The following is a 71,717-nucleotide window of genomic DNA, read 5'->3' as shown; positions in this document are numbered from 1 at the left end:
CATTGGGCTGGTTTCCTGGACACAGATTAAGTCTAGCCCTGGATTAAAAAGCAATATCCATTGCATTTAAAACAAATATTTAAAAAAAATACTGCAGAAAGCAAATCATCTACAAAACTAATGTATAATCATTTCACAATTGTCTGTTGAGTAACCTGGCTGGCAGTATGAGCCCACCTCTTTAAACCTCAAACCTGTTGATTAACCTGGATGGAAGTATGAGCCCACCTCTTTAAACCACAAACCTGTTGATTAACCTGGATGGCAGTATGAGCCCACCTCTTTAAACCTCAAACCTGTTGATTAACCTGGATGGCAGTATGAGCCCACCTCTTTAAACCTCAAACCTGTTGATTAACCTGGATGGAAGTATGAGCCCACCTCTTTAAACCTCAAACCTGTTGATTAACCTGGATGGCAGTATGAGCCCACCTCTTTAAACCTCAAACTTGTTGATTAACCTGGATGGAAGTATGAGCCCAAATCTTTAAACCTCAAACCTGTTGATTAACCTGGATGGAAGTATGAGCCCACCTCTTTAAGCCTCAAACTTACAAGAACCAATGGATCACAAAGAATAATGGATACCTGTTACTCTTCTGTTTTGTCATGCAAAAATACTAACAAAATGTACAGCTCATATCATAAAAAGAGAGGGGGAAGAATTAGCATATTGTAACTACAGTGAGATGGTTTGGAGCTATGGTAAGCTGACTTTGCATGGTCCCTGATCTGTTGGTGCTATTTTGCAAACTACTATGGTCATTGTCACAGCATGTGTTGGCAAGACAGCCCAAACAGATCTGGAAACAGGCTAAAGATATGGTGTGTCTGGGGAGTGACACCTGTAGTTCCCCAGTAGTAGTGGTCTCCCTGCACCTCCTGGGAGTGACACCTGTAGTTCCCCAGGAGTAGTGGTCTCCCTGCACCTCCTGGGAGTGACACCTGTAGTTCACCAGGAGTAGTGGTCTCCCTGCACCTCCTGGGAGTAACACCTGTAGTTCTCCAGGAGTAGTGGTCTCCCTGCACCTCCTGGGAGTGACACCTGTAGTTCCCCAGGAGTAGTGGTCTCCCTGCACCTCCTGGGAGTAACACCTGTAGTTCCCCAGGAGTAGTGGTCTCCCTGCACCTCCTGGGAGTGACACCTGTAGTTCCCCAGGAGTAGTGGTCTCCCTGCACCTCCTGGGAGTAACACCTGTAGTTCCCCAGGAGTAGTGGTCTCCCTGCACCTCCTGGGAGTAACACCTGTAGTTCCCCAGGAGTAGTGGTCTCCCTGCACCTCTTGGGAGTAACACCTGTAGTTCTCCAGGAGTAGTGGTCTACCTGCACCTCCTGGGAGTAACACCTGTAGTTCCCCAGGAGTAGTGGTCTCCCTGCACCTCTTGGGAGTAACACCTGTAGTTCTCCAGGAGTAGTCTGGCTCACCACTGCTCTAACTAATACACATCATTAGGGAGCAGTATTAGCATTAGGGCAATTTTCATTGAATTAATAACAAGCTACATTTTAGTCACCCACTGGGTCTGTAATACACTGGGCCATTTAAAGGGAGTTTGGATTAGTCCCATTTGACTGATGTAAATTAAACCCAGAGGAGGAGATTCAGCAGGCTAAAGGCACGTAGTCACAAAGCAACTCAGTAGGTTTTGCCTTTCAGATCATAATTAATAGGATTAATGGGCAGCAGGGACCTGATCCTAGATCAGCACTCCTCCTCTGAGACACTTCATGAATACAGGCCCAGGTAAACAGTGTCCAGTCTGGTACCAGTAATACAGAGCAGCATGTGACTGCCTGGTATGTTTGATCAAAGGGTAACAGTATGGAGCACTGTGGAGGTGAGAGGTTAAGCATGGTGATGTCATCACCCATCCGTCCATCTGAGTTACAGCACTACAGACACAAAGGCACCAGGCACAATAACAAATAAAGCATCTCTAGGTAGGAGCGCTGATACACCCCCCCCCCCTCCCCCCGCCCACATAATCTTAGATTCATTGTTATCTAAAAGCTCATACTGACTTTAGATCAGCACTCTGAGACTCTTTGTGAATACGAGCCCTGAACTCAGCTGAACTTTGGTCTCACCTGCAGCAGCGACACTCACCTGTCTGTCTGTCATCTCAACAACAAGCTGAGTCTGGGGAGGGAGAGCTCACCTGAGGACCTGTTAGTCTAGTTACCCTCCTCATCATAAACTCTGTTCAAACTAACAAGATTCTAAAGCTCCCCATTGTGACATCATCACTTCTTCCTCAACTGTTTCTCTCTCTTACTACCTGCCCTGTATTGTCCACCTGTAGTGTGTTATTCACACACACACCTGTACACTCCATTCTTCCTTCTCCCTACGCTCCTCAGATACTCTGGGAATAGAGGCTAATTAGAGGTGCTCATTAGTCACTCAAACCTTACCTTAATAAGGTAGTAAGGCTTTCATCTCATGATTTCAAAAAGTCAGTCAATAGAAAGCAACACCAAACGCAAGGCAAGACACTGGCCAAGACTCTTTAAGAATAACAGTTACATGTAGTGGAGTTACTTTTAGTCATTTCCATGTTAATTCAACATTTATCAATCTTTTTTTTTTGCAACATCCATATATATGTCATTTTCATTCATGTTGTAATATATTAAATAAAAATCAAATCAAACCAAATTTATTTGTCACACACACATGGTTAGCAGATGTTAATGCGAGTGTAGCGAAATGCTTGTGCTTCTAGTTCCGACAATGCAGTAATAACCAACGAGTAATCTAACTAACAATTCCAAAACTACTACCTTATACACACAAGTGTAAAGGGATAAAGAATATGTACATAAAGATATGGCTAGTGATACATGTATTACATAAAGATGCAGTAGATGATATAGAGTACAGTATATACGTATACATATGAGATGAATAATGTAGGGTATGTAAACATTATGTTAAGTAGCATTGTTTAAAGTGGCTAGTGATATATTTTACATCAATTCCCATCAACTCCCATTATTAAAGTGGCTGGAGTTGAGTCAGTGTGTTGGCAGCAGCCACTCAATGTTCGTGGTGGCTGTTTAACAGTCTGATGGCCTTGAGATAGAAGCTGTTTTTCAGTCTCTCGGTCCCTGCTTTGATGCACCTGTACTGACCTCGTCTTCTGGATGATAGCGGGGTGAACAGGCAGTGGCTCGGGTGGTTGTTGTCCTTGATGAGCTTTATGGCCTTCCTGTGACATCGGGTGGTGTAGGTGTCCTGGAGGGCAGGTAGTTTGCACCCGGTGATGCGTTGTGCAGACCTCACTACCCTCTGGAGAGCCTTACAGTTGTGGGCGGAGCAGTTGCCGTACCAGGCGGTGATACAGCCCGACAGGATGCTCTCGACAGGATGCTCTCGATTGTGCATCTGTAGAAGTTTGTGAGTGCTTTTGGTGACAAGCCGAATTTCTTCAGCCTCCTGAGGTTGAAGAGGCGCTGCTGCGCCTTCTTCACGATGCTGTCTGTGTGGGTGGACCAATTCAGTTTGTCTGTGATGTTTAACATTAAGATTCATATATAAACAGAGCTTTTCAAAAAATGGATCTACATGCACAAAGAAGAAAAGAGAGAGAGAGAGCCCTCCGTGTCATGCAAGCACATCACAAAACTTCGGGGCCTTTTAGGATCTGATAAGAATCATCTTCGTGCGGCACGCCGTCGAAGAAAACAGCGGCGCGATTGATTGACAGGTAAAAAGTTGTGAAAATATTTTTTTACTGTCTGCCAGTTCACTTAGAAGTAAACGTGGCAGTTTCAACTGACTCTAGGCCACCATGACGGTTCTATATTGGAATATAACAACATTAGGAAAGATTTCTCCCAAGGAAAGATTTCTTGCACTTTTGAGTAACACTCACACTCTCACTCACCAACCCCATATTTGAGGGTATTAGTTAATTTAATGTCACACCTGAGACCTGAGCCCCACTCCCCCTCCTCTCATTCACTCTCTTCTGGCAGAGCTCCTTTAGCAGTGACATTGTTTGATTGACAGGGGATTAAAGTTAGAGAAAGAGCGAACAGGGGACAGATTCTTTCAAATACACTTTTCTATCATTCAAATAAGAAAAACCTAGAGGTAAAACCCAGTAATGGTTCCAAACTTTTTTTTCCCATTCATTTTTGCATCTGGGATTTTAAACTACTACATATGAGGTAAGTGTTTCGTGTAGTTTACCCTGGCGTGAAGTTTTGATAACAGTGTCATTCTCTCTAGGACAAGGTGATTTTCTCAATGTATTCGCCTCACTTTACTCCACTTTTTTTTGTAATGCTAATTAGCAAACAAGAATCAATCCATCAAATGTATTTATAAAGCCATTTTACATCAGCAGATGTCACAAAGTGCTATACAGAAACCCAACCTAATTCCCCAAACAGCAAGCAATGCAGGTGTACAATAGAAGCACGGAGACCTCCACTACAAGAGACTACAAATTCCTGCAGGAAGCCCATGCATGTCATCTCTAGCCGACACCGTGAGCTACTGTTCACTAGTGCGATCAGAGACCTTTGTGCCCAGAGCCCTTCTGTGCCCAATCCATGAAGTCCCCCTTTCTCTGTCTTAGCTAGCCACTGACTACACTTTAGCTAGCTAGTTACTAGAGCAGTAGATAAAATAAAAAAAAATAGATAGTTTGAACAATATGTCGACTTTGGTGTCTTTTTCAGACCTTATGACATTTTTCAAGGATGAGCATTAGACCATTAAAAGGGGAGAAGACCACTGGAAGTCTGGTCATTTGAGGAAGTGCAGCTATAGTGAGGGTAAACTTACCGGTTTAGAAAGCGCCAGCATGAGGGTTAAAGTTTATCTTGTGTTGGTGAGTGTAGCAATTAAGTTAACTTTGAGTATCTTAGCAATACAATGTGTTCTATACAGCTGTCAACGTTCTGCAAGGAAAGAGACAATTATATAATCATTAACCAGATTACCCCGGATACCATATCATCAATCATATTATACTTTATTTATATAGCACATTTCTTACATTGAATACATTTCAAGGTGTTCAAAGTCATGCATTGAAAGTCATGTGGCACTTAACATCCTTCCTGTTAGCAGGTCTGTATAGGTGACCAGGAGATTCTCTCTACCACATTTAGCTCTTAAAACTTCTTGGTGACAGGGGGCAGTATGTTCACGTCCGGATGAAAAGCATGCCCAAATTCAACTGCCTGCTACTCATCCCCAGAAGATAAGATGTGCATATTATTAGTAGATTTGGATAGAAAACCCTCTGAAGTTTCTAAAACTGTTTGAATCATGTCTGTGAGTATAACAGAACTTATTTAGCAGGCAAAACCCCAAGGACAAACGATTCAGATTTTTTTGTTGGTGAGGTCACTGTCTTTTCACTAATTTTCATTGGGACTCCAGATTTCTAAGGGAACTTCTTGCAGTTCCTATCGCTTCTACTGGGTGTCAACAGTCTTTAGAAATTGGTTGAGGTTTTTTCTTTGTGTAATGAAGAAGTATGGCCATCTTGAAAGAGGGTAACTTGAAGTGTAGTGTTAGATGTGTGTGACCAGAAAGCATGCTACAGTTTGTTTTCCTCCTGTATTGAACACAGATGATCCTGTCTTAAATTTTATTGATTATTTACGTAAAAAAATACCTAAAGTTGTATTACAAAAGTAGTTTGAAATCCATCACGAGCACTCCATGCAGCGATGATGTAACCCAGGGAGGGGATGGTGGAGCGATGGAAATCTCACTTTTCCGCTTTCACAAAAAGCCGGTTCTCCAGGAAGCGTTGGAGAGCCTGTCGGACATGGAGCACGTGTTCTTAGGCTGAGTGGGAGAAGACAAGGAGAAGACAAGTTGTCAAGGTAGACAAAGAGGAACTGGTTCAACATGTCGCGGAGAACATCATCAACCAGAGCCTCGAACACAGTGTTGGTAAGGCAAAATGGCATGACCAGATACTCGTAGTGACCGCTGGATGTGTTGAAGGCAGTCTTCCAATCATCGCCTTCCTGTATCTGCACCAGGTGGTAGGCGTTCCGTAGGTCCAGCTTGGAGAACACGGTGGCCCACTTGAGCGGCTCAAAGGCTGAGGAGATGAGTGGTAGCGGGTCTCGGTTCTTCACTGTGATTTTGTTGAGGCCCCAGTAGTCGATGCACAGGCACAGGGTTTTGTCCTTCTTCTCCACAAAGAAGAACCCTATGCCGGCAGGGGAGGCAGAAGGACGGATGAACCCTGCAGCTAGGGAGTCCTCAATGTAGGTCTCCATAGCCTTGGTCTCCAGACCCGACAGAGAGTACTGTCATCCCTGGGGCGGAGTGGTGCCTGGAAGAAGGTCAATCGCGCAGTCATAGGGTTGATGCAGCGGAAGCGAAGTGGCCCGGGGCTTACTGAACATCTCCCGGAGGTCCTGGTAAGACATTGCAGTAACTCCTCGTGTCATCCTATGGTATCTTCTTGCAGGGAGACAGCATTGTATAGCTGGTCTGAGTCAACTGGGTCGGTCAGGGCCAGTTCATACTATCACTTTTTAGGGAAGACCCAGATGCAGACAGTGTCGAAGAAATAAAAGTGTATTACTAGAACTGGGGGCAGGCAAAACGACAGAGGCAGAGGTCAGTAATCCAGATCAGAGTCCAAAAGGTACAGAACGGCAGGCAGTATCAGGGTCAGGGCAGGCAGAGGTCAATAACCCATTGTGGTGGGGCTCAGGGCAGGCAGAATGGTCAAAACTGGGAAAACTAGAAAAAAGGAACTATTGAAAAGACAGGAGCAAAGGGGAAAACGTTGGTAGGCTTGACAAACAAAACAAACTCGCAACAGACAAACAGAAAACACAAGTATAAATACACAGAGGATAATGAGGGGAGATGGGAGAAACATGGTGGGGGGTGGAGACAAGCACGAAGACAAGTGAAACAGATCAGGGTGTGACACATTATTTTTTTAAACAAGGGCACCTGGGGCATGCAGGCATCCCAACTGGCATGGCGCTGTTGCTGGAGAAGCAGGAGGCTATACGACAGGCAACCGTTGGACAGCGCACCAACCCCAACTGGCACATCATGAGGAGAGGGAAGTTGACAGCCAGCAATTATGGAACAGTTAGGGCCAAGCATTTTACGCCGTCGCTGTGGTGTTGTCTGTTAAGTGGGGGACAGATAACGAAGAGGACATCAAGGCATTTAAAATGGCTACAGGGATGGATGTGCAGGAGTCAGGACTTTGGGTCATGGGGTCTGGGGATCCTGTGTGTCTCACCGGATGGTCTGGTTGGCACCACAGCAGTGGTGGAGTCGAAGGATTTCTATATCAATGAGGGAGGGTCTTTCAGCCTTGCTGTAATTAGCATTGTTACTTCAACACAGTCTGCATTTGGATCTTACCTGAAACGTAATAGTACGAACTGATCAAGACTGACCCAGCAGACTTGGACCAGCTCTGCAACACCATCTCCACCCAAGGAGCCCTCATTGGTAGACACGAGGAGTTGCTTCGCGGTCTGATGGAAGGGTTCAGGACGTGGCCAAACGCCAAGACCTAGTGTTGGACGCTTTGAGGGGAGCAATTCCATGGGTTGCCTACTAGGCAGCCACGATGGTAAACTCCCAGCCCCTCAATGACCCGGCTGCTTGCAGCGCCGTCACCCCGGTTTCCCGGGAACCCCGCTTACCTCCCCTGGAGCGCTACGATGTAGATTCCACAACCTGCAGGTCCTTTCTCTCCAGTGCTCCCTCATTTTCGAGCTGCAGCATTCTTTGTTCCCCTCGGACCACTTGAAGATAGCGTACATTATTACGCTGTAGTCCGGGAGGGCACTCGCCTGGGCCACGGCGGTGTGGGAGCAACAATCTCAGTCTGGAGGTATTTGTGGCGGAGGTGAGAAAGGTTTTCGAGGCTCCGGTGTCCGGGAGAGAAGCTGCCCAGAAGTTACTTGAGCTTCGGCAGGACTCCCTCAGTGTGGCAGACTATGCGGTGGATTTTCGCATTCTCGCAGCAGAGCGTGCCTGGAACCCGGAAGCACTGTTCGACACGTTCCTGCACGGATTATCGGAGGAAGTAAAGGACGAGCTGGCAGCCTGGGAACTACCAATGGATCTCGACTCAGTAATCGCTTCAACCATCTGGATCGATGGTCCGCTACGGGTACGTAAGGAGGGAGAAGAGTTCTGATTGTGGTCCAAATCGCTCACACAACGATTCTACTGTGCATCTGATGAACACCCTGGAAGTCCCCAGCATCTTTGTCCCCGAGATGATCCAAGCTTACCCGAGTTCCTCCAATAGCCTCCGAAGACTGCCGATTTGCCTCTTCCCGGGCCGATGCAGCTCGTCAGAGCGAGGCAATACACCCAGAGTTGTCTGTATTGCGATACTGCCGGTCGTTAAGGGACCTAGGTCATTGGTAGGCATGAGTACTCTGGTGGGTCTTAAGTATCATTTTGCTCCTCCCCCTACTTGCACCCCTCTCCATGACACCCTGCTGTGGGACGACCAGGCCAAGTCTCTCCAGATACTCATCGACTCGGGGGCCGAAATGAGTCTTATGGACGTTACCCTGGCGTCCGAGCTGGGCATCCCCACTCAGCTCCTCTCCATTCCCATGGATGTTAGCGCGCTGGTTGGGTGCCATATAGGCCCGGTCACCCACCATACCACCCCCATCAACCTCCGAGTGTCGGGGAACCACAGCAAGACGATCCAATTCCTGCTCATTGAGCCTCCGCAGGTTCCTGTGGTATTTGGATTCTCTTGGCTCCAGCGACACAATCCCTTGATTAACTGGTCTACTGGTGCCATTGTGGAAGGGAGTCCATTCTGCCACGCTCATTGCCTGAAATCAACTCTGCCTGCCCCGGAACATCTTCCTGGGGACTTGGAAATTGCCCCGAACCTCTCTGCCATTCTCTGCCATTCCAGCACCAGTGCCCTCTTCCATCATTTTGAGTAATAAAGTGAAAAAATGTTGAAAAGTCAAATGACAGTATGCTCAGTTTCTGGTTGATGACAACAGTCATGTTCTTAGAAAGTTGATTTGACATAGATATTATTGTTATGAAAACAAGGTCGTTCACAGCCGCTATAGTAATTTAACTAAACAATCACAGAAGTGCACACACAAACAAACAAAGTAAATACGGTTACAAGAAATTATAGGGGAATGTGCCCTAGTGGGCTAAACCGACATGGTGGCTTGTTAGACAAAAGGGGAGTGGGGTCAGCTGAGAAGTCACTACAGAGTTGATAATTATAACATTTTAAATGGTAATCTTTTACACATGAACGCTCACTCATTCGGGAACAATTGCAATCAATATATATATATATATATACGCTCAGTGTGTCGTCGGGATCTCTGTTGAAAAGTTTGTTTCTGTTGGAGAGTGTCCGTCCTCTCTCTCTCTCACGCCCAATTTTTCAGTTTTTGATTTGTTAAAAAAGTTTGAAATATCCAATAAATGTCGTTCCACTTCATGATTGTGTCCCACTTGTTGTTAATTCTTCACAAAACAATACAGTTTTATATCTTTATGTTTGAAGCCTGAAATGTGGCAAAAGTTTGCAAAGTTCAAGGGGGCCAAATACTTTCGCAAGGCACTGTATATACATCCTGTCTTATATATATGTATGTATATACAGTGCTTTCTGAAAGTATTCCGATCCCTTCCCCTTTTCCACATTTTGTTACGTTACACCCTTATTCTAAAATTGATTATTTTTAAATCCTCAGCAACATTAACCCATCATGTCAAAGCGAACAAGTTTTTAGACATTTTAGAAAATGTATTACAAATGAAAAACACAAATATCTTATTTTCATAATTATTTAGACTCTTTGCTATGAGACTTGAAATTGAGATGAGGTGCATCCTGTTTCCATTGATCCTCCTTGAGATGTTTCTTCAGCTTCATTGGAGTCCATCTGTGGTAAATTCAATTGATTGGACATGATTTGGAAAGGCACACACCTGTCTCCCTCAGGTCCCACAGTTGACAGTGCATGTCAGAGCAAAAACCAAGCCAAGAGGTCAAAGGAATTGTCTGTAGAGTTCTGAGACAGGATTGTGTCAAGGCACAGATCTGGGGAATGGTACCAAAACATTTATGCATTAATGGTCCCCAAGAACACAGTTGTCTCCATCATTCTTAAATGGAAGAAGTTTGGAACCACCAAGACTTTTCCTAGAGCTGGCCACCTGGCCAAACTGAGCAATAGGGGGTAGAAGGCTCTTGGTCAGAGAGATGACCAAGAACCTGATGGTCACTCTGACAGAGCTCCAGAATTACTCTGTAGAGATGGGAGAACCTTCCAGAACGACAAAAATCTCTGCAGCACTCCATCAATCAGGCCTTTATGGTAGAGTGGCCAGACGGAAGCCACTCCTCAGTAAAAGGTACATGACAACCAGTTTGGAGTTTCCCAAATGCACCTAAAGTACTCTCAGACCATGATAAACAACATTCTCTGGTCTGCTGAAACCAAGATTCAACTCTTTGGCCTGAATGTCAAGCATCACGTCTGGAGGAAACCTGGCAGCATCCCTACGGTGAACCATGGCGGTGGTGGCATCATGCTGTGGGGATGGTTTTCAGCGGCAGGGACTGGGGGAGTAGTCAGGATCGAGGGAAAGATGAACAGAGAAAAGTACAGGGAGATCCTTGATAAAAACCTGCTCCACAGCGCTCCGGACCACAAACTGGAGGTGAAGGTTCACCTTCCAACAGGACAAATATCCTATGTTCTTGAGTGGCCCAGCCAGAGCCTGGACTTGAACCCACTGAATCTTGAATCTCTGGAAAATAGCTCTGCAGCGACACTCCCCATCCAATCTGACAGAGTTTGAGAGGATCTGCAGAGAAGAATGGGAGAAACTCCCCAAATACAGGTGTGCCAAGCTTGTAGCATCATACCCAATAAGACTTGAGGCTGTAATCACTGCCATAGGTGCTTCAACAAATTACTGAGTAAAGGGTCTGAATACTTGTGTAAATACATTATTTTGTTTTTTTTTATTTTTAGTAAATTTCCCAAAATGTTGGCTGAAATGGGGTATTGTGTGTATGATGATATATTTGGCTGTAACGTAAGAAAATATGGAAAAAGTCAAGGGGTCTTAATACTTTCCGAATGCACTGTAAGTATATACTGTACCAGTCAAAAGTTTGGACACACCTACTCATTCAAGTTTTTTTTGTATTTTTACTATTTAATACATTGTATAATAATAGAGAAGACATCAATACTATGACATAACACATATGGAATCATGTAGTAACCAAAAAAGTGCTAAACAAATTAAAATATATTTGAGATTTGACATTCTTCAAAGTAGCCACCATTTGCCTTGATGACAGCTTAGCACGCACTTGGCGTTCTCTCAACCAGCTTCACCTGGAATGCTTTTCCAATAATCTTGAAGGAGTTTCCACATATGCTGAGCACTTGTTGACTGCTTTTTCCTTCACTCTGCAGTCCAACTCATCCTAAACCAGCTCAATTGGGTTGTGGTCGGATCATTATGGAGGCCAGGTCATCTGATGCAGCACTCCATCACTCTCCCTCTTTGTCAAATAGCCATTACATCACCTGGAGGTGTGTTGGGTCAGAGTCCGGTTGAAAAACAATTGATAGTCCCACTAATCGCAAACCAGATGGTATGGCGTATCACTGCAGAATGCTGTGGTAGACATCCTGGTTAAGTATGCCTTGAATTCTAAATAAATCACTGACAGTATCACCAGCAAAGCACCCCCACACCATCACACCTCCTCCTCCATGCTTCACGGTGGAAGCAGCACATGCGGAGATCTTCCGTTCACCTACTCTGTGTCTCACAAAGACACGGCAGTTGGAACCAAAAATCTCAGATTTCCATTGGTCTAATGTCCATTCCTTGTGTTTCTTGGCCCAATCAAGTCTCTTCTTCTTAATTATGTCCTTTAGTAGTGGTTTCTTTGCAGCAATTCGACCATGTTGAGATGAACAATTTGAAGCATTTATTTGGCCTGCAATTTCTGAGGCCGGTAACTCTCGTGAACTTATCCTCTGCAGCAGAGGTAACACTGGGTCTTCCTTTCCTGTAGTGGTCCTCGTGAGAGCCAGTTTCATGATAGCACTTCATAACATGGTATTTGCTCAAACACATTCATTTTAAGAAGGAAGGACATTTCACAAATTAATTTTTAACAAGGCACACCTGTTAATTGAAATGCATTCCAGGTGACTACCTCATGAAACTGGTTGAGTGTGCAAAGCTATCATCAAGGCAAAAGGTGGGTACTTTGAAGAATCTTAAATATAAATACTGACTGGTACTGTCAAAAATATAACCGCAACATGCAACAATTTCAAAGATGTTACTGAGTTACAGTTCATATAAGGAAATCAGTCAATTTAGGACCAAATCTATGGATTTCACATGACTAGGAATACAGACATGCATCTGTTGATCACAGATACCTTAAAAACAATTGGCGTCACAATGAGCCAGAATCTAGTCTAGGTATCTCTATGCATTCAAATTGTCATCGATAAAATGCAATTGTGTTCGTTGTCCGTAGCTTATGCCTGCCCATATCATAACCCCACCGCCACCATGGGGCACTCTGTTCACAACGTTGACATCAGCCAACCGCTCACCCAGACAACACTGTACATGTGATCTGCAGTTGTGATGCCGATTGGACGTATTGTATAATTCTCTAAAGCGACATTTGAGGTGGCTTATGGTAGAGAAATTAACATTAGATTGTCTGGCAAGAGCTCTGGTGGGCATTCCTGCTCCCTCAAAATTTGTGCCCAACATTTGAGAGAAATAAGCTTTTTGTGCGTATTGAAAATTTCCGTGATATTTTATTTCCGCTCATGAAACATGGGACCAACACTTTACATGTTGCGTTTATATTTTTGTTCAGTATATTTTGGCAACCCCACTGCAATTTGGGTGGCGACCTCGACTTTGAATATGACTGTTTTACAGGGACTATTCATTCTAGCATTATATTATATTACATGTAAATAATCTACATGGTCAAGGAATCAGATATTTACCAAACACACACACACATACACGCACACACACACATAAACAAACCAACACACATGCATTTCTTGTAATGGGAGAGGAGGCATGGACTGTAACTTCATAGAAGGCACCTACTGTACCAGTCACAGAATCATCCCCATTCTGTACAGCAAGAGTATCACATGCACATACACACACACACACACACACACACACACACACACACACACATACACACACACACACTCCCTCTTTAGGATGGAGCCCCTGTCGATAGTATTTAAATCAGAACGTGTGTGAAGGCAACTCCATTCTCTGGCCACCATCAGAAAGAGAGGTACATCTATATGTTATCATTATAATGTTTGTTATGTTATGACCATGTTCTTTTAGATTCTACATGTTGTTATACTGTAATGTTATATTATACATGTTATTATACTGTAATGTTATATTATACATGTTATTACACTGTAAGGTCTTTTTTAACTGTTTAATCAAGCGAACATCATTCAGTAACTGTTATCCCCTTATTCAGGTACAAGTTAAACTTGTGTCTGGTGTATTCTCTATTATAATGATGTTGTATTGTCTATCATAACAATGGTGTATTGTCTATCATAATTACATTTACATTTTAGCAGGCACTCTTATCCAGAGCGACTTACCGGAACAATTAGTGTTAAGTGCCTTGCTCAAGGGCACATCGACAGACGTTTCACCTAGTCAGCTAGAGGGTTCAACCGGGTAAACCTTTACGATTACTGGCACAACCTCTTAACCACTAGGCTACCTGTCGCTCCATGGCATGTTCTTTATCATAATGGTGTTGTATTGTCAATCATTCTCTCCTCTGTACATTGGTGGCAGCAGTGGGATCAGAGGCATCATAGGGGCCACAGGGCCACAGTGCACCCTCAAGATTTGTCCTGTAATAATAATTATTATAATAATTTGTGTTTTCATTCATTGTCGTTGTTGTTTCTTTTTAATACCACCTAGCCACCTACCAATGTTACGAAGTTGGCTTTAGCTGGCTCAGATTTTCCAACCTCATAACTAGCTACCAAGAAGCCATTTCAGGCTTGTGTAACTAATCATCTTCGCTGGCATGCCTGCTGCCAAGGGTGATAGACTTTAGAAAAGCAAGTAATAACTAAATGTGCTGAATAAGAATCCCATTCCTTTCAATCTTTTACATAGATTTTAGCAGAGATGGAAAGAAGCATATGTTGTTTCTTTATAAATATAATAAATATAAATACCAGTCAGGAAACAGACAGCTCAAGAGGTATGCTTAGATATGCAGAGAAATGATTATGCCTCTAGATTGTAGGAAAAAGATGTTTCAGGTGTTTGAAAAATAAAGACATCTAGCACCCCTCCAGACCACCCTCAAGAACTTTGTGCCCTCTCAGATTTTTGGAGTGCATGACGCCCCTGGGATCGCTCCATACTATTCTCTCCTCAGTACATTGGTGGCAGATGTGGGATCGCTCCATACTATTCTCTCCTCAGTACATTGGTGGCAGATGTGGGATCGCTCCATACTATTCTCTCCCCATACAGTATGCTCCCAAGCAACTACACGCGTGTGTCAGTGTTTGTGATCGTGGGCTTCCCGGGGCTCGATCCATCCTTCTACCAGCTGGTGGCCTGGTTCTTCTTCTTCTTCTATGTGATCACGGTGGTGGGGAACATCCTGCTGGTGGTGCTGTTTGCCCTGGAGCGCAGCCTGCAGAAACCCATGTACATCATCATGCTCAGCCTGGCTCTGTCAGATATAGGTAAGATATTCAGCCTGGCTCTGTCAGATATAGGTAAGATAATCAGCCTGGTTCTGTCAGATATAGATAAGATACTCAGCCTGGTTCTGTCAGATATAGATAAGATACCCAGCCTGGTTCTGTCAGACATAGATAAGATACTCAGCCTGGCTCTGTCAGATATAGGTAAGATACTCAGCCTGGCTCTGTCAGATATAGATAAGATACTCAGCTGGGTTCTGTCAGATATAGATAAGATACTCAGCCTGGCTCTGTCAGATATAGGTAAGATACTCAGCTGGGTTCTGTCAGATATAGATAAGATACTCAGCCTGGCTCTGTCAGATATAGGTAAGATAACCAGCCTGGCTCTGTCAGATATAGATAAGATACTCAGCTGGGTTCTGTCAGATATAGATAAGAAACTCAGCCTGGTTCTGTCAGACATAGGTAAGATACTCAGCTGGGTTCTGTCAGATATAGATAAGATACTCAGCCTGGCTCTGTCAGATATAGATAAGATACTCAGCCTGGCTCTGTCAGATATAGGTAAGATACTCAGCCTGGCTCTGTCAGATATAGGTAAGATACTCAGCTGGGTTCTGTCAGATATAGGTAAGATACTCAGCTGGGTTCTGTCAGATATAGATAAGATACTCAGCCTGGTTCTGTCAGACATAGGTAAGATACTCAGCCTGGCTCTGTCAGATATAGATAAGATACTCAGCTGGGTTCTGTCAGATATAGATAAGATACTCAGCTGGGTTCTGTCAGATATAGGTAAGATACCCAGCCTGGCTCTGTCAGATATAGATAAGATACTCAGCCTGGCTCTGTCAGATATAGATAAGATACTCAGCCTGGCTCTGTCAGATATAGGTAAGATACTCAGCCTGGCTCTGTCAGATATAGGTAAGATACTCAGCCTGGCTCTGTCAGATATAGGTAAGATACTCAGCCTGGTTCTGTCAGATATAGGTAAGATAATCAGCCTGGCTCTGTCAGATATAGATAATATACTCAGCCTGGCTCTGTCAGATATAGGTAAGATAATTCAGCCTGGCTCTGTCAGATATAGGTAAGATAATTCAGCCTGGCTCTGTCAGATATAGATAAGATACTCAGCCTGGCTCTGTCAGATATAGGTAAGATGCTCAGCCTGGTTCTGTCAGATATAGGTAAGATGCTCAGCCTGGCTCTGTCAGATATAGGTAAGATACTCAGCCTGGTTCTGTCAGATATAGATAAGATAATCAGCCTGGTTCTGTCAGATATAGGTAAGATACTCAGCCTGGCTCTGTCAGATATAGGTAAGATACTCAGCCTGGCTCTGTCAGATATAGATAAGATAATCAGCCTGGCTCTGTCAGATATAGGTAAGATACTCAGCCTGGCTCTGTCAGATATAGGTAAGATGCTCAGCCTGGCTCTGTCAGATATAGGTAAGATACTCAGCCTGGCTCTGTCAGATATAGATAAGATACTCAGCCTGGTTCTGTCAGATATAGATAAGATACTCAGCTGGGTTCTGTCAGATATAGGTAAGATACTCAGCCTGGTTCTGTCAGATATAGATAAGATACTCAGCCTGGCTCTGTCAGATATAGATAAGATAATCAGCCTGGTTCTGTCAGATATAGATAAGATACTCAGCCTGGCTCTGTCAGATATAGATAAGATAATCAGCCTGGTTCTGTCAGATATAGATAAGATACTCAGCCTGGCTCTGTCAGATATAGATAAGATACTCAGCCTGGCTCTGTCAGATATAGATAAGATACTCAGCCTGGCTCTGTCAGATATAGATAAGATAATCAGCCTGGTTCTGTCAGATATAGATAAGATACTCAGCCTGGCTCTGTCAGATATAGATAAGATACTCAGCCTGGCTCTGTCAGATATAGGTAAGATACTCAGCCTGGCTCTGTCAGATATAGATAAGATAATCAGCCTGGTTCTGTCAGATATAGATAAGATACTCAGCCTGGCTCTGTCAGATATAGATAAGATACTCAGCCTGGCTCTGTCAGATATAGGTAAGATACTCAGCCTGGCTCTGTCAGATATAGGTAAGATAATTCAGCCTGGCTCTGTCAGATATAGGTAAGATACTCAGCCTGGTTCTGTCAGATATAGATAATATACTCAGCCTGGCTCTGTCAGATATAGATAAGATAATCAGCCTGGTTCTGTCAGATATAGATAAGATACTCAGCCTGGCTCTGTCAGATATAGGTAAGATACTCAGCCTGGCTCTGTCAGATATAGGTAAGATACTCAGCCTGGCTCTGTCAGATATAGGTAAGATAATTCAGCCTGGCTCTGTCAGAGATAGGTAAGATACTCAGCCTGGTTCTGTCAGATATAGGTAAGATACTCAGCCTGGTTCTGTCAGATATAGATAAGATACTCAGCCTGGTTCTGTCAGATATAGATAAGATACTCAGCATGGTTCTGTCAGATATAGATAAGATACTCAGCCTGGTTCTGTCAGATATAGATAATATACTCAGCCTGGCTCTGTCAGATATAGGTAAGATAATTCAGCCTGGCTCTGTCAGATATAGATAAGATACTCAGCCTGGCTCTGTCAGATATAGGTAAGATGCTCAGCCTGGTTCTGTCAGATATAGATAAGATAATCAGCCTGGTTCTGTCAGATATAGGTAAGATACTCAGCCTGGTTCTGTCAGATATAGGTAAGATAATTCAGCCTGGCTCTGTCAGATATAGATAAGATAATCAGCCTGGTTCTGTCAGATATAGATAATATACTCAGCCTGGCTCTGTCAGATATAGGTAAGATAATTCAGCCTGGCTCTGTCAGATATAGATAAGATACTCAGCCTGGCTCTGTCAGATATAGGTAAGATGCTCAGCCTGGTTCTGTCAGATATAGATAAGATAATCAGCCTGGTTCTGTCAGATATAGGTAAGATACTCAGCCTGGTTCTGTCAGATATAGATAAGATAATCAGCCTGGTTCTGTCAGATATAGATAAGATACTCAGCCTGGCTCTGTCAGATATAGGTAAGATACTCAGCCTGGTTCTGTCAGATATAGATAAGATAATCAGCCTCATTCTGTCAGATATAGATAAGATACTCAGCTGGGTTCTGTCAGATATAGATAAGATACTCAGCCTGGCTCTGTCAGATATAGGTAAGATACTCAGCCTGGTTCTGTCAGATATAGATAAGATAATCAGCCTGGTTCTGTCAGATATAGATAAGATACTCAGCCTGGCTCTGTCAGATATAGGTAAGATAATCAGCCTGGTTCTGTCAGATATAGATAAGATAATCAGCCTGGTTCTGTCAGATATAGATAATATACTCAGCCTGGCTCTGTCAGATATAGGTAAGATAATTCAGCCTGGCTCTGTCAGATATAGATAAGATACTCAGCCTGGCTCTGTCAGATATAGGTAAGATGCTCAGCCTGGTTCTGTCAGATATAGATAAGATAATCAGCCTGGTTCTGTCAGATATAGGTAAGATACTCAGCCTGGTTCTGTCAGATATAGGTAAGATAATTCAGCCTGGCTCTGTCAGATATAGATAAGATAATCAGCCTGGTTCTGTCAGATATAGATAATATACTCAGCCTGGCTCTGTCAGATATAGGTAAGATAATTCAGCCTGGCTCTGTCAGATATAGATAAGATGCTCAGCCTGGTTCTGTCAGATATAGATAAGATAATCAGCCTGGTTCTGTCAGATATAGGTAAGATACTCAGCCTGGTTCTGTCAGATATAGATAAGATAATCAGCCTGGTTCTGTCAGATATAGATAAGATACTCAGCCTGGCTCTGTCAGATATAGGTAAGATACTCAGCCTGGTTCTGTCAGATATAGATAAGATAATCAGCCTCGTTCTGTCAGATATAGATAAGATACTCAGCCTGGTTCTGTCAGATATAGATAAGATAATCAGCCTGGTTCTGTCAGATATAGATAATATACTCAGCCTGGCTCTGTCAGAGATAGGTAAGATACTCAGCCTGGTTCTGTCAGATATAGATAAGATAATCAGCCTGGTTCTGTCAGATATAGATAATATACTCAGCCTGGTTCTGTCAGATATAGATAAGATACTCAGCCTGGCTCTGTCAGATATAGATAAGATACTCAGCCTGGTTCTGTCAGATATAGATAAGATAATCAGCCTGGTTCTGTCAGATATAGATAATATACTCAGCCTGGTTCTGTCAGATATAGATAAGATACTCAGCCTGGCTCTGTCAGATATAGATAAGATACTCAGCCTGGCTCTGTCAGATATAGATAAGATACTCAGCCTGGCTCTGTCAGATATAGATAAGATACTCAGCCTGGCTCTGTCAGATATAGATAAGATACTCAGCCTGGTTCTGTCAGATATAGATAAGATACTCAGCCTGGCTCTGTCAGATATAGGTAAGATACTCAGCCTGGCTCTGTCAGATATAGATAAGATACTCAGCCTGGCTCTGTCAGATATAGATAAGATACTCAGCCTGGCTCTGTCAGATATAGATAATATACTCAGCCTGGCTCTGTCAGATATAGATAAGATACTCAGCCTGGTTCTGTCAGATATAGATAAGATACTCAGCCTGGCTCTGTCAGATATAGATAAGATACTCAGCCTGGCTCTGTCAGATATAGATAAGATACTGAGCCTGGTTCTGTCAGATATAGATAAGATACTCAGCCTGGCTCTGTCAGATATAGATAAGATACTCAGCCTGGCTCTGTCAGATATAGATAATATACTCAGCCTGGCTCTGTCAGATATAGATAAGATACTCAGCCTGGTTCTGTCAGATATAGATAAGATACTCAGCCTGGCTCTGTCAGATATAGATAAGATACTGAGCCTGGTTCTGTCAGATATAGGTAAGATACTGAGCCTGGGGTTATCCTGTTATCCTGCTAAAATGTGTGTATATAAGGACATGTGACCATAAAACTTCCTGTTCAAATGTGTGGCCTCTTCTTCAATCTGCGTAGCACCACAAAATGTACTAATCAATTGATTGATATTTATTTACATTTTGAAATGTTGTGCTGCTTGTCCATATCCCAGGCTTCTGCACGGTGGCCCTTCCCAAAGTGATAGCTCGGTACTGGTGGGACGATGCTGGCATCTCTTTCTATCTGTGTCTGATACAGAAACAATTCATCCACTACTTTGGAGCACTCACCTCTCTCATCATGATGACCATGGCTATGGACAAATACCTGGCTATCTGCTACCCTCTCAGGTAACATAGATCTACCTAACCCTAACCCTAACCCTAACCCTAACCCTAACCCTAACCCTTACCCTAACCCTTACCCTAACCCTAACTCTCTCATCATGATGACCATGGCTCTGGACCGATACCTGGCTATCTGCTACCCTCTCAGTTAACATAGATCTACCTAACCCTAACCCTAACCCTAACCCTAACCCTAACCCTAACTCTCTCATCCTGATGTCCATAGCTATGGACAAATACCTGGCTATCTGCTACCCTCTCAGTTAACATAGATCTACCTAACCCTAACCTTAACCTTAGCTTAGACAGTGTAAACCCTGTCTAAGCTATCTTGAACTGTTTTAAGGTCATACCAAGGATCAATTTACTGTTTGATTTAGAATTGTAAGAATTTTAAGACCCCTTGAAACATTGTAAAAGTATTTTTTTTATGTGATGAAAAACCTAGTTTTGTCCTTACTGTTATTAGCCCATACAAATGCATTGAATAACAGATTCACTGCATGGAACAACAGATAGTCCTTATTGTTATTATAATCTACAAACGCATTGAATAACATATTCACTACATGGAACAGCAGCGAGTCCCCCCCCACCAAAGAAAAAAGTGTCTTAGAGATTAAAGCAAGATCAGGCAACATTTTTATATATATATATTTTTTACATGCATTTAACCCCTTTATTTTTGTCACTAAAAAGTTTCCATATATAATTCCATAAATTTTTTGACTGGTACCAGGTGTAACGGATTTCCTCTTCCTCTTCTGAGGAGGAGTAGGAGAGATCGGACCAATGCGCAGCATGGTACGTATCCATAATGTATTTTAATGAGAATGAATACAAAATACAAAAAGAACAAGAGAATCAAAATGAAAACCGAAACAGTCCCGAATGGTGCAAAGACTGAAATGGAAAATAATCACCCACAAAACACAGGTGGGAAAAGGCTACCTAAGTATGATTCTCAACGAACGACACCTGCCTCTGATTGAGAACCATACCAGGCCAAACACATAAACACAACCTAGAAAAACGAACATAGACTGCCCACCCAACTCACGCCCTGACCATACTAAAACAAAGACAAAACAAAATTACTAAGGTCAGAATGACAGTATCCCCCCCCCCCGAAAGGTGCGGACTCTGGCCGCAAAACCTGAACCTATAGGGGTGGTCTGGGTGGGCGTCTGTCTGTGGTGGCGGCTCCGGCACGGGACGTGGATCCCACTCCACCATAGTCGTTGCCCGCTTCTTTCCCCGCCTCAGTGGCGCCTTTAGAGGGCCGACCCTCGCCGCCGACCTCGGACTGGGGACCCCAGCAGTGGGACCCTAGCATTCCAGGACCCTAGCATTCCGGCAGCACCTGACGGACGGGAGATTCCGGCAGCGCCGGATAGGTGGGAGAATCCGGCAGCGCCGGAGTGACGGGCGACTCTGGCAGCTCCTTATTGGCGGGTGGTTCTGGCAGCTCAGGACAGATGGGAGACTCTGGCAGCTCAGGACAGATGGGCGACTCTGGCAGCTCAGGACAGATGGGCGACTCTGGCAGCTCAGGACAGACGGGAGACTCTGGCAGCTCAGGACAGACGGGAGACTCTGGCAGCTCAGGACAGACGGGCGACTGGCAGCTCAGGACAGACGGGCAACTCTGGCAGCTCAGGACAGACGAGCGACTCTGGCAGCTCAGGACAGACGGGCAACTGTGGCAGCTCAGGACAGATGGTCGACTCTGGCAGCTCAGGACAGAGGGGAGACTCTGGCAGTGCTGGACAGGAGGGAGACTCTGGCAGCGCTGGGCAGGAGGGAGACTCTGGAGGAAGGAGACGGAGAGAGCCTGGCTGCCACCAGAGGCCTGGTGCGTGGAGGAGGCACTGGATAGACCGGACCGTGGAGGCGCACTGGAGGTCTCGAGCACCGAGCCTGCACAACCCTGCCTGGCTGGATACTCCCCGTAGCCAGGCCAGTGCGGCGAGGTGGAACAGACCGCACTGGGCTGTGCTGGCTAACCGGGGACACCGTGCATAGGGCTGGTGCCATTTACCCCGGGCCGAGGAGATGCACTGGAGACCAGATGCGCTGAACCGGCTTCATGTCACCTGGCTTGATGCCCACTCTAGTCCGGCCGATACGAGGCGCTGCGATGTAATGCACCGGGCTATGCTTGTGCACCGGGGACACCGTGCGCCTCACGGCATAACACGGTGCCTGCCTGGTCCACCTCTCTCCACGGTAAGCACGGGGAGTTGGCTCAGGTCTCCTACCTGACTTAGCTACACATTTTTGGGGCTGCCTCTCGGGCTTCCTTGGCTGCCGTGCCAACTCCATTCTCCGGTATCCCTCCTCGCACTGTTCCAGAGAATCCCAGGCGGGCACCGGCACTCTCTCTTGGTCGACCGACCACCTTTCTATCTCGTCCCATGTTGTCACCTCCTCCAGATAGCGTTGCTCCTTACCACGCTGCTTGGTACTTTGGTGGTGGGTGATTCTGTAACACTCGTTGTGGGTGGAAGAAGAGGAGGACCAATTCGCAGCGTGGTAAGTGTCCATATTGTTTTAATAAGAATACTGAACACTGAACAAAAACAATAAAACGATAAACGAACAATCCTGTACGGTGAAGCAAAACATAGAACAGAAAATAATCACCCACAAAACACAGGTGGGAAAAGGCTACCTAAGTATGATTCTCAGTCCGAGACAACTAACAACACCTGCCTCTGATTGAGAACCATACCAGGCCAAACACATAAACACAACCTAGAAAAACGAACATAGACTCCCCACCCAACTCACGCCCTAACCAACCTAAAACAAAGACATAACAAAAGAAATAAGGTCAGAACGTGACACCAGGGGACCTTCAGAAAGTCTTGTGAGACCTGTGCGTGTCCTAGAGAAAACAACTGACATGTTTGTGTTCCTGAGAGTCTCACCTTTACACAGATTAGTGTGTAGCCCAAACTGTTCACCCCCTAAAGACAGAAGTTGGCAGATCGTCTGTCCCGACTTCAGACTAGTCCCAAGACGGAGAACACCATCTTGTTCATGAGAGTCTCATCATTCAAATCAAATCAAATTTTATTTATCCGAATACAATTATTACTTACAAGCCCTTAATCAACAATGCAGTTTAAAAAATAAATAATAATTTAACCTAAAAAAAATAAATAAAGAGCAGCAGTAAAATAACAATAGCAAGGCTATATACAGGGGGTACCGGTACAGAGTCAGTGAGCGGGGGCACCGGTTAGTCAAGGTAATTGAGGTAATATGTGCATTTAAGGAGAGTTATTAAAGTGACTATGCATAGATAATGACAGAGAGTAGCAGCAGTGTAAAAGAGAGGGGGGCAGAGCAAATAGTCTAAGTTGTCATTTCATTAGATGTTCAGGAGTCTTATGGCTTGGGGGTAGAAGCTGTTTTGAAGCCTCTTGGACCTAGACTTGGCGTTACGATATCTTTTGTCATGCGGTAGCAGAGAGAACAGTATATTTCTAAGGTGGCTGGAGTTTTTGACAATATTAGGGGTTCCTCTGACACCGCCTGGTATAGAGGTCTTGGATGGCAGGAAGCTTGGCCCCAGTGATGTACTGGGCCGTACACACTACCCTCTCAAGCACCTTACAGGTAGATGCCGAGCAGTTGCCATACCAGGAGGTGATGCAACCAGTCAGGATGCTCTCGATGGTGCAGCTGTAGAACTTTTTGACGATCTGGGGACCCAAGCCAAATCTTTTCAGTCTCCTGAAGGGGAAAAGTTGTTGGCGTGCCCTCTTCAAGACTGTCTTGGTGTGTTTGGACCTTGTTAGTTTGTTGGTGATGTGGACACCACGGATCTTGTAACTCTCAACCCGCTCCACTACAGCCCTGTCGATGTTAATGGGGGCCTGTTCAGCCCTCCTTTTTCTGTAGTCCATGATCCACTCCTTTGTCTTGCTCATATTGAGGGATAGGTTGTTGTCTTGGCAAGACACGACCAGGTCTCTGACCTCCTCCCTATAGGCTGTCTCATCGTTGTCGGTCATCAGACCTACCATTGTTGTGTCGTCAGCAAACTTAATGATGGTTTTCGAGTCGTGCTTGGCCATGCAGTCGTGGGTAAACAGGAGGGGACTAAGCACGCACCCCTGAGGGGATCAGCATAGCAGATGTGTTGTTGCCTACCCTTACCATCTGCGGGGCGACAGTCCAGGACCCAGTTGCAGAGCGAGGTATTTAGTCCCAGGGCCATTAGCTTAGGGATGTGCTTTGTGAGCACTATGGTGTTGAACGCTTGTAGTCAAAGAACAACCTTCTCACATAGATGTTCCTTTGTCCAGGTATGAAAGGGCAGTGTGGAATGTGATTGAGATTGCGTAATCTGTGGATCTGTTGGGGCTGTACGTGAATTGGAGTGGGTCTAGGGTTTCTTAGATGATGATGTTGATGTGAGTCATGACCAGCCTTTCAAAACACTTCATGGCTATTGACATGTGTGCTACGGGGTGGTAGTCGTTTAGGCTTGCTACCTTCGCAATCTTGGGCACAGGGATTATGGTGGTCTGCTTGAAACATGTAGGTAATACAGCCTCGGTCAGGGAGAGGTTGGAAATTTCAGTGAAGACACTTGCTAGTTGGTCCATGCATGCTCTGAGTACACGTCCTGGTAATCCGTCTGGCCCCGCAGCCTTATGAATGTTGAGCTGTTTAAAGGTCTTGCTCACATCTGCTATGGAGAGCGCGCACAAAAAGCTTATCTCTCTCAGATTTTGTGCACAAATGTGTTTACATTCCATTTGGTGACCATTTCTAATTTGCAGATATAGTCCATCCACCTGACAGGTGTGGCGTATCAGAAAGCTGATTAAACAGCATGATCATTACACAGGTGCACATTGTGCTGGGGACAATATAAGGTCACTCTATGATGTGCAGCTTTGTCACACAGCACAATGCCACAGATGTCTCAAGTTTTGAGGGAGTGTGCAATTGATGTGCTTACTGCAGGAATTTCCACCAAAGCTGATGCCAGAGAAATGATTGTTCATTTCTCTACCATAAACCACCTCCAAATATGTTTTAGAGAATTTGGCAAACGTCCAACCGTCCTCACAACCGCAGACCAGGTGTAACCACGCCAACTCAGAACCCTTACATCCGGCTTCTTCACCTGTGAGATCGTCTGAGACCAGCCACCTGGACAATGGATGAAACTGAGGAGTATTTCTGTCTGTAATAAAGCCCTTTGGGGGGAAAAAGGGCTGGGCGGACCTAGCTCCCAAATGGGTGGGCCCATGCCCTCCCAAGGCTGCGCTCCTACCCAGACATGTGAAAAGCAGAGATTAGGGCCTAATTTATTTATTTCCTGGCATGAACTGAAACTCAGTAACATTTTTGAAATTGTTGTTTTTAGCATTTATGTTCTTGTTCAGTATACTGTCGATATATCTACCTGTAACAACCTGTATTTCCCTCTCATGTGTTAATACGATAACGACCAACCTTTTACAGCAGGCAACTCACCGATAACTCTGTCTCTTTCTCTCTTTCTTACCACCTATCCCACCCATCTCTCCGCCTTCTACCCCCTCTTCCACCCCTCTCACCTTCCCCATCCCTCCCTCCCTCCCTCTCTACCAGGTACAATGAGCTGATGACCAACAGGACCATGTCTCTCCTAACAGCCCTGTCCTGGGTGTTAGCCATGATATCTCCAGCCATCACCACCATCCAGTCATCCCAGATGCCTTTCTGTGGGTCCAACCGCATCAACCACTGCTACTGCGACACCACGTCTCTCAACCAGTCAGTGTCCGAATCCCAATTTGCTCCCTATTCACTTTAAAGTGCATTACCTTTGACTCCAAAGTGACTTTACTGTATTATACTTGATGTGCATACAGGATATGTATTTTTTTTAAATATCAAATAAATTCAGTCAACCAATCAACCAACCACTCACTCACTCAACAGGCTGTCGTGTGCTGACATCTCGTCCCAGAGCAGACTATCCTTCTCACTAGCCATGGTCGTTCTCTTTCTCCCCTTTGGCTTCATCGTCTTCTCCTACGTCAACATCATCTTCACAGTGATGCGCATGGCTAACCCACAGGTCAGAATGCTGGATGTGTGGGGGTGGGGTGTGCAGGGGGGCTGAGTGGGAGGAGGGGTGTGGGGTGCAGGGGGGCTGAGTGGGAGGAGGGGTGTGGGGTGCAGGGGGGCTGGTTAGGAGGAGGTGTAAGGAGGGGTGTGTGAGGAGGGGTGTGTGAGGAGGAGGGGTAAGGTGGGGTGCAGGGGGCTGGTTTGGAGGAGGGGTGTGTGAGGAGGAGGGGTGTGTGAGGAGGAGGGGTGTGTGGTGCAGGGGGCTGGTTAGGAGGAGGGGTAAGGAGGGGTGTGTGAGGAGGAGGGGTAAGGAAGGGTGTGTGAGGAGGGGTAAGGTGGGGTGCAGGGGAGCTGGTTAGGAGGAGGGGTAAGGAGGGGTGTGTGAGGAGGGGTGTGTGAGGAGGGGTGTGGGGTGCAGGGGGCTGGTTAGGAGGAGGGGTAAGGAGGGGTGTGTGAGGAGGGGTGTGTGAGGAGGGGTGTGTGAGGAGGGGTGTGGGGTGCAGGGGGCTGGTTAGGAGGAGGGGTAAGGAGGGGTGTGTGAGGAGGGGTGTGTGACCCCACCACTAAATGTTTATGAGCATGGTCTTATTTCTATTATGAGCTCAACGTAACATCAATAGGTTTAGGCTACTTCACATGATACTCTAATTCTCCCTATACCCAACAGGAGGTTGCTACCACATAGCCTATGAATGAAAGTTTACACAGGTCGAGAGAAATTGGAGTAATCAAGCTGACAGTGACATTGAATACCACCTTGCACACTCTTGCCTGCGTCTAGTTGATCTAGGGTGTAATCATTAGTCCAACTGTTGTAAACGAGAGTTTCTATTGGACAAATTCAGGTATGTTTATCCCCATTTCATTCTGTTTGCTTCCTTTTAATAAATGTTTTTCAACAGAATCGACGTGATGAAGTCATCCCTGATCACACGCAAACACAGATCACTTTGACAGCAGCCAAATGCAAACAGCATGATCACTTTGCTTTCAAGCCACCCTTCATTTCATAACCGCTAACTGCTACACACCGCCTGCATCCTTGTCACCATATTAGCTAATGTCATAGTCAACATAGCTACTAGATTTCGCGTGTTAGTAAACCCGCTACAATAATGCACAACAGTCTACAGTCAGCAAGCAGTTTAGCAGTTACATCGGAGGGACCCGGTGGCAATAAATTAATACGATCAAAAGGTTACATTGACTTGGAAGAGTGCCAGTGTTGGATAGCCATAGCGAGCTAGCTAACATAGCATCTCTCTTTGTTTGAGCTGGGTTTTTGAGTAGGCTAAAGTAGCTAGCTTCATTTGCTAGCTAAGTAAATGAAAGTAAAAAAAATACATGAAATATAGCTAGCTCTCTCTCTCTCTCTCTTGCTTCTCCTTCATTTGTTCAAAATTGCTCAAGATTTTTCTCTTTTTCTCTTTGAGTCAACAACTCGCCACATTTAATGCACTGCAGTGCTCGCTAGCTGTAGCTTATGCTTTCAGTACTAGATTCATTCTCTGATCCTTTGATTTGGTGGACAATGTCAGTTTATGCTGCAAGAGGACGTCCTCCAGGAGTTGTCATAATTACTGTGTAACTCTATGGAAGGAGGTGAGAACCATGAGACTCCTAGATTTTGTATTGAAGTCAATGTACCCGAAGGAGGACGGAAACTAGCCGTGCTACCATACCACCTCCGTGCTACCATACAAAGTGTTGTTGAGGCTACTGTAGACCTTCATTACAAAACAGTGTGCTGTAATCAAATATTTGCTGAAGTGAATATATTTACTACAGTTTTATCTAAAAATTATACCTTTTTTATGTTTCACTATATTCTTTTTAGAAATTAACTGAGGAGTATGTTCCTCCCCATCCTCATCTGAGGAGCCTCCTCTGCACTAAACCTGGACTGCCAGGTTCACCATTTCAACTTTAAATAACACATTGCTTGTCCTGTCCTGTCTCTGTCCTTAATTTTAACTATTCTCTACTAACCCTAACCCACTGAGAACACTTTCCTCTCTCTAACCCAGGGCAGGCTGAAGACCTTCTCTACCTGCTCCTCAGGGCTGTATCATTCTTATCTAAACTAAACCTTTCCTCTAACCCACTACTCTCCCCTCTCTAACCCAGGGCCGGGCGAAGACCTTCTCTACCTGTGCTACTCAGGGCTGTATCATCCTTATTTACTACATCCCCCGTTTCATAGTGAACGCTACACCCTTCATCCCCAACCTGACCACGACCCCTGACCTCCGCATCAGCCTCGCCATTTTCTCCAGGTAGGTAGACCACAGATTAGAGAGGTGGGCTGGTAACCCAAAGGTTGGTAGTTCAAGTCCCGGGCTGGTTGATGCAAAAGTGTGGAATGAGCTGGCTATTTTGTCAGATCATTACTACCACTGCCGTTTTGCCCTTGAGAAAGGCACATATCCAAAAAACAGCTATCCATCCAGGGGCTCCCCCATCTGAACTAGACCCCTCCTGTCCCTGTCTTCCTTCTTCTCCTCTTCTGTCCCCCTCTCCCCCTTCCTGTCTGTTTCTCCCCCTCCCCTTCATTCCTATCCCTCCCCTCCTGTCCCCCTCTCCCCTCCCGTCCTGTCCCTCTCTCCCTTTCTTCCCTCCCCTCCTGTGGTCTCCCATCCTGTCCCTCTCCCCTCCTTCCTGTCTCCCCCTTCCGTTTATTCCTGTCCCTCTCTCCCTTTCTTCCCTCCCCTCCTATCCCTGTCCCTTTCTTACCCTCTCCCTTCTCCCCCCTGCCATCCAGAGTCGGTGGAAGTGTGTGTGTGTGTGTGTGTGTGTGTGTGTGTGTGTGTGTGTGTGTGTGTGTGTGTGTGTGTGTGTGTGCTAATAAAGTATTCTTCTTATTCTACAGTCTGCTGCCACCCCTACTCAACCCCTTCATCTACTGCATCCGTACCAAGGAGATCAGGGCTTTCCTGGCCAAGTGGACCAACCGAGGGCAGTCCAACGCACATCACAAACCCTGCATCCACCCCATAGCCTGCTGACAGGCACTCAGGCAGCCTGCCGCTTATAAAATCAAACATCATCTGACCATGCAGATGTTGAGCCCCAGATCTGATATGTTTTTTACATTTCATTATTCAATATGGTAAACAATAAACTTTCACACTTGTTTTTGCTGTCTGGTAGTTTGTTTTTGTTCCCATATACTGAATGTGCTGTGAAAGAAGAGACGACACCACATTCAGACAGAAACAATCATATCTTCATTTGAAATGTCACATCACTCAAAATAAGACTGATGTCATCAAATCACATTTGATACGTTTTCATACCTGCAGTTCAACCCTTAAAGGGGCAATCCAGAATTGGTACATCATTTTTTTACTTTAAAATGAATCATATATTAGCCATTGATTCTTAAAGAATATAATTTATAAATGCCCCATGAGCTTAGTTCAAAGGCCGTGCCCAATCAGAACCAAATTAAAAGCTTGTTTTACTGATAATTTAGTCTTCTAATTAATGAATTATTCTTTTTGTTTGTTATCTGCACGAACCCAGTCTTCACTATGAGTCATCCATACATCAATTGTCTCAATCATTTGTTTATTAACTAACTAAATAATCACAGAAATGCACACACAAAGAAACAAATAGATATGGTTACAAGGAAATGATAGGGGAATGTACCCTAGTGGGCTAAACCGGCATGGCGGGGACTGAGAAGGCCGTGAAAGACAAAAGAGACACTACAAAGTTGATAATTATAACAATTGAAATGCTCACTCATTCAGGAATAATTGCAATCAATAAATATATATATATATATTTACGCTCAGTGTGATCTCTGTTGGAAGTTTGTTTCTGTTGGAGAGTTTGTCCGCCCTCTCTCTCTCTGTCGTGGTTAGAATGGATAGTTCAGAGTAACATTCATGTAACGGCGTTCTTCTTTTGTTGAAGGAGAGTCGGACCGAAATGCAGCGTGTAAGTTACTCATGTTTATTAGGAAGACAAACGAACAAACTATACACGAATAACTAATAAATACAAAAACAACAAACAGAACGTGAAACCTAATACAGCCTGACTGGTGCACACTACACAGAGACAGGAACAATCACCCACAAAATACAAAGCGAAAACCAGGCTACCTAAATACGGTTCCCAATCAGCGACAACGAGAATCACCTGACTCTGATTGAGAACCGCCTCAGGCAGCCAACCTATTAAACACACACACCCCTAAATCAGCTACATTCCCAACTACTACAAACCCCAATATGAAACTACAATACATAAATAAACCCATGTCACACCCTGGTCTGACTAACTAATAAACTAAAACACAAAATACTAAGACCAAGGCGTGACAGAACCCCCCTAAGGTGCGGTCTCCCGAACGCACCTCAAAACCATAGGGAGGGTCCGGGTGGGCGTCTGTCCATGGTGGCGGTTCCGGCTCCGGACGTGGACCCCACTTCATAAATGTCATTATTCCTCCCCTTCGCGTCCTGGGATAATCCACCCTCACCGCCGACCAAGGCCGAATAGTCCTCACCCAGAACCCTACATAACAGAGGAGCAGCTCGTGACTGAGGGGCAGCTCGGGACTGAGGCAGCTCGGGACTGAGGGGCAACTCGGGACTGAGGGGCAGCTCGGGACTGAGGGGCAGCTCGGGACTGAGGGGCAGCTCGGGACTGAGAAGAAGCCCAGTACTGAGAAGAAGCCCAGTACTAAGATGAAGCCCAGCCAGGCAGCTGAATCCGACAGATCCTGGCTGACTGGCGGATCCTGGCTGACTGGCGGATCCTGGCTGACTGGCGGATCCTGGCTGACTAGCAGATCTGGCAGATCCTGGTTTACTGGCGGATCCTGGCTGACTGGCAGATCCTGGCCGACTGGCGGATCCTGGCTGACTGGCGGATCTTGGCTGACTGGCGGATCCTGGCTGACTAGCAGATCTGGAAGAGTCTGGTTGACTGGCAGATCTGGAAGAGTCTGGTTGACTGGCAGATCTGGAAGAGTCTGGCTGACTGGCAGATCTGGAAGAGTCTGGTTGACTGGCAGATCTGGAAGAGTCTGGTTGACTGGCAGATCTGGAAGAGTCTGGTTGACTGGCAGAGTCTGGCTGACTGGCAGATCTGGAAGAGTCTGGTTGACTGGCAGATCTGGAAGAGTCTGGCTGACTGGCGGCTCTGGCTGCTCCATGTTGACTGGCGGCTCTGGCTGCTCCATACAGATTGACAGCTCTGGCGGCTTCATGGAGACTGGCAGCTCTTTGCAGACTGGCAGCTCTGGCTGCTCCATGCAGACTAGCAGCTCAGGCTGCTCTATGCAAACTGACAGCTCTGGCTGCTCCATGCAAACTGGCAGCTCTAGCTGCTCCATACAGGCAGGAGGCTCCGGCAGCGCTGTAGAGGAGGAAGGCTCTAGAACCGCTGAACAGACGGGAGAAAGCGCTGGCTGAGCTGAACAGGCGAGGCGCACTGAAGGCCTGATGCGTGGTGCTGGCACTGGTGGTATTTGGCCGAGGACACGCACAGGAAGCCTAGTGCGGGGAGCTGCTACTGGAGGGCTGGGGTGTGGAGGTGGTACTGGATAGACCGGACCGTGCAGGCGCACTGGAGCTCTTGAGCACCGAGCCTGCCCAACCTTACCTGGTTGAATACTCTCGGTTGCCCTGCCAGTGCTGTGAGGAGAAATAGCCCGCACTGGGCTATGTAGGCAAACCGGAGACACCGAGCGCAAGGCTGGTGCCATGTAAACCGGCCCAAGGAGACGCACTGGAGACCGGATGCGTAGAGCCGGCTTCATGGCATTTGGCTCGACGCTCAATCTAGCCCGGCCGATACGCGGAGCTGAAATATACCGCACCGGGCTATGCACCCGCACTGGAGACACCGTGCGCACCACTGCATAACACAGTGCCTGCCCGGTCTCTCTAGCCCTCCGGTAAGCACAGGGAGATTGCGCAGGTCTCCTACCTGACGCAGCCATACTCCCTGATAGCCCCCCCCCCAAGAAATTTTTGGGGCTGCTTTTCGGGCTTCCATCCACGTCGCCGTGCTGCCTCCTCATACTTGCGCCTCTCCGCTTTAGCCGCTTCTAATTCCTCCTTGGGGCGGCGATATTCACCAGGCTGAGCCCAGGGTCCTTTTCCGTCCAGTTCCTCCTCCCATGTCCAATTCTCCAAATGGTGTAGCCTCTCCCACTGAAGCTGCTTCTGTTGCCTTTCGTGTAGCTCCTGTTTCCTCTTCGCCTGCTGCACTTTTGGGCGGCTACACTCCTCTGGTTTAGCCCAGGGTCCTCTTCCGTCAAGGATTTCCTCCCATGTCCAGAAATCCTTAATACGCGGCTCCACTTCGGGCTGCACCTGCCTGTTGACACGCTGCTCGGTCCGAGTGTGGTGGGTGATTCTGTAACGGCGTTCTTCTTTTGTTGAAGGAGAGTCGGACCGAAATGCAGCGTGTAAGTTACTCATGTTTATTAGGAAGACAAATGAACAAACTATACACGAATAACTAATAAATACAAAAACAACAAACAGAACGTGAAACCTAATACAGCCTGACTGGTGCACACTACACAGAGACAGGAACAATCACCCACAAAATACAAAGCGAAAACCAGGCTACCTAAATACGGTTCCCAATCAGCGACAACGAGAATCACCTGACTGATTGAGAACCGCCTCAGGCAGCCAACCTATTAAACACACACACCCCTAAATCAGCTACAATCCCAACTACTACAAACCCCAATATGAAACTACAATACACAAATAAACCCATGTCACACCCTGGTCTGACTAACTAATAAACTAAAACACAAAATACTAAGACCAAGGCGTGACAATTCAGCAATGTTGTTATAGAATCGATGTTTCGGCGGTTGTCGGCCTTCGCGTTCACGGGTACATAATTCCTAGATGCAGACTAGTAATTATTTTCAAAGAGTAGCTCTTTTCTGTCAGATCGATAGTCTCAGAGTTTAACCACGTGGTATGGTTCAGAAATCTACTCAAACCTTAGCCCTCTCGGTTATCGAGGTAAGCTGTTCTGGGCTCAAACCTCAGCCCTCTCATAATTGAGGTAAGCTTGGTCTGAAGATAAATTCCCAAGGTGGGGGTTATATTCAGAAGAGCAGAAATGGGCTGTCCCATGATCCCAGATCAATGTCTGTGCTCATGGGGTGGATCAATGATTTAGTTAAACTCCAAAGGGTATTTTATACAACAATTAGAACCATTTATACAACAATTAGATGAAAGCCTCACAACTGAGACTCTTGTATAAACAGAGTTATGGTAATGTGGCTGTATTGTCTCTCATGAGTTTCACAAAATTGTACCAAACGGACCAGTTCGTAGCTGGCTACTTCACCGACCGTTTAAACATTCTCCAGAACATGAATATAGTTCCGTTTTCAAGTTCTGTGATGTGGAAGAAATTCCTTTGTTCTCTCTATGAAAACTCACTCTCTCTCTCTATACTGTCTGGCCATGAGGAAGAATCTCCTCCAGGAATTTATGACCTGAGATAACAGCAGCCTGGGTGTAGGAGAGAGAGAGAGGGGGAAGGCACGCTATACCCAAAGAGGGCCATGTCATGACGCTATGCATATATGATAAACAGAGAGTAGCAGCAGCGTGGAAAGGGGGGATGGGGTGGCACACAATGCAAATAGAGTACTTCCGTTGTGAGGTTAGCTCCTCCGTGGATAACATAGTTATGAAAAAGACTTCTTCAAAATTATCGCCACAAACCTATCGCCACCAAAATAGTGGAAGATGTAGTGACTTGTAGTAAAACCACAACAGACCCCCTCGACACCAATTCTGAATGACCTCAAGGCATTGACCTGAAACTGACCTGATTACATCAGACTCATTCTGAACAAGTTGTAGTCTACCAGGATACTTGGTTTTCTTCCCTTGACATGCGCTCTTGTGTAAAGCAGAAACGCAAATGTACAACGGAACTTCCAATTAGGATTTATACTAGGATCACTTAAGGCTCAGAGCAAAATACCAGCCTTAGTAAAGTTGAACATTTACTTTGAGGCCTTTGACGCTACAGCTTCAGTACTCACCAGTTTTCTTCCCAGAAGTCCATAGGTCATCCCTGTAGACGACCCAAAACTAGCGCCTTATGGCTGTAGACTTATCATATAGTTATCAACTTAGTGCCTAAGCAAGACACCAAGATGGAAAACCTGAGACATGACATTAAAGACAATGCCATGATAGTCATTTTGCCAGGACCTTGGTTGTATGTAGAATTCAGTCCAATTAGATGATTTTGGTTGTTTATGCTTTCATTCCTATTCAGTTCAGTTCCTTTGACACGTAGGAAGTGATAGAGCCATAAACAAAGTCCACATACAACCATCACTTAGTGCCACAAAGCCACTTCATTGGGGAATGAATGTAATTATATACATTTTGTGAGTGTGCGTACGTTGTTAACATCTGATTAAGTTACTGCCCAGATCTTCCAGTCTGGACGACCAGGCGACGGGTCCGGAACAGCGATCCCAAATCCGGACACCCCCTGCCCATCCTTGTGATGGCCTGTCCCGCTGTCAGAGAACCTACCAAGGTAAACACCAGAGAGGGGGGACCACAACGGCGATCACCAACCGGACACCCCCTGCCCATCCTTGTGATGGCCTGTCCCGCTGTCAGAGAACCTACCAAGGTAAACACCAGAGAGGGGGGACCACAACGGCGATCACCAACCGGACACCCCCTGCCCATCCTTGTGATGGCCTGTCCCGCTGTCAGAGAACCTACCAAGGTAAACACCAGAGAGGGGGGACCACAACGGCGATCACCAACCGGACACCCCCTGGCTATTCCTGTGGTACTTTGCAGCTTCCAGGAAACCTACCAAAGTAAACCACTAGAGGGGGATCGCAACGGCGATCACCAAATGGACATCCACTGCCCATCCTTGTGGTGGATTGCTCCACATTCAGAGAGCCTACCAAGTTCAACCAGCAGTGGAGGACTTCAACGATGATCTACAAACAGGACATCACGTGGTCATAATTTGTATGTTGATTTGTAACTTGCAGGATAATCACAAGATCCAAACCACCAGGGGAGACTGTCATGACGTGGCCCTTCCTGTGTATAGGTCATGGCGTCCCTCTCTCTCACTCGCTCCTCCACCCAGGTTCTGTTATCTCAGGACGTAAATACCTGAAGGAGACTCTCTCCTCCTGGCAATGCAGTATAGAGAGAGTTTCACAGGAGAACAAAGGAACTTCTTCTACATCACAGAATTTGAGAACTGAACAATGTCAATGTTTTGGAGAATGTGTAAATGGTCGGTGGAGAAGCCAGCTATGACCCGGCCCGTTTTGTTTCATTTGGTGACCTTAGCGAAGGATAGGAAACACACATAACTATGTCTCTGAATGAGTACATATCTCAATTATGGTGTTTGCATCTAATTCTTGTATAAAATGAATGAGTAAAGATGAAACTATTTGTGAACTGATGTAATGTGATGTTAACCTTTCATTTTGAGAGAATTGTCAAGTTTAACTAGTCACCGGCCACAACCCTGTGAGCACAGACATGATCTGGCGTCATAGACCTGGCCTTTTCTATTGTTACGAATAAAAGCTCTTACTGAGGAAATCCTCTTCAGACTACGCATACCTCGATGTCCGCCAAGGTGGCACAGGTTGAGTACAGAGACTAAGCAAACCCACAGCTGGAGCTGTGATTGCGAAAAATGAAGTACCAACACTCGAAAACCATACCACGTGGAGCATTGGCTACACGACTGGCAATGGTTACACTCTGAGACCATCAATCCCTACAGAATAAGAGCAATCTTAGATACTAATTACTAGTCTGCAGCTCGAAATGATTTAAAGCTGGGATTGAGAATACCGACAACCGCCGAAACACTTATTCTATGAGTACATTGCTGAATGGTACTCTGAAGTATCCATCCTAACCACGACAGACTTCAGGGAAACAGAAAGAAAGAGAGAGAGACTCGGATGAACTCTCCCGCAGACCGGATTCCAACAGTGAAGACAACCATGACATACACCGTAAAGATATATATTGATTGCAGTTATTCCCGAATGAGTGAGCGTTCAATTTCCTTGTTACCATATCTACTGTTGTTTGTTATGCATTTCTGTGATTATTTAGTTAGTAAATAAATTATTAAGTCAAATGGTGTATGGATGATTCATAGTAAAGGCTGGGTTTGTGCAGATAGCCAACAATTCACGACGTTTGGAATGAGACTAATGTGAGCATACCACTGCTGGCTTGCTTCTGAAGCTAAGCAGGGTTGGTCCTGGTCAGTCCCTGGATGGGAGACCAGATGCTGCTGGAAGTGGTGTTGGAGGGCCAGTAGGAGGCACTCTTTCCTCTGGATTTTTCCACTTCACAATAACAGCACTTACAGGTCACGGGGGCAGCTCGAGCAGGGCAGAAAGTTGACGAACTGACTTGTTGGAAAGATAGCATCCTATGACGGTGTCACATTGAAAGTCACTGAGCTCTTCACTAAGCCAATTCTACTGTTTGTCTCTGGAGATCGCATGGCTGTGCTCGATTTTATACTCCTGTCAGCAACGGGTGTGGCTGAAATAGCCAAATCCACTAACTTGAAAGGCTGTCCACATACTTTTGTACACAAAAAAAGATTTTGCATAGCACTAGAGAAGGGTTGGCCAGGGATGAAAATGTTCTGTAATCGACATCATGAGTAATGTGACAATGATGACATCGCCAGGGTGGAGGTCTCTGATTGGCTGTTGGCTGTCTTGTCAGAAGGCATGTTGGCTATAAAGTTGGGAGTTAAAAAGCGACTAACATCACACACCTCTGGGGCCACTGGTTGGGAAGGAGGTAAGGATGGACAGAGAACGAGAGCGAAATTTTCCAGGTTCTTCAACATCTCTCTCTTTTATGTAGCTCTCTCTAACTATCTCTCTATTACTCTCTCCATCTTAGGTGGAGGTAATGATGGAGAGATGGAGGGTCACCAGATTCTCTCTCTTTTATGTATATTTCTCTCTCTCTCACTCTCTCCATCTTAGGTGGGAGTAAGAATGGAGGATGTAGGGTCTCTTTATACAGCATGATGGAGAGATGGATCTCTCTCTTTGTATATACGCTGTATATATATATATATGTCACTTTATATGTCACTCTCTCTCTCTCACTCACTCACTCATTATCTCTCTCTCTCTCTCTTGTGTAGCTCTCTCTCTCTCACTCTCTCTCTCTCTCTCATTCATTATCTCTCTCTCTCTCTTGTGTAGCTCTCTCTCTCTCACTCTCTCTCTCACTCACTCATTATCTCTCTCTCTCTCTCTTGTGTAGCTCTCTCTCTCTCACTCTCTCTCTCTCTCACTCACTCATTATCTCTCTCTCTAACTTGGAAGGTAATGATTGTAAGAGGCTCTATCTCTCCTCCACCATCCCCCCCACCTTCCCCAGTACAGTATGTTTGAGGTGAATGAGAACTACACGCGTGTGTCAGAGTTTGTGATCGTGGGCTTCCCGGGGCTCGATCCATCCTTCTACCAGCTGGTGGCCTGGTTCTTCTTCTTCGTCTATGTGATCACGGTGGTGGGGAACATCCTGCTGGTGGTGCTGTTTGCCCTGGAGCGCAGCCTGCAGAAACCCATGTACATCATCATGCTCAGCCTGGCTCTGTCAGATATAGGTAAGATAATTCAGCCTGGCTCTGTCAGATATAGGTAAGATGCTCAGCCTGGTTCTGTCAGATATAGATAAGATAACCAGCCTGGCTCTGTCAGATATAGGTAAGATGCTCAGCCTGGTTCTGTCAGATATAGATAAGATAACCAGCCTGGCTCTGTCAGATATAGGTAAGATACTCAGCCTGGCTCTGTCAGATATAGATAAGATAATCAGCCTGGTTCTGTCAGATATAGATAAGATAACCAGCCTGGCTCTGTCAGACATAGGTAAGATACTCAGCCTGGCTCTGTCAGATATAGGCAGACAGAAGAGAGAAGAGACAGAAGTCATCAAGACAGAAAGGTTATCCTGTTAAAATGTGTGTCTGTAATGACATGTTACCATGAACTTCCTGTTCAAATGTGTGGCCTGTTCTCCAATCTGCATAGCACCAAAACATTCACTAATCAATTGGTTCATGTTTCTTTAACAATGTTGATATGTTGTGGTACTTGTCGATGTCCCAGGCGTATGCACGGTGTCCCTTCCCAAAGTGATAGCTCGGTACTGGTGGGACGACGCTGGCATCTCTTTCTATACGTGCCTGATACAGAAACAATTCATCCACTACTTTGGAACACTCACCTCTCTCATCATGATGACCATGGCTATGGACCGATACCTGGCTATCTGCTTCCCTCTCAGGTAAAATAGATGTCCCTAACCCTCACCCTAACCCTCACCCTAACCCTCACCCTAACCCTCACCCTCACCCTAACCCTAATCCTCACCCTAACCCTAACCCTAACCCTCACCCTCACCCTAACCCTCACCCTCACCCTAACCCTAACCCTAACCCTCACCCTCACCCTCACCCTCACCCTCACCCTAACCCTAACTCTCTCATCATGATGACCATGGCTATGGACCGATACCTGGCTATCTGCTTCCCTCTCAGGTAAAATAGATGTCCCTAACCCTAACCCTCACCCTAACCCTCACCCTAACCCTCACCCTAACCCTAACCCTCACCCTCACCCTAACCCTCACCCTAACCCTAACCCTAATCCTCACCCTAACCCTAACCCTCACCCTCACCCTCACCCTCACCCTAACCCTCACCCTCACCCTCACCCTCACCCTAACCCTAACCCTTACCCTAACTCTCTCATCATGATGTCCATGGCTCGGGACCGATACCTGTCTATCTGCTACCCTCTCAGGTAACATAGATCTATTCTACAGTGAGGGGGGGGGGGAATTTGATCCCCTGCTGATTTTGTACATTTGCCCACTGACAAAGAAATGATCCGTCTATAATTTTAATTGTAGGTTTATTTGAACAGTGAGAGACAGAATAACAACAACAAAATCCAGAAAAATGCATGTCAAAAATTTTATAAATTGATTTTCATTTTAATGAGGGAAAGAAGTATTTGACCCCCTCTCAATCAGAAATATTTCTGTCTCCCTTCTCTCTTCTGTCTCTGTGTTATCCTCTAGTGACTCCCCATCGACACATCATTCTAGCTGGTTTACATGCTGAAGCTATGTTGCGCTTGGTGATCTCTGACTGTTTCATCCTAACATCATTGGTGCTGACGTGGATAACAGTATCTCTATACTCTCTACACTCGCCAGTTTTAGCTTTAGCCAGCACCATCTTCAGATTAGCCTTAAACCTCTAGTAACTCCCCATCCTGCATGAGGGAGCGTAATCATAAATGCGTAAAACTACGTCACAATGCTGTAGACACCTTGGGGAATACGGAGAAAAAGTAATCTGGTTGATAGCCCATTCACTGCTCAATAGGGATGCATTGGAACGCAGCGCTTTCAAAACATGAGGCACTTCCGGATTGGATTTTTCTCAGGCTTTTGCCTGCAATATCAGTTCTGTTATACTCACAGACAATATTTTTACAGTTTTGGAAACTTTAGAATGTTTTCTATCCTACGCTGTCAATTATATGCATATTCTAGCATCTTGTCCTGACAAAATATCCCGTTTATTACGGGAACATTATTTTTCAAAAAATGAAAATACTGCCCCCTAGTCACAAAAGGATATATACAGGTAACGACCTGAGATGAGGAGCACACTTTTAAAGGGAGTGCTTGTTACCTGTATAAAAGACACCTGTCCACAGAAGCAATCAATCAATCAGATTCCAAACTCTCCACCATGGCCAAGACCAAAGAGCTCTCCAAGGATGTCAGGGACAAGATTGTAGACCTACACAAGGCTGGAATGGGCTACAAGATCATTGCCAAGCAGCTTGGTGAGAAGGTGATTATTCGCAAATCTCCCTCGGCCTGGGGCTCCATGCAAGATCTCACCTCGTGGAGTTGCAATGATCATGAGAACAGTGAGGAATCAGCCCAGAACTACACGGGAGGATCTTGTCAATGATCTCAAGGCAACTGGGACCATAGTCACCAAGAAAACAATTGGTAACACACTACGCCGTGAAGGACTGAAATCCTGCAGCGCCCGCAAGGTCCCACTGCTCAAGAAAGCACATATACATGCCCGTCTGAAGTTTGCCAATGAACATCTGAATGATTCAGAGGACAACTGGGTGAAAGTGTTTTGGTCAGATGAGACCAAAATGGAGCTCTTTGGCATCAACTCAACTCGCCGTGTTTGGAGGAGGAGGAATGATGCCTATGACCCCAAGAACACCACCCCCACCGTCAAACATGGAGGTGGAAACATTATGCTTTGGGGGTGTTTTTCTGCTAAGGGGACAGTTCAACTTCACCGCATCAAAGGAACGATGGATGGGGCCATGTACCGTCAAATCTTGGTTGAGAACCTCCTTCCCTCAGCCAGGGCATTGAAAATGGGTCGTGGATGGGTATTCCAGCATGACAATGACCCAAAACACACGGCCAAGGCAACAAAGGAGTGGCTCAAGAAGAAGCACATTAAGGTCCTGGAGTGGCCTAGCCAGTCTCTAGACTAGACCTTAATCCAATAGAAAATCTGTGGAGGGAGCTGACGGTTCTAGTTGCCAAACGTCAGCCTCGAAACGTTAATGACTGGGAGAAGATCTGCAAAGAGGAGTGGGACAAAATCCCTCCTGAGATGTGTGCAAACCTGGTGGCCAACTACAAGAAACTGAGTCTGAAACATCTGACCTTTGTGATTGCTAACAAGGGTTTTGCCACCAAGTACTAAGTCATGTTTTGCAGAGAGGTCAAATACTTATTTCCCTCATTAAAATGCAAATCAATTTATAAAATTTTTGACATGCGTTTTTCTGGATTTTCTGTTGTTGTTATTCTGTCTCTCACTGTTCAAATAAACCTACCAGTAAAATTATAGACTGATAATTTCTTTGTCAGTGGGCAGATGTACAAAATCAGCAGGGGATCAAATACTTTTGTCCCTCACTGTACCTAACCCTAACCTTGACTCATAAGAGTATAAACCCTGTCTGAGCTATATCGTATTGTTTTCAGAAAGTCATACCAAGGATCAATTTACTGTTTGATTTTGAATTTTAAGACCCCCTTTTTTTATGTGATGAAAAAATAGTTTTGACCTTACTGTTATTAGCCCATACAAACACAATGAATAACAGATTCACTGCATGGGACAACAGCTGGTCCTTACTGTTAATTGTCAATACTTTGACCATTTTCAGGGCCTTCCTCTGACACCACCTGGTATAGAGGTCCTGAATGGCAGGAAGCTTGGCCCCAGTGATGTACTGGGTCGTACACACGACCTTCTCTAGCGCCTTATTGTCGGATGCCGAGCAGTTAACATGTCAGGCAGTGATGCAACCGGTCAGGATGCTCTCGCTGCTGCAGCTGTAGTACTTCTTGAGGATCTGGAGAGCCATGCCAAGTCTTTTCAGTCTCCTGAGGGGGAAAAGGTGTTGTCGTGCTCCTCTTCAAGACTGTCTTGGTGTGTTTGGACTATGATCGTTTGTTGGTGATGTTAATGGGGGCCTGTTCAGCCCTCCTTTTACTACAGTCTATGATTAGCTCATTTGTCTTGCTCACATTTAGGGAAAGATTGTTGTCTTGGCACGACACTGCCAGGTCTCTGACCTCCTCCCTGTAGGCTGTCTCATTGTTGTCGGGGTTCAGACCACTGTTGTGTTGTCAGCAAACTTAATGATGGTGTTGCCAAGATAATCCATCCACCTGACAGGTGTGGCGTATCAGAAAGCTGATGAAACAGCATGATCATTACACAGGTGCACATTGTGCTGGGGACAATATAAGGTCACTCCATGATGTGCAGCTTTGTCACACAGCACAATGCCACAGATGTCTCAAGTTTTGAGGGAGTGTGCAATTGGCATGCTTACTGCAGGAATTTACACCAGAGCTGTTGCATTAGAATTGATTGTTATTTTCTCTACGATAAGGCATCAAAGTTGTTTTAGAGAATCTAACCGTCCTCACAAACACAGACCAGGTGTAACCACGCCAACTCAGAACCCTTACATCCGGCTTCTTCACCTGTGAGATCGTCTGAGACCAGCCACCTGGACAATGGATGAAACTGAGTATTTCTGTCTGTAATAAAGCCCTTTCGTGAGGAAAAACATATTCTGATTGGCTGGGCCTGCCTCCCCAGTGGGTGGACCTGGCTCCCAAGTGGGTGGGCCATTGCCCTCCTATGCCCACCCGTGGCTGTGCCCCTGCCCAGTCATGTAAAAAGCAGAGATTAGGGCCAAATTAATTTATTTCAATTGATTAATTTCCTTATATGAACTGTAACATTTTTTAAATTGTTGCATTTTGCATTTATATTCTTGTTCAGTCTCTTGTAGATATATCTACCTGTAACTACCTGTATTTCCCTCTCATGTGTTCGTATGATAACGACCAACCTTTAACAGAAGGCAACTCACAGATAACTCTGTCTATTTCTCTCTTTCTCATCCCCTCTCCTACCCATCTCTCCCCCCTCGCCCCCCTCTCCCATCCATCTCTCCCCCTCCCTCCCTCTCTACCAGGTACACAGAGCTGATGACCAACAGGACCATGTCTATCCTAACAGCCCTATCCTGGGTGTCAGCCATGATAGTACCAGGCATCACCACCATCCAGACATCCCAGATGCCTTTCTGTGGGCCCAACCGCATCATCCACTTCTACTGCAACACCGTGTCAATGAATCAGTCAGTGCATCCCAAATTGCTCCCTATTCTCTTTAAAGTGCACTACTTTTGACTCCTAGTGACTTTACTGTTATACTTGATGTATATACACTATATGTATTTTTTTAAATGATCAAATAAATTCAGTCAACCAACCACTCACTCACTCACTCACTCAACAGGCTGTCGTGTGCTGACATCTCGTCCCAGAGCACAGTATCCGTCTCACTATCCATGTTCGTCCTCTTCCTCCCCTTCAGCTTCATCGTCTTCTCATATGTCAACATCATCGTCAGCGTGATGCGCATGGCTAACGCACAGGTCAGAATTCCAGAGGTGTGGAGTTTGAGGGTGGGGTGTGCATGGGGAGGAGGGGTGGGTGATGCAGGGTGGCTGGGTGGGAGAAGGGGTGGGGAGTGCAGGGGGGCTGGTTGGGAGGAGGGGTGGGGAGTGCAGGGGGGCTGGGTGTGAGGAGGGGTGTGTGAGGAGGGGTGTGGAGTGCAGGGGGCCTGGTTGGGAGGAGGGTAAAGGAGGGGTGTGTGAGGAGGGGTGTGGGGTGCAGGGGGGCTGGTTTGGAGGAGGGGTAAGGAGGGGTGTGTGAGGAGGGGTGTGTGACCCCACCACTAAATGTTTATGAGCATGGTCTTATTTCTATTATGAGCTCAAAGTAAAATCAATAGGTTTAGGCTACTTCACATGATACTCTAATTCTCCCTATACCCAACAGGAGGTTGCTACCACATAGCCTATGAATGAAAGTTTACACAGGTCGAGAGAAATTGGAGTAATCAAGCTGACAGTGACATTCAATACCACCTTGCACACTCTTGCCTGCGTCTAGTTGATCTAGTGTGTAATCATTAGTCCAACAATTGTAAACAATAGTTTATATTGGACAGGTTCAGCCATGTTTATCCCCATTTTGTTCCGTTTACTTCCTTTTAATAAATGTTTTTCAACAGAATCTACGTAATGAATACATCCCTGATCACACGCAAACACAGATCACTTTCATAGCAGCCACATACAAACAGCATGATCACTTTGCTTGTTGTATAATTCCTTCTCGCATCTACATGCTCTCTTCCTTTCACCTTTTTCCAAAAATTCCAAGCCACCCTTCATTTCATAACCGCTAACTGCTACACACCGCCTGCATAATTGTCACCATATTAGCTAATGTCATAGTCAACATAGCTACTAGATTTCACACGCTAGTGAACCCGGTACAATCATACACTACAGTCTACAGTCAGCAAGTAGTTTAGCAGTTACATCGGAGGGACCCGGTGGCAATAAATTAATTAGATCAAAAGGTTACATTGACTTGGAAGAGTGCCAGTGTTGGATAGCCATAGCCAGCTAGCTAACATAGCATCTCTCTTTGTTTGAGCTGGGTGTTTGAGTAGGCTAAACTAGCTAGCCGCATTTGTTAGCTAAGTAAGTGAAAGTGAAAAAAATATAATGAAATATAGTTTGCTCTCTCTCTTGCTTCTCCTTCATTTGTTCAAAACTGCTCAAGTATTGTCTATCTTTCTCTTTGAGTCAACTACTCGCCACATTTAATGCACTGCAGCGCTCGCTAGCTGTAGCTTATGCTTTCAGTAAAAGATTCATTCTCTGATCCTTTGATTTGGTGGACAATGTCAGTTTATGCTGCAAGAGGACTTCCTCCAGGAGTTGTCATAATTACTGTGTAACTCTATGGAAGGAGGTGAGAACCATGAGCCTCCTAGATTTTAAATTGAAGTCAATGTACCCGAAGGAGGACAGAAACTAGCCGTCCTCCGGCTACACCCTGGTGCTACCCTACAAAGTGCTGTTGAGGCTACTGTAGACCTTCATTACAAAACAGTGTGCTGTAATCAAATATTTGCTGACGTGAATATATTTACTACAGTTTTATCTAAAAATTATACCTTTTTTATATTTCACTATATTATTTTTTAGAAATTAACTAAGGAGTATGTTCCTCCCCATCCTCATCTGAGGAGCCTCCTCTGCACTAAACCTGGACTGCCAGGTTCACCATTTCAACTTTAAATAACACATTGCTTGTCTTGTCCTGTCTCTTTTAACTATTCTCTACTAACCCTAACCCACTGAGAACACTTTCCTCTCTCTAACCCAGGGCAGGCTGAAGACCTTCTCTACCTGCTCCTCAGGGCTGTATCATTCTTATCTAAACTAAACCTTTCCTCTAACCCACTACTCTCCCCTCTCTAACCCAGGGCAGGGCGAAGACCTTCTCTACCTGTGCTACTCAGGGCTGTATCATCCTTATTTACTACATCCCCCGCTTCGTAGTGAACGCTACACCCATCAACCCCAACCTGACCATGTCCCCTGACCTCCGCATCGGCCTCACCCTTTTACACAGGTAGGTAGACCACAGATTAGAGAGTTGGGCTGGGAACCCAAAGGTTGCTAGTTCAAGTCCCGGGCCGGGCGATGCAAAAGTGTGGAATGATCTGGCTATTTTATTAGATCATTACCACCTCTGCCGTTGTGCACTTATCCCAAAAACAGCTATCCATCCAGGCACTCCCCATCTGAACTAAACCCCTTCTGTCCCTCTCTCCCCCTCCTGTCCCTCTCTCCCCCTCCTGTCTGTTTCTCCCCCTCCCCTTCATTCCTATCCCTCTCCCTTTCTTCCCTCCCCTCCTGTCCCTCTCTCCCCCTCCTGTCTGTTTCTATCCCTCTCCCTTTCTTCCCTCCCCTCCTGTCCCTCTCTCCCCCTCCTGTCTGTTTCTATCCCTCCCCTTCATTCCTATCCCTCTCCCTTTCTTCCCTCCCCTCCTGTCCCTCTCTCCCCCTCCTGTCTGTTTCTCCCCCTCCCCTTCATTCCTATCCCTCTCCCTTTCTTCCCTCCCCTCCTGTCCCTCTCCCCCCTCCTGTCTGTTTCTCCCCTCCCCTTCATTCCTATCCCTCTCCCTTTCTTCCCTCCCCCTCCTGTCCCTCTCTCCCCCTCCTGTCTGTTTCTATCCCTCTCCCTTTCTTCCCTCCCCTCCTGTCCCTCTCTCCCCCTCCTGTCTGTTTCTATCCCTCCCCTTCATTCCTGTCTCCCCTCCTGTCCCTCTCTCCCCCTCCTGTCTGTTTCTCCCCCTCCCCTTCATTCCTATCCCTCTCCCTTTCTTCCCTCCCCTCCTGTCCCTCTCTCCCCCTCCTGTCTGTTTCTATCCCTCTCCCTTTCTTCCCTCCCCTCCTGTCCCTCTCTCCCCCTCCTGTCTGTTTCTATCCCTCCACTTCATTCCTGTCTCCCCTCCTGTCCCTCTCTCCCCCTCCTGTCTGTTTCTATCCCTCCCCTTCATTCCTGTCTCCCCTCCTGTCCCTCTCTCCCCCTCCTGTCTGTTTCTATCCCTCTCCCTTTCTTCCCTCCCCTCCTGTCCCTCTCTCCCCCTCCTGTCTGTTTCTATCCCTCTCCCTTTCTTCCCTCCCCTCCTGTCCCTCTCTCCCCCTCCTGTCTGTTTCTCCCCCTCCCCTTCATTCCTGTCTCCCCTCCTATCCCTCTCCCTTTCTTCCCTCCCCTCCTGTCCCTCTCTCCCCCTCCTGTCTGTTTCTCCCCCTCCCCTTCATTCCTGTCTCCCCTCCTATCCCTCTCCCTTTCTTCCCTCCCCTCCTGTCCCTCTCTCCCCCTCCTGTCTGTTTCTCCCCCTCCCCTTCATTCCTGTCCCCCCTCCTATCCCTGTCCCTTTCTTGCCCTCTCCCTTCTCCCCCCTGGCATCCAGAGTCGGTGGAAGACCTTCTCCATCTGTAGTTCCCAGCTGTGTATCATCTCTCTGTACTACGTCCCCCGGTGCTGTGTCTATACCAGCAGCGTCATCAACTTCTCCATCAGCCAGGACTTTGTTATCGGCCTAACCCTGCTCTACAGGCAGGTAGCTTAGAGGTTAGAGAAGCGGGCCAGCAACCAGAAGGTTGTCAGTTTCAATCCCATGTTTGCCAGGGGAAAATGTGGTTGGGAGTGGTGGGTTGCTGGCGTCTGTGTCTAAGATGCTATCACCTGCTGTTGTGCCTTTGAGCAAGGAAATTAACCCCTAAATGCCTCACTGGGCACTACACTAGTAGCTGTCCATTGCTCCAGCCCGTGTGTGTGTGTGTGTGTGTGTGTGTGTGTGTGTGTGTGTGTGTGTGTGTGTGTGTGTGTGTGTGTGTGTGTGTGTGTGTGTGTGTTAATAAAGTATTCTTCTTATTCTACAGTCTGCTGCCACCCCTAGTCAACCCCTTCATCTACTGCATCCGTACCAAGGAGATCAGGGCTTTCCTGGCCAAGTGGGCCAACCGAGGGCAGTCCAACGCACATCACAAACCCTGCATACACCCCATAGCCTGCTGACAGGCACTCAGGCAGCCTGCCGCTTATAAAATCACACAGGAGGCATTATGACTGCAGACATGTTCTCCTGTTCTCTCACCTATGAAGGAAGCCATTGGCCGAAACGTCATCTGGTCATGCAGGTGATGAGCCCCAGATCTGATATGTTTTCATTATTATTATTCTATATGGTAAACAATAAACTTTCACACTTGTTTTTGCTGTCTGGTAGTTTTTTTTTGTTCCCATATACTGAATGTGCTGTGAAAGAAGAGACTACACCACATTCAGACAGCAACAATCATATCTTCATTTGAAATGTCACATCACTCAAAATAAGACTGATGTCATCAAATCACATTTGATACGTTTTCATACCTGCAGTTCAACCCTTAAAGGGGCAATCCAGAATTGGTATATCATTTTTTTACTTTGAAATGAATCATATATTAGCCGTGGATTCTTGAAGATTGTAATTTATAAATGCCCCATGAGCTTAGTTCAACGGCCGTGCCCCATCATAAGTACCGTACCCCATCAGAACCCAAAATATAAACTTGTTTACTCCACATGTGTAAACAAGGTCAATGTAAATATACACTGTATAGTTTCAAAACATGGTTAAAACTAGACTTTTGATCTCATCGATGCACTGTAAAGGCGTTGCTGTGAATTTGACAGTAACTTACAAGCAGCTTATTGGTAAGTAAGTTACTGTTTCTCATATTGCAGTAAACCTACTGTCATCTAAATGCGGTAACAAAGCAAGTACTGTGTAATGACCAGTGTTGGGGGTAACCTTTAATGTGTTAGTGTAATGAACACGATGGGAGACAGATAGCTGGTTTCAAGCGCAGGGCGAAGCAGGTGTTTATTGGTAAAGGACCACAGGAGGAGGCAGGGAGCTGGGTCCAGGGGCAGGCGGAAGGTCATACACAGGAGGAGGCAGGTAGCTGGGTCCAGGGGCAGGCAGCAGGTCATACATAGGAGGAGGCAGGTAGCTGGGTCCAGGGGCAGGCGGAAGGTCATACACAGGAGGAGGCAGGGAGCTGGGTCCAGGGGCAGGCGGAAGGTCATACACAGGAGGAGGCAGGTAGCTGGGTCCAGGGGCAGGCGGAAGGTCATACACAGGAGGAGGCAGGGAGCTGGGTCCAGGGGCAGGCGGAAGGTCATACACAGGAGGAGGCAGGTAGCTGGGTCCAGGGGCAGGCGGAAGGTCATACACAGGAGGAGGCAGGGAGCTGGGTCCAGGGGCAGGCGGAAGGTCATACACAGGAGGAGGCAGGTAGCTGGGTCCAGGGGCAGGCGGAAGGTCATACACAGGAGGAGGCAGGTAGCTGGGTCCAGGGGCAGGCGGAAGGTCATACACAGGAGGAGGCAGGGAGCTGGGTCCAGGGGCAGGCAGAAGGTCATACACAGGAGGAGGCAGGGAGCTGGGTCCAGGGGCAGGCAGAAGGTCATACACAGGAGGAGGCAGGTAGCTGGGTCCAGGGGCAGGCAGAAGTTCATACACAGGAGGAGGCAGGTAGCTGGGTCCAGGGGCAGGTAGCTGGGTCCAGGGGCAGGCGGAAGGTCATACACAGGAGGAGGCAGGTAGCTGGGTCCAGGGGCAGGCGGAAGGTCATACACAGGAGGAGGCAGGGAGCTGGGTCCAGGGGCAGGCAGAAGGTCATACACAGGAGGAGGCAGGGAGCTGGGTCCAGGGGCAGGCAGAAGGTCATACACAGGAGGAGGCAGGTAGCTGGGTCCAGGGGCAGGCAGAAGTTCATACACAGGAGGAGGCAGGTAGCTGGGTCCAGGGGCAGGTAGCTGGGTCCAGGGGCAGGTAGCTGGGTCCAGGGGCAGGCAGAAGGTCATACACAGGAGGAGGCAGGTAGCTGGGTCCAGGGGCAGGCAGAAGTTCATAAACAGGGGGTCCAACAAGGCAACAGTACAGGCAGGGAAAAGGCTAGTAACGTCATCTGGGAGATCAGACAATAGGTCCATAACAGGAAATCCGATGCTGAGGTACAGGCAGGGAATAGGCAAAAGGCGTCGTTAGTGAGGCAGGCAAAAACTTCATACACGGGAGGAATAGACTACAGGAAAAACAGAGCTCTGAATAGAAGTGTGTCACAAAACAAACACTACTTCACAATGATGGGGTGCAAAGGAACCGAACTAAATAGTGTGTGATGAATGACATGCAGGTGTGTGAACAGGAAAGTGGTCTGGAAAGGTAGCTGCGTTCAGGGGCTCTACGTGTTTGAGAGTGTGAGTTGGAAGCAGACGTTACAATTACAGTAATACGCTACTTTTATGCTTCATTCTACAGCTAGAGGACTCCTGATATCTCCACGAGTGATAAGTATAACTTTTGTCTTTATCTAATCTCACTGCAACCCCCTTCCAGGTCTCTGATCACTAATTTGTTTCCTTTTCTGTCTCCCTTTCATCCATCCCTAGCCACTCAGCTCCTACCCAGAAGGCCATGATCCTTTGCAATCTTTGCTCTCTCTCTCTCACACGACTCTCTCCTCTTCTATCCTATCATCGCTCCCTGCTGCTAAATCCTTGGCCCTCCTGTTCCTGATTCTGTCTCTTTGACCCTACTCTCCTCCCTTTCCTCATCCTATGACTCACATCGTCCCCTTTCATCCCGGCTGGCCGGCTCGGCCCTCCCCTCCTGCTCCATGGCCGAGTGACTCATTGCGAGCTTACAGAACAGGGCTGAGGGCAGCTGAGCAAAAATGTAGAAAAACGAAACTTCCGGAGGACCTGTCATCCTTTCACTCCTTCCTCTCTACCTTCTCTTCCTCTGTATTCACTGCTAAAGCCACTTTCTATCACTCTAAATTTCAAGCTTCTGCCTCTAAACCGAGTAAACTCTTTTCCACTTTCTCAGCTTTCCTTAATCCTCCATCCCATCACCCTCCCTCCTTCCTCTCTGCGGATGACTTTGTCAACCACTTTGAAAAATAAGTTTGAAGACATCCGCTCCTTATTCACTCAGCCTATTGAGTTCACTGGTCTCAGTCACACAGAACTTCCCTACGCCTTGACCTCTTTCTCTTTTCTCTCTCCAGATAAAATCCTGCAATTAGTAAGATCTGGCCGTCTGGCAAGCTGCCCACTAGACCCCATCCCAAATAAAATCAAATGGTGTTGGTCACATACACATGGTTAGCAGATGTTATTGCAAGTGTAGCAAAATGCTTGTGCTTCTAGCTCAGACAGTGCAGCAAAATCTAACAATTCCACGACAAATACCTAATACACACAAATCTAAGTAAGGAATGGAATAAGAATATATACACATATAAATATACGGATGAGCAATGACAGAGCGGCATAGGCAAGATGCAATAGATGGTATAAAATACAATATCTTTTCACCCTTCTCCAGACCATCTCTGGAGACCATCTGAGATTCCTCACTTCCCTCATCAACTCATCCCTGACCACTGGCTGCATCCCCTCTGACTTCAAAAGGGCCAGAGTCACTCTCCTCCTCAAGAAACCAACACTTGACTCATCTGAAGTCAAACTACAGACCTTTATACCTTCTTTCTTTTCTTTCCAAAACACTTGAGCGTGCCGTCTCTGATCAACTCTCTCGTTATCTCTCTCAGAACAATCTTCTTGGCCCGAACCAGTCAGGCTTCAAGACGGGTCACTTAACCTAGACTGCTCTTCTCTGTGTCATAGAGGCTCTCCGAACTGCAAAAGCAGAATCTCTCTCCTCTGTTCTCATCCAAGATCTATCCACTGATGCAGTGAACAATCAGATCCTCCTCTACACCCTCACAGGGCTGGGAGTCTCAGGCTCTTCACTTTCTTGGATTGCATCCTACCTGGCAGTCTGCTCCTACCAGGTGACGTGGTAGCTCCATCATATCCTTACATGGTCTCTCATATCATTGCTATGCGGATGACACTCAACTACTTTTCTCCTTCCCTCCTTCAGACACCTAGGTGGCGACACGCCCGCCTGGCAGATACCTCAACTTGGATGTTGGCCCACCACCTCAAGCTCAACCTCGACAAGACGGAGCTGCTCTTCCTCCCGGGGAAAGCCTGCCCACTCAAAGACCTCTCCACAGTGTCTCCTTTTCAGAGTGCAAAGAACCTTGGCGTGACCCTGGACAACATCCTGACGTTCTCTGCAAACATCAAATCAGTGACTCGTCCTGCAGCTTCATGCTCTACAACATCTGTAGAGTACAACATCTACCTCACACAGAAGGGCGGCGGAGGTCCTAAACCAGGCAGTTGTCATATCCCGTCTGTACTACTTCAACTCGCTGTTGGCTAGGCTCCCCGCTTGTCCCATCAAACTCCTACAACGTATGCAGAATGCTGCAGCCCAACTAGGTTTCAACCTGTCCAGGTTTTGCCATGTCAACCCGCTCCTCCGCACACTCTACTGGCTTCCAGTTGAGGCTCACATCCACTACAAGTGGATGTAGTGGATGTCTCTGGTCTCTTGGCCCTTCCAACCTTACAGGAGGGCAGCTCCCACTCAGACCACTCCAAACTCTTCTCTGTCCTGGAACCCCAATGGTGGAACAAGGTTCCCCTTGAAGTTAGGACAGCAGAGTCCCTGCCCATCTTTTGAAAGCATCTGAAACCCTACCTCTTCACAAAGTATCTTAAATAATCCCCCTCCTCACCTCAACCCCCCCCCCTCCCTTTCCTGACCCAACACTTGACCTCCTCGCCCTTTCTATCTCTGACTAGCTACTTTATTGAGGAAAGGTGTACTTACTATGCCAGTGATATGTGGTTGTCCCACCGAGCTATGTATCTTAAGATAAATACATTAAGTTGCTGTGGATAAGAGGGTCTGCTAAATGACAAAAATGTAATTTAGTAGTGTAATATAACATGCAGTGTCTGTCAGGGTTTACCAGAATTGGACCCAGAAGCAGACCAGGACAAGGTGAGTATAAAGATGGTGAGTATTTATTAATCAATGAGAACGTGGAGGTAGATAGTTCCGGGTGGAGGAGCGGGCAGCGGAGATGGGTTGATGGGAGTGGATAGGCAGATCCAATGGATAACAACACACTGGCGACGAGCAGACAGGGATGGGGTATGGGTTCCAGGTGAATGGCTGTAGACAAAACAAACGGCGGTAAGTTAAAGGCAAGCAAAACGTACAAAACAATAAAACAAAACAAACTCTATAAACTGGAGGCTGGTTCGTGGGCACAACATACTGTTCATGGCTAACGATCCGGCAGGGAATGGTTGTCAGGTCAGAGCTTTTGAAGGGGAGAGGTGATGATCAGGACAGGTGTGCAGATTACTGATGGGATACAGGTGCGGGTGAACATCGATCTCCCAACAAGCTAATTTGCCCGGCAACCAGACAGGGTGCGTTCCAGGACACCGGAAACACACTCCAGGACAGAAACACAGGCAAACACAGACTCAGGAAGCGGGATTCGTGACAGTACCCCCCCTCCGACGAACGCCACCGGGCGGACTACCTGGAGCGCCAGGGTGGAGGCGGTAGAAGTCACAAAGCAGGTCGTCATCAAGGATCTGATGCAGAGGAATCCAACTCCTCTCCTCTGGACCATATCCTTCCCAATCCACGAGATATTGGAAACCTCAACCCCGCTGTCTGGAATCCATTATGCGGCGCACCGTGTAGGCAGGACCACCTCCGATCATCCGAGGAGGAGGAGGACGAGGAGGAGGGGGAAACAGAGGACTGAGGAGAACCGGCTTGAGGCAGGAGACATGAAAAGTGGGGTGTACTCGAAGCGTTGCCGGCAATTTGAGTCGGACCACAACAGGGTTAATGATTCTCTCCACCACAAACGGACCAATGAACCTTGGTGACAGTTTCCTCAGTTTCCTCAGTCCGTAGAGGAAGATCCCGTGTTGACAACCAAACCTTATCTCCGATGGTATAAGCGGGAGCAGGAATACAGCGACGATTCGCCTGGATCTGATACCGGTCAGAAACTCTAAGGAGGACCTTCCTGGCCCGATACCAGGTCCGGTGGCAACGACGAATGTGGGCCTGGACAGAAGGAACCGAAAGATCCCTCTCCTGAGAAGGAAACAAGGGAGGTTTTTATCCGTACAGGCATTGGAAGGGGGACATCCCAGTGGCAGATGAAGGAAGGGTATTATGGGCATACTCGAGCCAGGGTCATTGAGATGACCAAGAGGTGGGATCAGAGGAGACAAGACAACGCAGCGTGGACTCCATCTTCTGGTTGGCTCTCTCCGCCTGACCATTAGATTGTGGGTGAAATCCAGAAGTGAGACTGACTGTAGCCCCAATGGCCAAACAGAAGGATCTCCAGACAGCAGAGGTAAACTGAGGACCACGGTCAGAAACAATGTCACTGGACAATCCTTGGACCCTGAAAACCTCCCTAACCAGGATCTCGGACGTCTCCGTGGCAGATGGAAGCTTGGAGAGAGGGACAAAATGAGCAAACTTGCTGAATCTGTCCACAATGGTCAGAATGACCGTGTTCCCAACAGAAGGGGGCAATCCCGTGACAAAATCCAGGGCCAGATGCGACCAAGGTTGCCGAGGAATAGGTAGAGGGTGAAGAAGCCCAGTGCTGGGCCGATTGGTACTTTTGTTCTGAGCACAAACAGGACATGCGGCAACAAACCTTCGGGTATCTTCTCCCATGGCAGGCCACCAAAATCGTCTGCGCAGTAGCGCCATAGTCCGAGCAATGCCAGGGTGACAAGCTATCTTGCTGGCGTGGGATCACTGAAGAACAGCAGAACGGACCGACTCAGGCACGAACAACCGACCGGGTGGACCGTTACCGGGGCCGGGCTGCGTCCGAAGGGCCGCCATCACCTCCTCCTCAATCCTCCATGTAACAGTTCCCACGACAAGGTTCTGGGGAAGAATCGTCTCAGTCTTGGCCCCACTCTCATCCTTCTTGGAGAACATCCGGGACAAGGTGTCAGCTTTGCCATTCTTCGACCCAGGTCGGAACGTCAGGGAAAAATTGAAGCGTCCAAAAAACAAAGCCCACCTGGCCTGACATGAGTTGAGACGTTTAGCCGATTGCACGTAAGCCAGATTCTTGTGGTCAGTCCAGACCACAAACGGTTGCTCCGCTCCCTCCAACCAGTGACGCCACTCCTCCAAGGCAAGCTTCACAGCGAGAAGCTTCCGGTTACCCATATCGTAGTTTCTCTCAGCTGGTGAAAGACGACAAGAGTAGAAGGCGCAGGGATGGAGTTTACCGTCAGTGGAGCTACGCTGGGACAGGATGGCGCCCACCCCCACATCAGACGCGTCCACCTCAACAACAAACTGACGGGAAGTGTCAGGTTGAGAGAGAATCGGCGCGTTGGTGAATCGGCTCTTCAAGTTCAGAAATGCTCGGTCTGCCTCAGGAGTCCAACAGAAAATTCTGGTGCAAGACGTTAGAGCAGTTAAAGGGGCGGCCACCCGGCTGTAATCACGGATAAACCTCCGATAAAAGTTTGCAAATCCCAGGAATCTCTGGAGCTGCAATCTCGTACCGGGCCGGGCACAATCCCGAACCGCCCGAACCTTCTCTTGGTCCATCTTGATCTCACCCTTGGAGATGATGTACCCGAGGAAGGATGTAGTGTGGGCGTGAAAATCACACTTCTCTGCCTTCACAAACAGACGGTTCTCCAATACCCGCTGCGGGACCTGCTTAACATGCTGGATGTGGCTGGACAGCTCCTTGGAGAAAATCAGGATGTCATCCAGGTAAACGAACACAAACAGACCGATCAAATCCCACAGCACGTCATTCACCAAACTTTGGAACACAGCTGGAGCGTTGGAAAGTCCAAACAGCATCACCTGGTACTCGAAACGTCCCATAGGTGTATTGAATCCAGTCAACCACTCGTCCCCCTCTTTGATCCGAACCAGATGATACGCATTGCGTAGATCAAGCTTCGTAAACACAGTAGCACCCTGTAAAGAATCAAATGCGGAGCTCATCAAGGGCAAGGTGTATTTGTTCTTGACCGTAACATCATTCAACCCCCGACAATCAATACACGGTTGAAGAGAGCCATCCTTATTACTCACAAAAAAAAATCCAGCTCCCAGGGGTGATGACGAGGGACGAATGAGACCTGCAGCAAGAGACTCCTTTATGTAGGTCTCCAGGGCTTCCCGCTCAGGTCGAGAAATACTGTATAACCGTCCCTTGGGAAAGGCAGGTCCAGGGAACAGCTTAATTGTACAATCATAAGGTCGGTGGGGAGGAAGTGACTGAGCTTTCTGCTTACTGAACACCTCATCCAACTCGTGATATGTTTCAGGAACCAGGGAAAAAACATGATGAGCAGACTCACTGACCCGACTGGGGACAGCATGAGAACAGGCAGTCCTGAGGCAGTTAGCATGGCACTCAATGCTCCAACTAGTTACCTTACCAGTCACCCAATCGAACGAAGGATTGTGTTCTCTTAGCCAGGGGTATCCAAGAACCAGAGGAACATGGGGGGAAGGCAAAATGAAAAAAGAAATAACCTCTGAATGATTCCCCGACAACAACATCTTAACCGGTTCAGTCCTCATAGTGATCTGTGCCAGACTACTGCCGTTCAGAGTGGTTGCTTCAATGGCTTCCGGTAATTGCTCCTTGGAAAGCCCCAGCTGTTCCACTAAGTCGGCATCAATAAAGCTGTCATCGGCACCTGAATCGATGAAAGCTTTAATCGCTAAACTCTGATTCTTATTTATGAGGGTAGCAGGAAAACGAGGTCTGACAGGGCTCTTGAGTGGTTGAAACTGGCTCGCTAACAAACCTCCCAAACTTAACGAGCCGAGCAGTTTAACGGGCGCTGAGGACAAACGGAGATGTAATGTCCCGAGCTACCACAGTAGAGGCAGCTGTTGGTCTCACGTCTACGTTGGCGCTCGTCCTTAGTTAACCCGTGCTGCCCCACTTGCATAGGTTCAGGATCTGGCGGCAGGACTCCTCCACTAATCCCGTGTGAGGGAAAATGATCAACCCATTCTGGTCCACTTCCTGACCCGAATGGTAACCGAGTCTCAGATTGATTAGATGGACCCCACTGCTTCTCCCTCGTTCTCTCTCGGACTCTATTATCTACCCGAATAGCTAAGGTGACCAAACTATCTAGGTCACTAGGCTCTGGATAGGAGATCAGCTCGTCCTTGAGTTGCTCCGACAACCCCTGGTAAAAAAACGCTTGTGGTGATTCCTCATTCCAACCACTCTCCACAGCCAATGTCCTGAATTCTATCACAAAGTCTGCCACACTGCGAGCTCCTTGGCGAAGAGAGAACAAACGTTTAGCTGCGTCCTTACCTCGGACTGGATGGTCAAAAAGCTTTCTCATCTCTGCCGTGAAACCCTGGTATGACGTCATGCATGTGTCCCGTCGTTCCCAAACAGCTGAAGCCCATTCCAGAGCTCTACCACGCAGCAGCTCAATAACAAAAGCTATCCTAGCATTATCTGTGGCGTAAGAGTAGGGCTGCAGATCAAAAACTAACCCACACTGTAAAAGAAATGAACGGCATCCTCCCAGATCTCCCTCGTACTTCTCCGGTGTCGGAACCTTGGGCTCACGGAAGGAACCCGCTCCCGAATCGGCAGGTGATATGGGTGAAACAGGTGGATGATCCGCCGGCAACCTGAGCTGATCCTGGATACTCGTTAATCTATCCGCTAAGTTCCGGAATGGAACCGGCTATCTCGTGTAGCGCCGTGTTGTGTTGTCCCAACATCTTCTCCTGCTGGGTAATTGTATGGCAAATGGAGTCCAGGTCCGCTGGGTTCATCACTGGCCGGATCGTTCTGTCAGGGTTTACCAGAATTGGACCCAGAAGCAGACCAGGACAAGGTGAGTATAAAGATGGTGAGTATTTATTAATCAATGAGAAAGTGGAGGTAGATAGTTCCGGGTGGAGGAGCGGGCAGCGGAGATGGGATGATGGGAGTGGATAGGCAGATCCAATGGATAACAACACACTGGCGACGAGCAGACAGGGATGGGGTATGGGTTCCGGGTGAATGGCTGTAGACAAAACAAACGGCGGTAAGTTAAAGGCAAGCAAAACGTACAAAACAATAAAACAAAACAAACTCTATAAACTGGAGGCTGGTTCGTGGGCACAACATACTGTTCATGGCTAACGATCCGGCAGGGAATGGATGTCAGGTCAGAGCTTTTGAAGGGGAGAGGTGATGATCAGGACAGGTGTGCAGATTACTGATGGGATACAGGTGCGGGTGAACATCGATCTCCCAACAAGCTAATTCGCCCGGCAACCAGACAGGGTGCGTTCCAGGACACCGGAAACACACTCCAGGACAGAAACACAGGCAAACACAGACTCAGGAAGCGGGATTCGTGACAGTGTCTTTGGAAAGTATTCAGAACCCTTGACTTTTTCCAAATTTTGTTAGGTTATACAGCCTTATTCTAAAATGTATTAAATAGGTGTTTATTTCTCATCAATCTACACAAAATACCCAATAATGACAAAGCACAAACAGGTTTCAGACATTTTTGCTAACTTATTAAAAAATGAAAAACTGACATTTTACATTTACATAAGTATTCAGACCCTTTACTCGGTACTTTGTTGAAGCACCTTTGGCAGCGATTACAGCCTCGAGTCTTCTTGGGTAATGACGCTACAAGCTGGGCACACCTGTATTTGGGGAGTTTCTCCCATTATTCTCTGCAGATCCTCTCAGGCTCTGTCAGGTTGGATGGCTCACAACACTGTACATCTATTTTCAGGTCTCTCCAGAGATGTTCGATCGGGTTCAAGCATGCTCTGGCTTGGCCACTCAAGGAAATGCAGAGACTTGACACGAAGCCCCTTCTGCGTTGTCTTGGCTGTGTGCTTTGGGACATTGTCCTGTTGAAAGGTGAACCTTCGCCCCAGTCTTCATCATGGATCTCTCTGTACTTTGCTCTGTTCATTTTTGCCTCGATCCTGACTAGTCTCTCAGTCCCTGCCGAAGAAAAACCCCACAGCATGATTCTGCCACCAGCGTGTTTCACCGGAGGGATAGTGCCAGGTTTCCTACAAACGTTACGCTTGAAATTCAGGCCAAAGAGTTCAATCTTGGTTTCATCTGACCAGAGTTTCTTGTGGTCTGAGAGTCTTTAAGTGCCTTTTGGCAAACTCCAAGTGGACTGTCATGTGTCTTTTACTGAGGAGTGGCTCCCATCTGGCCACTCTAACATAAAGGCTTGATTGATGGAGTGCTGCAGTGATGGTTGTCCTTCTGGAAGGTTCTCCAATCTCCACAGAGGAACTCTGGATCTCTGTCAGTGTGACCATCGAGTTCTTGGTCACTTCCCAAACCAAGGCCCTTCTCCCTCAATTACGCAGTTTGTCCGGGTGGCCAGCTCTAGGAAGAATGATGGAGGCCACTGTGTTCTTGGGGTCCTTCAATGCTGTCTCGGAGACCTTATATAGACCGGTGTGTCTTTACAAATCATGTTATCACAGGTGGACTCCAATCAAGTTGTAGAAACATCTTGAGGATGATCAATGGAAACAAGATGCACCTGAGCTCAATTTCTGGACTCATAGCAAAGGATCTGAATACTTATGTAAAGAAGGTAATACTGTTTTTTGCAAAAATGTTGTTTTTTTGACTGTTTTCACTTTGTCATTATGTGTGTAGATTGCTGTGGATTTGTATTCATTAAATCAATTTTAAAATAAGTCTGTAGTGGAACAAAATGTGGAAAGAGTCAAGGGGTCTGAATACTTTCCGAATGCAGTGTACGTAGTCATATAAAGAGTGTTCAAATATTGTGGTACAGTTACTTTTTCAAGTAAGGCATCCGTTACATTCAGATTTATATCTCTACCCACCCCAACTCATGCCCTAACCAACCTAAAACAGACATAAGAAAAGACATAAGAAAAGAACTAAGGTCAGAACGTGACACTTAGCTTGTGTCCCATGCCCAATTAAGATTTTCCACGGGACTATGCAAGGCAAGGGCGTCCTCTTCCCCGAGCCAGCTCTACAGCTGACCGCATACCTCATATGCCCTCCTCAAGTTGGAGGGATCTAAATTGGGTTCTCAGATGGGAGTGGGGGGTCATGAAGTTATAGCCCAGCAAGGGTCCTTCCGTTTGATCCAGATCCACTGGCTGCCTCTTTCAGCTGCTTGAGAAACTGCTCTGATGGTCTGCCACCGAGCCTGTCCATGGATTCCAAGTTCTTTCAGCAACCTGATGGTGGAAGAAGCCACAAATCCTCTGCATCCCAATTCAACTGGCCAGACTTTTGCATTCCAGCCACGCTGAATTGCGTCTGCTGCCAACTCTGTGTAACGCAGTTTCTTACGCTCGTAGGCCTCTTCAACAGACTGTGAGCTCTATGATGTACACAGCCTGCGCACCTCCTCGACCACCAGCTTCCTGCGTCCAGATGTTGTTGCCTTATGGAACGTTGGGTTGCTTGCTGCCAGGCCAAAGCCTCCTCTTCCATGCTGGATATTCCCCACAATGTCTTAGTGCCTAAGGGCTGATGTTACTTGCTGCACAGCCTTGGATGATGTCCATTTCCATCCAGTTTGTAGGGGAGATGCAGCCTTGCTAATGGTCTAGTCTTTGGATTCCTTCAATGTCATCTGAAGTCTTACTTTAGAGCACTTGTACTCCTCCGTTAGACTTGTAAGAGGTAGTTCAAGGACCCCTTTGCCATAGAGGCCGATGTTACTCAGGCATCGTGGGACACCCAGCCATTTCTTCACGTATGAGGTAATGGTTCGCTCCATCTTCTCCACTGTTGTTATTGGGACCTCACAGACGGTGAGTGGCCACATTCCCCGGGGGAGAAGTCCAAACTGTAGGCACCAAAGCTTGAGCTTCCCAGGCAGTAGGGTCTTATATATATATATATATATCCCATTTAGCAGACGCTTTTGTCCAAAGCGACTTACAAGTCGGCTGGGGCCACTACTTTTACATATGGGTGGCCCCAGCGGGAATCGAACCCACGACGCTTGGCGTTGCAAGCGCCATGCTCTACCGACTGAGCCACACAGGACCCAGCTGGTCCTGGAGTGTCTTGTTGATGTTCTCAAGACCGTCGGTGATGTCCTGCCTTACTTGCTGCACTTGATCTTTATCCCGGAGGCTTTCGTGGTACCATCTACCAAGGCTCTTGACGGGTTGCTCAGACACCGTTAGTATTGGGTCATCTCCAATGCAGAACCTCACATCTTTAAGCTGTCCCTTGACTATGGAGATGCTTCGAGATTTGCTTGGCTTGATTTTCATCCGGGCCCACTTGATGTTATCCTGCAGTTTTGCAAGTAGCCACCTGGTGCATGCTGCAGTGGTGGTCAGTGTAGTCATATCGTCCATGTATGCTCGGGAGACGGAACACTTCCTTAGTTCTCTCACCGCCGACCACCCATCTCGATGCCCTGATGATGACTTCCATGGCCATAGTGAAGGCCAGAGGTGAAATTGTACAACCTGCCATTATGCCTACTTCCTAGCGCTGCCATGTTGTTGTGTGTTAGCGCTGCCAGGTGTTGTGAAACACAATTGCAGGTCTTGGAAATAGGCCTTTACCAGTGTAGTGATGGGTTCTGGTACATGGAAAATGTTGAAGGATTCCCAGAGGAGTTCATGGGGAACTGAGCTAAAGGCATTGCCCAGGTCAAGGAAGATGACATAGAGGTCTCTCTTGTCCTTCTTAGCTGAGAAAGGAATGCCTGCTTTCTGTACAGATGTATCAATGTACTTGTTCCTTTCCAGGTAAGTGGACGGCCTCTGTGCTATTATACTGAAAAAGATCTTCCCTTCAACGTTGAGAAGGGAGATTGGTCGGAATTGACTGATGTCTGTCGCATCCTTCTCTTTCGGGATTAGCACACCACCAGCCCTTCGCCATGCCTTTGGTATTATTTCCTTCTGCCACACTATCCTCATGAGCCTCCAAAGAAAGTGTAGAACATCCAGGGCGTTCTTGTAGAGCTTGTATGGTACTCCATTAGGCCCAGGAACTGAGGCCACTCTAGCTCGTCGGACAACATTCTCTACTTCCTTCCATCCATTTCGGAGGGTCAGTGTCCAGATTGAATTCTGGTGGTTGAATCGGTGGGATGTCATGTGGGATGATTATCTGCTCATGCCTTTTCATGTCCTGGTGGACCTTTTCGAGATGTTCTTCCAGTTCAGGCTTTGGAGTTTTTTAGAATTCCGCACTTTTCCCTTGCGAAGAGGTCTTTGACAAACTTTCAAAAAAAAATTATAGAACCGTGTTCTTGAGTGTTCCTTCTTCCTACGAAGTTTCCTTAAGTTTTCCGCACTTCACAAGGTTGCCAGCCGACATTTGATGTCTGCTCGGAGTAGCGTGAGACCTTCTCTCTCTGCATCAGAGGCCTTCTTCCACTGCTTCCTCAGCTGCCTTCTCTCTCTGACAAGTATCTCAATCTCCTGCTGCCTCCTAGATTTGGCTGGCGTGGGTGGCGTCTTGCTACTTCTCCTTTCGTTTACTCCAAAGCGCTCTTCTCCGTAGTGGTAGATAATGTCTCCCATCCTTTCAAGCCTTTTCTCTGCTGTTCCTACCCGTTGTTCCAAGATTTTTGTCAGGTCGTTGTTGATTGTTTCCCGCTCTCTCTTTTCAACAGCTTTGGGCCACTTCACACTCGGTCTGTGCCCTTTGATCTGTTCCTCTTTTAGAGGTCTCTGTGGTTGGGTGAATTCATCCACCGGTATTTCTGTGCTTGTGTTATCCTCCTCGGTTACAGGGGTGCTGATGCTCTGAGAACTCAGCGTCCCGTTGCTGTGCTTCATTCGACTGATTTGACTGGCTGCTTCGTAAGAAGTACTGGTCAATGCGCGGTCCCTGTCTCTGCTCTCCCAAGCACCTTTTCTTCCCTTGATGGAGCCTTAACCCCCTTGCCGATGTTACTCTCTCTCAACCACAGCTGCACACCTGAAGTGTGTGTCCTGCTATTGTTATGCTTGTCTCATGTGCTGTGTTCCTACTCGTAGTCGTTTCCGTTCCTGGGTCCGTAATCGTGTGATCAGTTGTTGAGCCATCTTGCGCCCCAGCTCTCGCAGGCTCTAGGGGTATGTTCCTTTGTTGACTTTCAGTAGCACTTAGCGGGTGTCTCCAACATACTGAAGCAGCGTCGGAGACTGCCAACATGGGTAGCTCGCCCATGACAGCCCCAGTGGGGTCTATTCCCTCCGGTCAGCTGTCTCTCCAAGCTGTCACACAGACTTTCCTATGTTGTCAGCTGTCCTTTCACAGCAGTCACTGGACTGGTCCAGATGATCAGATTCATAAAACACGGGACGAGATGTTAAACTGTCCATTGTGCCAATAGATGGAATGCACCCACATGAGATTTGCCGTGATGTTGACAGAGTGGCATGGGAGGTTTATTTCTTAGACTGGGTTAAGATGTCAATTTTGGGACACATCCCAAAAAGGACACATCCCAAAAAGGACACATGATGGAGGTGCTCTTCACCAGGGAGGAGATGGCGTCCTCCGTGTCGGGCAGGAAATCAAAACATTGTTCAAGATTCTGTGGCAAAGCCAGCTTTGTCAAGCAACAAAGTGCTCGCTCTTTTTGATATGATTATAATTATCTATGTCTTAAAATCAATACATCATTTTTATTCCAGTTTTGATGTAGACCTTTCTCATAACATTTCTTTCATAGATTATGAATTTAAGAGTGTGAATGTAAATACTTCAAATAATATTATTAATGTTTGTTTTATTTTACTTTCAGCTAATGTTCACAGATGTTTTGAGGGGTTGGACAAGGCCTCATTAAGGGCTACCATGGCCTACAGGCTAAAGGACGTCATCACACAAATGAAGCCAAAAGCAGAATTAAATTCATTTAAATCATTTATTAATATAAATATGTTTTTTTTGGTCAAAATTAAGTCATTTTTATGCTAGATTATCTTTTCCAATCTAATGTCAATGTTAAATAAATCCCATGAAATACCCACCGAAATTAAATGAATAAACAATTAACATCCAATGGGAATATGGGATAATGCTATGAATGGTTTTCTTGTTAACAGTTTCACAGTTAACAGTTGACGCTATGCATTGGGGAAGGTAGCACTCTTCTGGCATCCGCCAAACCCAGATTCGTCTGTCGGACTGCCAGTTGGTGAAGCATAGTTCATAACTCCAGAAAACGTGTTTCCACTGCTCCAATCGTCCAATCGCTGTGAGCTTTACACCACTCAAGCTGTTGATGCTCCTATATGTTTCCACTTCACAATAACAGCACTTACAGGTCACCGGGGCAGCTCGAGCAGGGCATAAAGTTGACAAACTGACTTGTTGGAAAGGTAGCATCCTACGACGGTGCCATGTTGAAAGTCACTGAGCTCTTCAGTAAGGCCATTCTACTAACAATGTTTGTCTGTGGAGATTGTGTGCTCGATTTTATACTTCTGTCAGCAACGGGTGTGGCTGAAATAGCCCAATTCACTAACTTGAAGGGGTGTGCACTTACTTTTCGACAAAAAAAGATAGAGAGAACTTGAGAGATGGCCAGGGATGAAAACTTGCTGTGATTGACATCATGAGTGAGGTGAGAATGATGACATTACCTGGGTGGAGATCTCTGATTGGCTGTTGGCTGTCTTGTCAGAGGGCATGTTGCGTATAAAGTTGGGAGGTATAGAACGGCTAACGCCACACACCTCTGGGGCCACTGGTTGGAAAGGAGGTAAGGATGGAGAGAGGGAGAGAGAGGGAGAGAGAGAGAGAGAGAGAGAGAGAGAGAGAGAGAGAGAGAGAGAGAGAGAGAGAGAGAGAGAGAGAGAGAGACATCATCAAGGGTCTTCAACATCTCTCTCTTTTATGTAACTCATTCTCACTGTCTCTCTATTACTCTCTCCATTTTAGGAGTCAAGGATGGAGAGAGAGAGAGTTCATCCAGGGTCTTCAACATCTCTATGCATAAGGATTTGCTGGGAATATAACTAAACATAGACATAGAATGAATAGATTATATGTCCATGGAATTAAACATGGCTTGTTTGTCTTGTCTGTCTCTGTTCTCTTTTATGTAACTCTCTCTCTCTCACTATCTCTCTATTACTCTCTCCATCTTAGGAGTCAAGGAAGGAGAGATAGACTTCATCCAGGGTCTTCAACATCTCTCTCTTTTATGTAACTCTCTCTCTCTCACTATCTCTCTATTACTCCCTCCATCAGGTGGAGGTAAGGATGGAGGATGTCGGGTCTTCAGGATCTCTCTCTTTTAAGTAAATGTTCCTTTCTCTCTCTCTCTTACTCTCTCCATCTTAGGTGGTTGTAAGGATGGAGAGATGGATCTCCCTCTTTATATATATGTCACTTTATATGTCACTCAGTCTCTCTCTCTCTCTCTCTCTCTCTCTCTCTCTAACGTGGGAGGTAAGGATGTAGAGGGATCATCCAGGGTCTTCAGCATCTCTCTCTCTCTCTCTCTCTCTCTCTCTCTCTCTCTCTCTCACTCTCTCACTCTCTCTCTCTCTCACTCTCTCACTCACTCATTATCTCTCTCTCTAACTTAGGAGGTATTGATTGTAAGAGGCTTTGTATCTCCTCCACTATCCCCCCCACCTTCCCCAGTACAGTATGTTTGAGGTGAATGAGAACTACACGCGTGTGTCAGAGTTTGTGATCGTGGGCTTCCCGGGGCTCGATCCATCCTTCTACCAGCTGGTGGCCTGGTTCTTCTTCTTCGTCTATGTGATCACAGTGGTGGGGAACATCCTGCTGGTGGTGCTGTTTGCCCTGGAGCGCAGCCTGCAGAAACCCATGTACATCATCATGCTCAGCCTGGCTCTGTCAGATATAGGTAAGATAATCAGCCTGGTTCTGTCAGACATAGATAAGATACTCAGCCTGGTTCTGTCAGATATAGGTAAGAAACTCAGCCTGGCTCTGTCAGATATAGATAAGATACTCAGCCTGGCTCTGTCAGATATAGGTAAGATACTCAGCCTGGTTCTGTCAGACATAGGTAAGATACTCAGCCTGGTTCTGTCAGATATAGATAAGATACTCAGCTAGATAAGATACTCAGCTGGGTTCTGTCAGATATAGATAAGATACTCAGCTAGATAAGATACTCAGCCTGGTTCTGTCAGATATAGATAAGATACTCAGCCTGGTTCTGTCAGATATAGATAAGATACTCAGCCTGGCTCTGTCAGATATAGGTAAGGGGTCATGGTAGAATATTCAAATGTGTATCTCTTTCTTTCTCTCCTTCCCCAATGTAACTGCCGATGGAGTTTAAATGTGTCTTGCTGGTGCTCAGGCATTAATGAGAGAGGAGAGGTCATGAGAGAAAGAGTGTCCTGTTAAAATGTGTCTCATGTGTCCTTCCTTCTTCGCTCCTCTTTGTCCCCCCCCTCAACCCCTCTCCTCCTCTCTCTTCTCCTCTCTCCTCTCTGCTGCTCTTTTCTCTGCTCTCCTCTGTCCTCTCCTCCTCCTCTCTTCAACACTCTCCTCTCTCCCCTCTCTTCTCCTCTCTCCTCTCTCTGCTCCTCTTTTCTCGGCACTCCTCTTGTCTCCGTTCCTTTCCCCTCCCTTCCAGGTTTTGCCACAGTGGCCCTTCCCAAAGTGATAGCTCGGTGGTGGTGGGACGACGGGAGGATCTCCTTCCATACGTGTCTGTTCCAGGAACAAATGATCCACTACTTTGGAACACTCAACTCTCTCATCATGTTGACTATGGCTATGGACCGATACCTGGCTATCTGTCACCCTCTCAGGTAACAACGACAACAGCACATATTATGCTTTATGATAAATGATGCAAAATAAATTAAGTGTGTTTGGGGGGAAAGTGTTTCATAATGTTTTGGGGTCGTCTCCCACTCTTCCTCCACCCCCTCTCTCTCTCTCTCCATCCCTCCATCACCCTCTCTAGATACCCTATGTTGATGACCAACCAGATAATGAGTGGTCTAACAGTCTTCTCCTGGATGTCAGCCACAATCTCACCTGCCATCGGCACCATAGACTTCACCAGGGTACTGGATTGATAAAATAATGTATAATGATAGTAGTGTCACTACAGCCATTAGAGGGCCTAACAGCCCGAGAATGTTTGCTGCAAAGAGTTCACCAAGGCAACACATCACAAAACAATATTCCAGGGTACTACTGTTAAATTTAAAAAAGTCTAGGTAAATCAAATTGGCATATCTTTATCACAATTGGCTCAGCATTGTCCGGGTTTGGCCGGGGTAGGCCGTCATTGGAAATAAAACTGTGTTCTTAACTGGCTTGCTTAGTTAAATAAAGGTTAAATATACATATTTTTTAAGTACCCCCTCCACCAAAAAAAATAATTATAATAATAATAAATAAACAAAAGAACGTAGGCATTTTTTTGCCGAAGTACAAACCTTGGTATTTTATTATTTTCTCTATAGCCAATCACAGGAGTACACACTCACACACACTCCAACAGACACATAACATGCACACATACATAGTACACACACACACGTACACACACTCCAACAGACACATAACATGCACACATACATAGTACACACACACACGTACACACACTCCAACAGACACATAACATGCACACATACATAGTACACACACACACGTACACACACTCCAACAGACACATAACATGCACACATACATAGTACACACACACACACGTACACACACTCCAACAGACACATAACATGCACACATACATAGTACACACACACACGTACACACACTCCAACAGACACATAACATGCACACATACATAGTACACACACACACACGTACACACACTCCAACAGACACATAACATGCACACATACATAGTACACACACACACACACACACACGTACACACACTCCAACAGACACATAACATGCACACATACATAGTACACACACACACACGTACACACACTCCAACAGACACATAACATGCACACATACATAGTACTTGTGCACGTGACATTTAAACTTGAAACTTTTACAATAAAACACATGCTGCAGCCAGAAGAGAATGGGCCTATGGTCCCTTGACCATTGTCCTCCTTTTATTAAGGAGTTTTTCCCTTGCCATTCTGATTCAGTTTTCTCTTTGTCGTCTAGGTTACTGTTTAAAGGACATTGCTGAAGTAAAAAGGACCCTTTATAAATAAATGATATTGATTGAGAATTACACAGCATCTACTCTAAACATGTCCTTGCTTCACCTCCCAGAACGTAGCGTTTGGTGTGCACAACCTGCTCCTTCACATTAACTGTGGCGCTCTTTTGGGGTCTAGGCCGGGGTTACGTACTGCTAATGTAAAAAGGGCTTTCTGAATACATTTGATAAATTGACAATTACTTTTTGTGTGTGTGTGTGTGTGTTTTATCTCCCAGAAAGTAGCATTCTGTGGTCCCAACCGAATTCTCCATGCCTACTGTGACGCTCTGTCCCTGACTAAACTGTCCTGCTCCGACATGGCGGCGATCCAGGGCAGCTCCATTGGCCTGGCCTATTTTGTGCTCCTCGTCCCCTTCTCCTTCATCGTCTTCTCCTATATCAACATCATCGTCACCGTGATGCGCATGGCTAACACACAGGTCAGAATTCAGGGGGTGGGGGTGCAGGGGGGCTGGGTGGGAGGAGGGGTTGCGAGTGCAGGGGGTCTGGGTGGGTGGGGGATGCACTGGGTCTGGGTGGGAGGAGGGGTTGCGAGTGCGGGGTTCTGGGTGGGTGGGGGATGCACTGGGTCTGGGTTGGAGGAGTGCCGGGGTATGTGTGTTTCTTGTCCTGTCCGTGTCGCTAATTTGATTAACTACTCTCTACTAACCCTAACCCACTGAGAACATTTCTCCATCTCTCCTCTCTCTAACCCAGGGCAGGCTGAAGACCTTCTCTACCTGCTCCTCAGGGCTGTATCATTCTTATCTAAACTAAACCTTTCTTCTAACCCACTACTCTCCTCTCTCTAACCCAGGGCAGGCTGAAGACCTTCTTAACCAGGGCTGTATCATTCTTATCTAAACTAAACCTATCCTCTAACCCACTACTCTCCCCTCTATAACCCAGGGCAGGCTGAAGACCTTCTCTACTTGTGCTACTCAGGGCTGTATCATCCTTATTTACTACATGCCCCGCTTCATAGTGTACGCTACACCCTACATCCCCAACCTGATCATGACCCCTGACCTCCGCATCGGCCTCACCATTTTCTACAGGTAGGTAAACCACAGGTTAGAGAGGTGGACCAGGATCCCAAAGGTTACTAGTCAAGTCCCGGGCCGGCGATGAAAAAGTGTGGAATGAACCACTACTTGTTGTGCCCTTAAGGATTGGACCCCTTTTTTTAAAATGTTTTGCCTAAAATGACACCCAAATCTAATTGCCTGTAGCTCAGGACCTGAAGCAAGGACATTCATATTCTTGATACAATTTGAAAGGAAACACTGAAGTTTGTGGAAATGGGAAATTAATGTAGGAGAATATGACACTTTAGATCTGGTAAAATATGTTTGTTTTTTTGTTCCATTGTCTTTGAAATGCAAGAGAAAGGCTGTAATGTATTATTCCAGTTTAGGCGAAATTTAGATTTTGGTCGCTAGATAGCAGCAGTGTATGTGCAAAGTTTTAGACTGATTCAATGAACCACTGCATTTCTGTTTAAAATGTTGTATCAAGACTGCCCAAATGTGCCTAATAGGTTTATTAATGCATTTTCAAGTTCATAACTGTGCACTCTCCTCATACAATAGCATGGTATTATTTTCGTTGTAATAGCTACTGCAAATTGGACAGTGCAGTTAGATAAACAAGAATGTAAGCTTTCTGCCCATATCAGATACGTCTATGTCCTGGGAAATGTTCTTGTTACTTACAACCTCATGCTAACCACATTAGCCTATGTTAGCTCAACCATCCCGCGGTGGAGGACACCGATCCTGTAGAGATTTTAAAGGGAAATATCTGTGTTTCTGTGACAACCGACAAAGTAAAGTAATCTTCTTCTAAAGTACCTATTCTATTCTACAGCCTGTTCCCCCCAGTGGCCAACCCGTTCATCTATAGCTTCAGGACCAAGGAGATCAGAGCCGTGCTGGGGCGCTGGAGACAGGGCTGGAGGAACAGCCAGACAGAACCGAGTATACCCAAAACTCTGGCTGTTATCACTAAATGAAGGTTAGGGTTTTTTGTTTTTTACCTGGATAACACTCGCCAGTCCAGCTTCCCTGCCCCATCCACCGCTGCCCCCTGGACACTGATCACTTGGCTACATAGCTGATGCACGCTGGACTGTCCATTAATCCATTAATCACGGTACTCCATTCTGCTTGTTTATGTTTTATCTGTCGGCCCCGTTGCCTAGTGAACGCCATTTTACCTGCTGCTGTTGTGCTAGCTGATTAGCTGTTGTTGTCTCACCTACTGTTTTAGCTAGCTTTCCCAATTCAACACCTGTGATTACTGTATGCCTCGCTGTATGTCTCTCTCAGATGTCAATATACCTTGTATACTGTTGTTCAGGTTAGTTATCATTGTTTTAGTTCACAATGGAGCCCCTAGTTCCACTCTTCATACCCCTGATACCTCCTTTGTCCCACCTCCCACACATGCGGTGACCTCACCCATTACAACCAGCATATCCAGAGATACAACCTCTCTCATCATCACCCAGTGCCTGGGCTTACCCCCGCTGTACCCGCACCCCACCATACCCCTGTCTGCGCATTATGCCCTGAATATATTCTACCATGCCCAGAAACCTGCTCCTCTTATTCTCTGTCCCCAATGCTCTAGGCGACCAGTTTTGATAGCCTTTAGCCGCACCCTCATACTACTCCTTCTCTGTGCCGCGGGTGATGTGGAGGTAAACCCAGGCCCTGCATGTCCCCAGGCACCCTCATTTGTTGACTTCTGTGATCGAAAAAGCCTTGGTTTCTTGCATGTCAACATCAGAAGCCTCCTCCCTAAGTTTGTTTTACTCACTGCTTTAGCACACTCTGGTAACCCTGATGTCCTTGCCGTGTCAGAATCCTGGCTCAGGAAGGCCACCAAAAATTCCGAGATTTCCATACCCAACTATAACATATTCCGTCAAGATAGAACTGCCAAAGGGGGAGGAGTTGCAGTCTACTGCAGAGATAGCCTGCAAAGTAATGTCATACTTTCCAGGTCCATACCCAAACAGTTCGAACTACTAATTTTGAAAATTACTCTCTCCAGAAATAAGTCTCTCACTGTTGCCACCTGCTACCGACCCCCCTCAGCTCCCAGCTGTGCCCTGGACACCATTTGTGAATTGATCGCCCCCCATCTAGCTTCCGGGATTGTTCTGTTAGGTGACCTAAACTGGGATATGCTTAACACCCCGGCAGTCCTACAATCTAAGCTAGATGCCCTCAATCTCACACAAATCATCAAGGAACCCACCAGGTACAACCCTAACTCTGTAAACAAGGGCACCCTCATAGACGTCATCCTGACCAACTGGCCCTCCAAATACACCTCCGCTGTCTTCAACCAGGATCTCAGCGATCACTGCCTCATTGCCTGTATCCGCTACGGAGCCGCAGTCAAACGACCACCCCTCATCACTGTCAAACGCTCCCTAAAACACTTCTGTGAGCAGGCCTTTCTAATCGACCTGGCCCGGGGATCCTGGAAGGACATTGACCTCATCCCGTCAGTTGAGGATGCCTGGTCATTCTTTAAAAGTAACTTCCTCACCATTTTAGATAAGCATGCTCCGTTCAAAAAATGCAGAACTAAGAACAGACACAGCCCTTGGTTCACTCAAGACCTGACTGTCCTCGACCAGCACAAAAACATCCTGTGGCGGACTGCAATAGCATCGAATAGTCCCCGCCATATGCAACTGTTCAGAGAAGTCAGGAACCAATACACGCAGTCAGTCAGGAAAGCTAAGGCCAGCTTCTTCAGGCAGAAGTTTGCATCCTGTAGCTCCAACTCCAAAAATTTCTGGGACAATGTGAAGTTCATGGAGAACAAGAGCACCTCCTCCCAGCTGCCCACTGCACTGAGGCTAGGTAACACGGTCACCACTGATAAATCCATGATTATCGAAAACTTCAACAAGCATTTCTCAACGGCTGGCCATGCCTTCCGCCTGGCTACTCCAACCTCGGCCAACAGCCCCCCCCCCTCCCCGCAGCTCCTCGCCCAAGTCTCTCCAGGTTCTCCTTTACCCAAATCCAGATAGCAGATGTTCTGATAGAGCTGCAAAACCTGGACCAGTACAAATCAACTGGGCTTGACAATCTGGACCCTCTATTTCTGAAACTATCCGCCGCCATTGTCGCAACCCCTATTACCAGCCTGTTCAACCTCTCTTTCATATCGTCTGAGATCCCCAAGGATTGAAAGCTGCCGCAGTCATCCCCCTCTTCAAAGGGGGAGACACCCTGGACCCAAACTGTTACAGACCTATATCCATCCTGCCCTGCCTATCTAAGGTCTTTGAAAGCCAAGTCAACAAGCAGGTCACTGACCATCTTATCCCACCGTACCTTCTCCGCTGTGCAATCTGGTTTC

The 71,717-nt window shown here is 46.6% G+C and overlaps 3 protein-coding genes across 3 annotated transcripts; all 3 read left to right on the top strand.

The window, feature by feature from the left end:
- The first annotated feature begins 14,585 nt into the window (after positions 1-14,585).
- LOC135543730 (putative gustatory receptor clone PTE01) lies at positions 14,586-29,114 on the top strand. Its single transcript, XM_064971091.1, has 6 exons — positions 14,586-14,802; positions 19,854-20,031; positions 25,648-25,812; positions 25,981-26,119; positions 28,237-28,385; positions 28,979-29,114. The coding sequence occupies exons 1-6, from the start codon at positions 14,586-14,588 to the stop codon at positions 29,112-29,114; spliced, it is 984 nt and encodes a 327-aa protein (XP_064827163.1).
- Positions 29,115-37,559: 8,445 nt separating this feature from the next.
- On the top strand, positions 37,560-47,222 carry LOC135543729 (olfactory receptor 10A4-like). Its single transcript, XM_064971090.1, has 6 exons — positions 37,560-37,782; positions 38,288-38,465; positions 42,743-42,907; positions 43,069-43,207; positions 45,118-45,266; positions 47,087-47,222. The coding sequence occupies exons 1-6, from the start codon at positions 37,560-37,562 to the stop codon at positions 47,220-47,222; spliced, it is 990 nt and encodes a 329-aa protein (XP_064827162.1).
- Positions 47,223-64,795: 17,573 nt separating this feature from the next.
- LOC135543728 (olfactory receptor 10A4-like) lies at positions 64,796-69,342 on the top strand. Its single transcript, XM_064971089.1, has 6 exons — positions 64,796-65,018; positions 65,763-65,940; positions 66,099-66,201; positions 67,565-67,768; positions 68,238-68,386; positions 69,198-69,342. Exons 1-6 carry the CDS (start codon positions 64,796-64,798, stop codon positions 69,340-69,342), a joined length of 1,002 nt encoding a protein of 333 aa, XP_064827161.1.
- The last annotated feature ends 2,375 nt before the right edge of the window (positions 69,343-71,717 follow it).

This window comes from Oncorhynchus masou, chromosome 8, assembly GCF_036934945.1.
Source record: "Oncorhynchus masou masou isolate Uvic2021 chromosome 8, UVic_Omas_1.1, whole genome shotgun sequence".
Lineage (NCBI taxonomy): Eukaryota > Metazoa > Chordata > Actinopteri > Salmoniformes > Salmonidae > Oncorhynchus > Oncorhynchus masou.
This window is presented reverse-complemented; position numbering and strand designations above follow the sequence as displayed.

Excerpts from the sequence above, each read along its gene's own strand:
- LOC135543730 (XM_064971091.1), top strand. The coding sequence starts at position 14,586 with ATGCTCCCAAGCAACTACACGCGTGTGTCAGTGTTTGTGATCGTGGGC. Across the intron at positions 20,032-25,647 it reads GCTATCTGCTACCCTCTCAG|GTACAATGAGCTGATGACCA; the intron begins GTAACATAGATC and ends CCTCTCTACCAG. Across the intron at positions 25,813-25,980 it reads GACACCACGTCTCTCAACCA|GCTGTCGTGTGCTGACATCT; the intron begins GTCAGTGTCCGA and ends CTCACTCAACAG.
- LOC135543729 (XM_064971090.1), top strand. The coding sequence starts at position 37,560 with ATGTTTGAGGTGAATGAGAACTACACGCGTGTGTCAGAGTTTGTGATC. Across the intron at positions 38,466-42,742 it reads GCTATCTGCTTCCCTCTCAG|GTACACAGAGCTGATGACCA; the intron begins GTAAAATAGATG and ends CCTCTCTACCAG. Across the intron at positions 42,908-43,068 it reads AACACCGTGTCAATGAATCA|GCTGTCGTGTGCTGACATCT; the intron begins GTCAGTGCATCC and ends CTCACTCAACAG.
- LOC135543728 (XM_064971089.1), top strand. The coding sequence starts at position 64,796 with ATGTTTGAGGTGAATGAGAACTACACGCGTGTGTCAGAGTTTGTGATC. Across the intron at positions 65,019-65,762 it reads CCTGGCTCTGTCAGATATAG|GTTTTGCCACAGTGGCCCTT; the intron begins GTAAGATAATCA and ends CCTCCCTTCCAG. Across the intron at positions 66,202-67,564 it reads GCACCATAGACTTCACCAGG|AAAGTAGCATTCTGTGGTCC; the intron begins GTACTGGATTGA and ends TTTATCTCCCAG.